This window comes from Lactuca saligna, chromosome 4, assembly GCF_052625555.1.
Source record: "Lactuca saligna cultivar CGN05327 chromosome 4, ASM5262555v1, whole genome shotgun sequence".
In the NCBI taxonomy this organism is placed as follows: domain Eukaryota; kingdom Viridiplantae; phylum Streptophyta; class Magnoliopsida; order Asterales; family Asteraceae; genus Lactuca; species Lactuca saligna.
In genome coordinates, this window is record NC_136420.1 from 135,407,892 (window position 1) to 135,479,980 (window position 72,089).

The 72,089-nt window shown below is 38.0% G+C and overlaps 1 long non-coding RNA gene across 19 annotated transcripts; it reads right to left on the reverse strand.

Moving 5' to 3' along the window:
- Nucleotides 1-34,032: 34,032 nt before the first annotated feature.
- Nucleotides 34,033-40,539, reverse strand: LOC145042857 (uncharacterized). 19 transcript variants are annotated; one of them, XR_013680789.1, is made up of 7 exons: nucleotides 39,658-40,539; nucleotides 39,337-39,468; nucleotides 38,099-38,161; nucleotides 37,092-37,219; nucleotides 35,380-36,977; nucleotides 34,618-34,689; nucleotides 34,033-34,387 (listed from the first exon to the last, which is right to left on the reverse strand). It is a non-coding gene; the product is annotated as an uncharacterized LOC145042857 (long non-coding RNA). The 19 variants fall into 19 exon arrangements; XR_013680784.1 differs by having other exon boundaries at nucleotides 34,033-34,310; nucleotides 34,618-36,977; XR_013680781.1 differs by having other exon boundaries at nucleotides 34,618-36,977.
- Between the last annotated feature and the right edge of the window lie 31,550 nt (nucleotides 40,540-72,089).

Here is a 72,089-nt window from a genome sequence, read left to right on the forward strand (position 1 = left end):
GACTACTTATTGCCATATCTAGTCTATCGTATGGTTATGGAACTCGCAATTTGGATAACAGAGATTTACTTGTTAGTAATAATGGATTCAGTAACTAGTTTACTTTGTACTTATTAATTTTATATATGTGTTAAAACTAATACATTTCATAAGAATAATCAAGTCCTTTTTCCATACAGGTCCGATCTGAGCCATGCAGCTGTTACAAATCGTGGATCTAAACTTCTAGGGCATGTTTTTCACGTAAAGTTGCTAACTTTACGTGCATGCATGGCTTTAAAGGCTTCATATGACCAAAATAAGCTCTTAATGAGGTTCTAGGCTCAATAGGGACTTTAATCACAACCACAACCAAAACTTTATACTTCTAGCATGCCATGAGTGTCCAGATCTGAGGTATAACCCGGCCACAAGGCCTAATCATAAGGGATTTGGGGTTTTTGGGCTTAGAAACCACAAATTAATACCAGAAAGGTATAGAATTTAATACCAGAAAATATGACCAATAGAGTGTGTATTCTGGATCTACTTCCTCTTCCTTGAACTCTCCAACTTTCTCCTTCTCCTTCTTACTCCAAAGATGTGTTCACAAGCAATAAACACACACACACTCACTAAGAAAACGGGTAGGGTTTGTTAGTTGATGCTCTGGAGGTGAAAGAGACGAGTTTAGCCGCATAAGAGGGTTTAAATAGGTGCAAAACCCTAAAATTAGGGTTTCCTCCAAACAAGCAAACTCGTCGAGTCCAGCGTGTGGACTCACCGAGTAACTGGCTAAATACGGGTGCTCATCTTGTCTCTACTCGATGAGTCGGGCAACGGACTAGTCGAGATCCTCACAAAGGAATAAACTTATTTAAATACATACCGGGAATGGGGCGCTATAATCGTTCTATGATAGTCTTCATCGATGATATCTTGGTCTATTCCAAGACTCAGGAGCAGCATGAGGAGCACCTAAGGGGTGTTGGAGACACTGAGGAGGGAGAAACTTTTCGCAAAGTTCTCCAAGTGTGAGTTCTTGTTTCGGGAGGTGCAGTTTCTGGGGCGCCTTGTCAACCAGAAGGGTATTCTGGTCGATCCGGCCAAGATAGAGGTCGTGATGTAGTGGGAGGTTCCAAGTTCTCCAACTGAGATTTGGAGTTTCCTTGGTCTAGTGGGTTATTACCAGAGATTCATCCAGGATTTATCCAAGATCGTTGTTCCTTTAACCCGACTGAACAAGAAGTCAATGTTGGGTGTATAAGCAGCAGGTAGCCTTCGAGACTCTCAGACAACGGTTATGCGAGGCACCAATTCTAAACTTGCTAGAGAGAGTCGACGACTTCGTGGTTTACTGTGACGCTTCGATCACAGGAATGGGTGTGGTACTGATGTAGCGGGGTCATGTGATAGCATATGCTTTGAGGCAGTTGAAGCCTCATGAGGCAAACTATCCAATGCATGATTTAGAGCCGGGGGCTGTGGTTTTTTCCCTCAAGATTTGGAGACATTACCTCTATGGGGTCCGTTGTACCATTTACACAGACCACAAGAGTTTGAGTTACCTCATGGATCAGCCGAATCTGAACATTAGACAGTGTCGGTGGTTAGATGTGGTAAAGGATTATGACTATAAGATCCTTTACCACCCAGTCAAGGCCAATGTGGTGGCCAATGCCTGAGCTTCAAGGAACTAGTGGCCCCGATTCGAGACATATATATGGGAATGACATTGATTACCCCATTGCTAGAGCAGATACGGGAGGCGCAGGTTGAGGGCCTGAAGGAGTAGCACCAGAAGTGTGAACGGATCATAGGCTAGGTGGCCTCCTTTGATTATGACAGTCGTGGGTTGTGGACCCTGCATGGGAGGTTCTGGATTCCATACTAGGGAAGAGTACGACATATTCTGATGGATGAGACCCATAATTCGAGGTTCTCCATCCATCCCGGGGTGACGAACATGTGTCGGGATCTTCGCCCTGATTACTGGTGGTCGTGCATGAAGCAGGACGTAGCATGGTACGTAGAGAGGTGCTTGACTTGCAGGAAAGTCAAGGACAAATATCAGCACCCACATGGTAAGATGCAGTTGTTAGACATTCCCTTGTGGAATGGGAAGATATCATTATGGACTTCATCACAAAGCTTCCCAGGACCGCACGTAGAGTAGATTCAATATGGGTTATCTTGGGTCGGTTGACCAAGAGTGCTCACTTCATCCTGATCCAGGAGAGTATATCGGCCGATAAGTTGGTTGAGATCTATGCACGTGAGGTAGTGCCACGTCCAGAAGTGCCTGTTTCGGTTGTGTCAGACCGTGATGTTCGTTTCACTTCCAGATATTGGAAGCGGTTCCATAACGAGATGGGTACTCATCTCCACTTCAGCATTGCTTTCCACCCTCGGACAGAAGGATAGAGCGAGAGGATGATTCAGACTCTCAAGGATATGTTGCGTATGTGTTTTGGATTTTAGTGACAGTTAGGATATGTATCTTTCGTTAGCAGAATTTTCGTATAACAACAGTTACCACACCATCATAGACTCACCTCCGTTTGAGATGCTCTATGGGAGGAAATGTAGGACCCCAATCTGTTGGGGTGAGGTCGGTCAGAGAGTCATGGGGAGTAATGAGGTAGTACTCAAGACCACTGAGAGGATCCAGCGGGTCCAGAGCAGGCTTCAAACTGCTTAGAGTCAGCTGGAAAAGTTATGCCGACAAGCACCATTTAGACTGGGAGTTTCAGGTAGACGATATGGTTCTCCTAAAGGTGTCACCTTGGAAAGGTGTCATTTGGTTTAGGAAGTGTGGCAAGCTGGGGCCCAGGTACATTGGTCCTTTTAGGATTATAGCCCAAGTGGGCAAGGTTGCATACCGTTTGGATCTTCCAGCAGAGCTTAGCCAGATTTATAGCACTTTCCACGTTTCTTAGTTGCGGAAGTGCTTAGTGGATAACTCATCAGTTGTGCCTTTAGATAACATTCAGGTTGATGACAGACTGAATTACGTCGATAGACCAATAGCTATTCTCGAAAGGAAGACAAAGGTGTTGAGGAACAATAGGGTTGAGTTGGTGAAGGTACATTGGCAGCACCGCAAGGGCTCCGAGTGCACCTAGGAGCCCAATGAGGAGATGAATGAGCACTACTTGGAGTTGTTTCTAGATGCAGAGGACTTCGAGGACGAAGTCTGATTCAAGTGGGAAAGAATTGTAATGACCGTCACTTGAGGTAATAATTATTTAATTAATTATTGGGCTAAGTACTAAAGAGATGGAATATTTTGAATGGATCATTAATGAGTGGACCGAATAATTGGGCTGCCCAAAAGACGTATGTTGGGCGTAGCCTTGGCGTACGTGGGGCATAGAGGAGCATTGGATGCAGGGGACGCATGCACGTACGCGCAACGTACGTGAGCAGATTCCAAACCCTAATCTTTAGGGTTTAAGCCATATAAATACTACTTTATGACTCAAACCCTATGTAACGTCCCAAAAATTACAATAAATTTAAACTTTTGAAAACATTTATATTTATAATAAAAACCATTAAATCCATTAATTAACCAAAATTCTTAAGTTTAAAGTATTCAAATAACATTTCAAAATCAAAACATACTTCCAACAACATTAATCCTTTTATACTTCAAAACAACAACGGAAAACTAATATTCTTTAAATCCCATATCAAGAGTCTATGACAAAGACCCAATCTTCAATCGTGCCAGTGTACAGTCAAGCTAAAGCCACATTCATAGCATATGTACCTGTAATAATCATTTTATAAAGGAAAGGGTAAGCACGAAGCTTAGTGAATCCCAACACAACATAATAATAAAAGTATTACACCCTACTCCTACATTTCATGCCATCACCAAATATGCAAACATCCATATAATATTTACACATCAAAATCATACATCTCATGTCTATCTAGGAACACATCCCAAACAACACCCAAATAAAGACTCTGTATTCAGCCGTCGAGTTCATGGACTTGGCGTTTCTGCCTTCGGTCCCCATGACTTGGCACAATGGCCTTCAATTAGTCGGCTCGGTATTCAGTCGTCGAGCCTAAACATATTGACTCGGTATTCAGCCATCGAGCTCAAACATATCGTGCATATACATTCAACATAACAAATAAGTACATCAAATATAACTAACACAACAAGTATTACTTTAATTATCAACCATATGATTCCTAGTCTCACCCGACCTAATAGGAGGCATATAATACCCTAAGGTTATGAAGTGAGGAACTCACCTCCCATAGAAAAACACTCTCCAAAGTAGCCCAAAACACCCTTTACACCAGGTCAACCTTCAAGATTCATAATAATTGCAAATAGAGTTAAGGTATGGTCCTTTGATATCTCAAAAGTATAATGACTCATTGGTTATTTTTTTTCCAGATTTAAACATAAAAGTTATGGTTTGTTCAGGACCTGTTTTACTCCCCCTTAAACACCTTATTTTTCAAAAATGTTTTACATGCATGAGGTGAGGTCATTATCTTTAAATGTAGTATTTGCACACCTCCATACGATTTTTCTACAATTTTTGATGATTTTTACAAAACTAAATCACAAAACATTATGGACCATTTTGGGTAAATGGTCGATTTCACCCTAGTTAGAGGCATTTCTAGACTTTGGTCAAAACTGATAAATTGTACAGGATTCGAAAAAGAAACTCTGGGATTTGGTTTCGATCGAAAAGGGTATTTCGTGACTGAGATATGACCTCTCAAAGATCGGGACAGATTAGGGCATTTCAAGAAATTCACAGCTTGGATTTTTAGGGTTAATTAACTTCTTAACCCATTAAGACTTATCCAATGAGGATTATAATTTGCCAAATGAGTCTTTAATAGTAGGGAACTTCATTAATACAAAAATCAATGAAAATCTCAACTCTTACACTTGAAGTTTCTTGCTTTAAAAGCCAATACAAACTACAATGTCTTAAATGATATAATCACCAACTACGGTTTAATGTTTGAACCCAAAATAACCCTTAATGCAACCCAAACTCTCAATGGGGCTGGAAACCACTACCCACTGCCACCATGGCAGTGGTGGTCGAGGTGGCAGCAACCACCTTGGCGGCGGTGCTGGTGGTAATGTTAATGGGGTGGAGATTGACTAAAACAAGAAAAAAGAAAGAACTTACTTGCACCAATGTTACACAAACAACCAGCCTTCCTTTCTAAGCTAGACCATTCTATCCTCCATGTATTCCCCATTTCAATCTCGACCTCTCCCGCTCAAAGCAAACACGCACACACTTGCAACACGTCTCCAATGTGAACTAGGGATCAGACCTCCAACATGCATAAAAGGTTTGGGCTAGGGCTGAGGAAAAATTAATGCAAGAATCAAGATTGGGCTATAAGCTGGAAACCCCATGATCACGTCAAAAATATGGCAAAAACCATATATTTCATTTTTTGGCCCCTCAAGTTTCCCACATTGGCATAAATCGTCCCTAGTTCTCAAAATAATTACGATGAAAGTTTCCAAACTTTACTGTTTCAACCCCCAAACATAAGTAATTTTCTATTGGGTTAATTATTACCTTACATATTTATTTAATATTATTAACTATTATTTGTTTATTTATTTATTATTTAAAACAAAAACGAATACCAAAAAACGGGATGTTACAACTCCACCCCACTTAAATTAGACTTCGTCCTCGAAGGCACTACTAGCAACTCAATTTGAGTGGGTTGCACCTGATCCCACATCGACTTTGAAGGAGAACTAAACACTCCTTATAAGGGTTGTGGATACCTTCCTTGTCACAACGTGTTTTAAAGTCGTGAGGGCAGCATATCCCTTAAGAACTCTGCAGTTAAGCGTGCTCGTGCGAGAGCGATTTAGGGATGGATGACCCCCTAGGAAGTTTTCGCGCTAGGAGCCCAAAATGGACAATATTGTGATATGTTTTGTATGGGGATGTTACAAATGTTGGGGTACGGGTCGATGTGTTCGATAGGGACGTCGAACCCTATAATGGGGGGGGGGGTGTGTGTGTGTGAAGGTGGGTTGCACCTGATCCCACATCGACTTGGAAGGAGAACTAAACACTCCTTATAAGGGATGTAGATACCTTCATTGTCACAACGCATTTTAAAGCCGTGGGGGCAGTATATCCCATAAGAACTCTACAGTTAAGCGTTCCGGAGCGAGAGCGATTTAGGGATGTGTGACCCCTGGTGGGGGATGTTACACCCTAGCCTCCTTACCAACCTCTCAACCTCAAAAAATCCTAGAAATCCTCTCATACTTTATCCTTGTGTGTTTGAGCCGTGTGAAGCTTACCTCGGTGATTTGGAGCTTAGAAGAAGAAAAAAGAAGTTGGAGAAGAAGAACTTGAGTATCTTGAGCTCAAGGATCTGAGATTATCTCACCATTTGGAACTCATTGGAGGTATAAGGCTTTTAACTTTCTTTATGAATGCTTGGATATAGTGTAGTGATGTTTTGGGATCTTTTAGTCCCAAGAATGGATCTTTATGACTCAAGTTCGTTTCTATACTAAGGGGTGCCATCCTTAGTGATATAAAAGTCCCATAAGCAGTAAAGTTTCTATCTTTATGACCTATTTGTGACCATGCATGAGATCTAGCCAATACTATGGAAGTTTGTTGTTATATTCCAATTTTGAGTTTATTTGGTGGGTTGAAAGCCACCAAGTAGTCAACCTTTTAAGTTAAGACATGCTAAGAGACTCAGATCTGTAATATAGGCTTAAGTTCTTAATAGAATAAGCATTTTTGAAGTTGATGGCTTAACAAAGTAGTACGTTGGGCGTACACGCCAGTACCCGCAGCGTACAAGCCATGCAAGTCGTACGCGTAGTGTACAGAGGAGTACGCTCAGCGTACTCTCATGATTTGGGATTCACGACTTTAGACCTCGGTTTGGGCCAAATCTTTGGGGTTAGTAGTTCATGGGTCAAAATGGGCCATCAGAAGTCAGATAATGGACCAAGGACATTTTTGGGCTTAAAGGAAGTTCCATTTGAGGAGTTGGGTGCCATTAGTGGGAGAATCTTTCTTATATATCTTCAAGCTCCGTTGAATTTCATATATTCTTCCCTGCAATAAATTGAAAAGAAAATAATGTCTGAGTTTGTGATTTTCAAACCAGAATAAAAGAAACGGGTAATAAGGGGTGGGGCGATATATTATTTTATTTTATTTTTGTGAGATTTAAATGTCATTAATAAATTTCCTAATTTTAAAAGTTAATTTATTTTTGGTGAGATTTAATTGTCATTTATAGATTTTATAAAATTGGTGGACCAAAAAAAGGGGATGTCCAATGATGATGTCAGCGTAACAATCTAATGGTGGAAAAGATAAGAATGAAACACAATCAATGACCCTTATTATTGAAGGTGACGTCACAAGGTGTCTCTTTTAACAATCTTTATAGATTCATACCATACAAATTTATTAAAAATGAAAAAGGTATATTAAGTTTGATTATCATATTATTTTGAAAAATCAAATAATAAAAACCCAAATCGAAGTTTTTTTAAAACCACCCACTTTATTTAAAATATTATGGTAATTTCATCGTATTTATGCCACTTGATCTAAATGAAATCAAAACAAAAAGTTTAGTGGTGCTTTTTTATGTTCATATAATTGTTTGGTGTTAGCATTATATATTTGGCCAAGTTTTTCTATTTATGAAAAAAACATGTTTGGAGGTTTTATCCGAAAGCAATCTCCTACCATATGGTTGGGGCTGCCGACCATCTTACCTCCTATTTACCATATTTTTATGGGATTAGAGTAATGTTGTTATATTAGAGATCTATTGGATCCATGCTTCTTGATTTATTGATTATGGAGGACGATGAAGCATGCAACATTTTCGTCATTTTTCATCGTTACTTCAATTCTAGTTGGTTTTGTTGTTGCTATTTGTTCTTTTTTATATTGATATTAGAGTTATGTGATGAAGAATTTCATGTTTGGTAAACATTTGTAAGGATATGTTACTCACATAGTAGGTAAAACTAATGACGAGAAGGCATCCAATTATGCAATTTTAGTTGATACATGGGAGACCGATGATTCAAAAATTATCACTTGGATCAATAATTTTGTGATCCAATCCATTGCCACCTCCTTGGGGAAATATGATAAAATTAAAAAAGTTTGGGATCACTTAGACACACTCAGATTGGTTTTGCTAAGTATTACCAGTTGGAGGCAAATATCCAAGAACTCCAATAGAATATTATGAGTGTTTAGGATTCTTATGTTGTGATGTCTGATTTGTGGAATTAGTTGGCCCTTATAAAATATGTTGAGTTGAAGGCATTCATGTCCTACATTGCTAGGGGAATGTTTGGTTTAGTTTTTTTTATGGAATAACGACCTAACTTTGAAGGATTACGCTATACAATCCTTCATTGTACTTTATTTCTCACAATTGACTCAGTTATGTGTGTATTGATTGCTGAGGAGACTCATCGCAAGTTTCAAGTTGATAAACGGTTTACAACATCTCCTACTCGTGATGTTTTTGTTGTTCTACCATGTCCTCAGGTTACAAAGAAGTCTAGACCAACTCCTAAAGTTGCTTTTGATGAATGCATTTTTTTAGAACAAAAGAATCATTAGAACGTTTAGTTCCCATTGTTGCTTAACAAGAAAAAACATCAACAATGTCCCCCACAACAAAACAAGTAATTTGGACCCTTTCAGCCACATTCTTCTGGTCCTAGCCCATGGGCATCATGTCCATCATAATTTATTGTTTATGTTTCTCCTTCTGTAGAAATTGATCCACATGTTATCCTTTTTTTACCATCTACTTCAAATCGTTAGGTTTTTTAGAACTTCATATATTTGCTAGCTTCCAATCGTGATGTCATGTTAACATCTACGTCTCATTCAGGTCTATCTTCGTCCAATACTTTAAATATTCCTTCATTCAAATTGATGAGAACAATATCAATGATGTTATGAAATATGGAATTAAAAGTATCAACAATCAAAAAAATACAAGTTAGGCCCTTTGAATATTGATTGAGAGTGGAGAATACAAGGATCAAGCATTAAATAACACAAACTCTAATAAAACCGTAATCTCTAACGCTATCTACACCACTATATATAATATACATAAAATAAGACACTAAAAGTACAAACTTACTGCTCAAACTAACATATACACATCATTAGGAGTATTATATGTCAGGGTGTGAACTCTTGATCAAAGGTTCTCTTGGAGAGAAAATGTGCTCTTGGTAAGTAAATGCTCTATTGGTGAGAAAAGGTGCTCTTGGTGACAAAAAGTTACTACCCTAGTGAGAGAATGCCTCTTGATGAAAATAGGTTAAGTCCCCAAAGTTGTTGGGCATTTGGAGAATGAAATCTTATAATTGATTGAAATTTAGGGAATCCCCTTCATTGGCTAATTATGGATGGGCCATACATATCAAAATTAAGTTAACCCATGTTTGCATATAAATAACCACACATCTTCATTAACATTCTTTTGCATAAAACTTCAAGATAGTAATCATTGTGAGGTTGTTAGCATATTCTTTTAGAGAAGTTTGTTTACAATATAGATTATTTTGTTTCAGGTCAAATGAGGTGCAACCTTTTTTGAATGATTATAATTGTTCTTATAAGTTAATAAATTTCTCTCTTTTTTTCTCTCTCGTTATTCTATTAATATATGTCACTTTAACCGAACCACGTTAAATATTATGTTTAGTTATATGCTTATAGATTTCTCAGTTTTATTTTCGCATGTTTTACCGAAATCATTTATCATTTATCTGAAGTTTCTTAACCTTTTTTGTTGAATCCCTAACAAACTTATATCAGAGCTATGGTTGAAGGTGGGAAAGTTAATATCGAAAAATTAAAAGCTCTCAATTTCTGATTCTATAGAATGTAAATCGAAGACTATCTCTACCAAAAGAAATTACATGAACCATTGTCCGAAAAAAAAAACTATAGTGATGAAGAAAGACGATTAGGAGTTATTAGATCGGCAGACACTTGGTATGATGAGATTATCATTGGAAAAGAATATAGCTTACACCGTTGTTAATATGAAGACATCTCATGGGTTCATCAATGTGTTGTCTAATATGTATGAAAAACCTTCAGCAATGAATAAGGTTGTCTTGATGCAAATGGTTATGTATCTTTCAGCGACGATATTGGTCTAAGTGGTCTCATTTCTCCTCCGCCAGACGCTGTAGGTTCCTTTCCCGGCATCGACAACATCTAGGGTCGTATCAAGGTTATGTAACTCTAAGTACACACCCAGATGACGCCAAATGTTGTGATATGTGCTTCGAGCATAACGCCTTTTGGGGATATCTTCATCATGGTTAAGCCTAAGAATCACAACAAAGAAAGAATCGATGTAAGTCATCGTCCAGGAGGGGGTCCTGAAACAAAGCTCTGATGGTCTAGTTAGTAATTGGATAAGAGAATTATGGTTTATTTTAAGGTGGAGAATAGGATGATCCCTTCTTCTCCAGTACCTATCATCATGGGAGCATGTCCTTGACTTTACTTTTTGTCTTATCTGGGCTGACATGACATGGAGGCGTCCAATTGGCGGATCGTGCATGTTGTGACAAGTATCCGGCTTAGTTCCGTCTCTTTGATAGAAGGGATGAAGTTCCTGAGAATCACAGCAAAAGAAACAAGCCCGTCAGTCCTCGTCTAGGAGGGAGTCCCAGAACGAGGCTCCGACGACCAAGTCAGATGATTTCATAGAGAGAAGAAGATGATGAAGATTTTTTGAAAGAGCTAGAAGAGTTTTTTTTATTGGTCCTTTCTCTTGGAGGATAAGGGACCTTTTTATACGTGCGATCAGGGGAACAAATCCCTGACATAATCTTTTTCCTTTTCAGAATTGGTAGGGGAAGACGGTCCTTGATTGGTAGATCGTGCTCCACGCGTAGTGGCCTACTGTTGAGGCAGGGCTGCCAGGAGTGCATTCTGAGTGGTACACCTATCACTTAGGGGGGTGACTAGTACTATTTTGTCTCGACACCAGCTTGGATGCCTGGGTACCAAGGAATGGATCGCAAGGACGAGGGTGAGAGCAGGGGCCCGACGTCTGACGGCTCCATTATTTTTGACGTATTCTTGGTGGGATACGTCAACAAGTCCCCTAGGATATTAGACGACAACGTTTTCTTAGGGTAGCTGAGTAGTTCTAGCTTAGATTTGGGCATGCATTTGGTGGGAATGATCCCTGACGTGTAATAGAGTCGTTCTAGCGAGGCAGCATCGCTTCATTCCATTTTTACTTTTTTCTCGTTCTTCCGTTTTCTTTTTATTTAAGGGTTCTCTACCTTTAGAAGCGGTTATACACTTCCTCTTCCCATAATCCACCATCCCATCCTATATTGTTATTTCTTTTTTCACCTATATTTTTTCTCTCTGATTCTTGATGGTCTCTACTAGATCTGGAGTTGTTCCAACGCCCAAGGAGTTTGACTCCCTTCAATTCCGATTTGGGTTCATGCTTGAGCATGGAGTTCAGTTCCCGTCAAAAGGGTCTACCATATATCAACCTGGTCAGGAAAGTAGGTATTCTGGTGGTGATCTTTAAGGCCGAGTTTCGGCTTCCCGTTTCTGGTTTCTTTGATGAGGTTATGCAAGAATATGGTTTCTCGGTCCATGACTTGACCCCGAACACTGTGAACAAGATAGTTGGGTTTGAATTAGGGTGTCGAGCGTTGGGAGTGCTTCCCCATCTTCAAACATTCCATCCTTTCTTCAATTCGTCTACTCATTCGAGTGTTCACAGTTTCTCTCAGCGTCGTAATACATATTCCTTTATAGTTAACCAGACAGCACCTTAGAAGAACTAGCAGGATCGATGGTTGTGGGTTAATAGTGATTTGGTTGTGGTCGGCTATCCTCGATTGCTTATGGCTTTGGATCGGGTACGCTAACTTTCGGGGGTAAGTCTGTCAGTGGCTCGCATGTTAAGAGGAATTTGTTTCAACGACGAAGACTGATCAGACTGTGTATTGGCAGCAGCCGGAATGAGTGCTGCTTGGAGGTCACGTTGAAAGATGCCGCACTTTTTATGGACAATGACGCTAAGTGTTACCTTCCCCCTCTCCCTTTTTGCTTTCCTTTGCTTTGCATCTTGCATCTGTTGCTGAGAAAAAAAGGGGGTTTTGTGTTGTTTTTTGTGGCAGGTAGCGAGAGGTTTCTGTCTCCTAAGCGAGTGCAACGGGGGGATTTTACAGGGGACCTACAATATCATAAATTCCCCCAAGTGGAGACGCTACCGAATCCAGCCAGAGTTAGCCCTTTTTTGAGGGCGATGTCCCTCCTATTAAAGTGGGGGTCTGAGGATCAAGTGTGGCTAGTGGTAAAGCGCCTTTTGACTTCGGTCTACTACTGTGATTTCCGCCATTGAGGAAGATGTCGGTGGCAGTTCTATCAGCTGACGGTTGTGTCGGAAACACAACATTGATCCCCCATTTTCTAAGTCCTCTGTTGTTATTGAGATTTCTGATACCGATGACCCGCAAGCGGTGGAGGTGGTGGATTTGCATCGGTCGGGGGAGCTAGGCGTTGTGGGCACTTACTTCGTACCTCCCTCTGTTCCTGGTGATGCCCCATCGGTGACGAATCCTTCGTTTTTGGGTGCGACTGGTGTATATCTCCCTGGGTGGAGTCTCCTGCATGGTTCCCTTTTGTCAGAACAGGGACCTGCCTGTGAATGGTGCCGATATGTGTTTCCCCCGGCTACCCTGGAGACTCTCGATGTTCTTTCTTATTCTCACATGGCAAATGATATTCAATATGTCGTTGCTCAAGTTGCTCCCTACTTGGTGGCGGCTACTGGTCGTCTTCGTTACATAGGGTCTGATTTGGCGGAGCTGGATGTTGTTAAATCTGAGTGTGATGAGCTTGCAGAGAAGGTTTGGCTTCTCGAAAAGGATCGAAACAAGTTTGATGAGCGCTACCTCGTGTTGTCCGGGGAAAAGACTGTTGTGGAAGCTCAGGTGGCAACCCTGGATGGGGAGGTGGATCTCTTATCCCAGCAGGTCTAAAATTTGGTATAGAAGAAAGAAGCATTGGCGGAGCATTTGGCACTATGAGATGATCATTTCGCCTCTGAGGTATTGAGGAGGAAAAGATTGGAGGCTGACTTAGCGTGGGTTCTCCAGAAGGGAGTGGTTCAGGTGGTGGACCGTGTTGTTGAGAGTAGTGAGTCCGTGCTTGGGATTTATCTCATGAAGGCTGTGTGTGTGCCTACTGGTGTAGAGAAAGGAAAGTAAGTGGAACGTGCATGGTCAGCTGGTAATATCCTTGGCTCGTCTGATCCGAACGTTGTGGCACAATCTATTGATGCAATGCATGTTACCATTAGGGATTTTGTCGAGATGGACTTCGTGTCCTACCTTCGTTTGGGTGGGCTCGGCCTTGCTGATCTTCGCCAATTGTGCTCTGAGGAGGAGGAACACGTGCCAAACGGTGGCGTTGGGGGGACTGCTTCGACTCAACCTCGCTGGGATTAATTCTTATTTTAGTTTTCTATGTTTGCTGTTTTAGTTTTCATTTTTTGTATTATGTGAAATGTTGTTGTATTCGCTCTCGCTGGTTCTTCATCACTAACGTTTTCTTGTTCTTATGAGCTTCTTCCTTTTTCTATATGTGTGTTTAGGGCGGGGGGGGGGGGGGGGGGGGGGGGTCTCCCCGAAGTGTATTTTTTAGGCCTTGCTTTTGGATTTTAATTGAGCGGCCAATTGCCTCTCTTTTGTGGTTGCTTAAGGTGAGATAAGGTCGTCACCTCGAGGCTTCCTGGACTCGTATGTGCTAAATGTTGGATTAGGTGTCTAAGCCCATAACTATAATTGGTATGTACTTGACCCGATAGAATTATGGTCTATTTCGGGTTTCCTTCACCAGAACAATTTGATAGATGGATATTTGAGTAAGAGGTTATTTATGATTTATTAATACATTATAAGTATAATATATTAATTAAGGAATCATATTATTTAATTAGTATTGATCAAGAATTAATTAAGAATTAATTTAGTGATCAAAAGAGACTAATTAAATTGATACATATAAGTTGTGCTAATGATCCATGGTTTGATTTGTGATGGGCTTTTGGGTTAATCCATAAAGTATTTATCCAAATCAAATGGATGGATCATGGGCTAAGTTGTATGGATTAGGGTTACACATGACCCTTGATATTCTACACATACACACACAGACACACACACACACACACACACATATATATATATATATATATAGTGTTAAGCCCTAAAATCGACAACTACTTGCATTCCAAGAAGAGAAATTGGTTTTTAGTCTCCTTAGCCTCTCTCATATCCATCTAGTTGTTTATTTGGTATTTGTGACTTGTTTGAGGCACAACACTTGGGGTGCTAAGTTCTCTCAAGGCCAAAGTCTTACTAGCTACATCAAGAGGTAACTTTCTAACTTATTTTATGATTCATATGTTAAATTTTGTATGCTAGTTTAGGCTTCATGCTTTGGAAACCAATATTGCATGTATAATTAGAGAAAACTTAGATCCAAAGCACTAGGGTTGTATGTGCACCATAGGAATGTTAGAATACATAAAACCCAACACTAAATTGTCTTGGGAAGGTTATGATCCTTCGGACCCTTTGGGCATGTTTGGTTTAAAAACTTGGAGGCTTTATTGCTTGTTTAAACCGATGTATATGTAGGGGGGTCATCTCTTTTTGAGATTTGTGGTTGCATGTTGGTGGGTAATTTTGCTCAAACAATGTGGGTGATCAGCCCATGTTGTCATTTGGCAAGTCCGTGCACCCCTTCCCTTTTTGTTCTCTTCCTTTGTATTTATGCCTTACATACGCATGTGTGTATATTGACTGGTAAGGTTAGTCTACTATCTCATGAAACTTCATTAATCAGAAAGTTCTAAGGAAAACTTAAACATCTTCATGTAATTTGTTTGAACAAAGTGTGGCTTTTAGGCCGGAGGTCCGAGAGTCATTACCCCTATCCTTTGGTTATGTCCTTTTATCGGTTGTTTTTATGAGTAAAAGTGGTGCAGGTTGCGTGTGTTCCATGTTTGGGGTATCAGTCTCCCATCTTATGCTTCCAACGTGTATGCTCTGTCTTGATGCGCCCTCGATATTTTGTAGGGTCCTTCCCAGGTTACGCTTAGCATCCCCAGTGGCTCCGAGTGGCTAGCCTCGTTCTTCCCCGTCATCTATTCTCCTACTGTGAAGTTCTTTACGCGTACCCGTTTGTTGTAAAAAAAAATTTGTACGGGCTTTGTAGGCTGGTTGTCGTAGTCAAGCAGCTTGGCGTTTCTCTTCTAACATGTCTAGGTCTTGTCTTTGCTCATCCTTGTCCAGGCTTTATTGAAGCTAGTTACCCACAACAATTCACTCAGAATCTCGAGTGGGAGCATCGCTTCCGTTCCGTATGTTCGGAAGAATGGCATCTCTTATGTCCCTGACCTTGCGGTGGTGAGGTATGACCACTATATTGTTGGTAACTCTTTTAACCAGACCCCTTTTGTTTTCATCAGGCATTTCTTGAGTCTATTCATGATGGTAATGTTTGATACTCCAGTCTGGTCATTTTCCTGGGGGTGTGCGACCAAGGTAAAGCGATGATGGATCTACTTTTTCCTCGCACCATTCTTTGAAGGGGCTTCCATCGAACTGTGTGTTATTGCCACTTATTAGTACCTTGGGGTGCTGAACCAGAGTAGGATGTTTTTCCACATGAATCAGATCATTTGCCTGCCTGTAAACGTGGCTAGGGGTTTCGCTTCGATCCACTTTGTGAAGTAGTCAACCGCGACCAGCAGGAACTTCAATCCCCCTGGAGCCATCGGGAATGGTCCTACAATGTCGATGCTCCATTGGTGGAAAGGCCATGGGCTGCTGATGTTGGTCATGGTTGCTACAGGATGGTTCTGGAACGGGGAGAACGCCTGGCATTCCGGGAATTTCCTTGTGACCCTCTCCGTGTCTTTGTACACATTGGGCCAATATACCCCTAGACTTAGTATCTTTCTCGTGAGTGCCCATGCTCCCTCATGTGCTCTAACTTTCCCCGAATGCCTCTCCTCTAGGAGGACTTGGCCTTCCTCGTGCGAGATGCATCTGAGCCAAGGCTCTAGGTAGCCTCTATTGTACAGTTGCATGCATTTTACGGTGAATTGGGGGCCTTGATTTTTATTTGCTTGGCCTCTTCCGTATAATCCGGAAGGACCCCGTGATTCAGATAGTCTAGGTATGGCTTGGTCCAATCAGACGATTTTGCGATGGCATTGACTCGTTTGTTGTCGATGCTCCTTTCTCCCAAGACCTTTACTAGTACCTTCTTGGTTAGGTGGTCAAAGGGCGTCGAGGCCAGCTTGCTAAGAGCTTCATCCCTTATGTTGTCCCCCATGCGTATTTGTTTGATTTTGAAGCTATTGAACAAATGTGCCAACTGTCATGTCTTTTCCTGGTATTTTTGCCTGCTTCGATCTTTGGCTTCGTAAGTTTTGTTAACTTGGTTGGTTATCAATAGCGAATCAATGAAAACCCTGAGATGTTTTGTGTCAACTTCTTGTGCCAATCGGAGGTCTGAAAGAAGTGTTGTGTACTCTATCTCGTTGTTCGAAACTTAAAAGTTGAATCTTAAGGTGTATGCTATTTCGTTTCCCTTGGGGTTTTTTAGGATAAGGTCTGCACCTGAACCCTCCTTACTTGCTACCGCATCAGTGTGTAGTTACCATATTTCTTTGCTTGCGTCGGGATCTAGCGGATCTGCTGGTAAGGCCTTTGGTATTCCTCTAAGCGCGTCTGATATTTCAACCAAAAAGTCTACTAGTGCTTGCGCCTTGATACTATTTTGGGGGTGGTAACCTATGTCGTGCTCGTCCAGCTCTATCGCCCATTTTACTAGTCGTCCAGACTTTTTGGGCCTTAGCAGGACCTGTTTTATTGGGAAGTTGGTCAACACTTCGACTTTATGTGCTTTAAAATAGCACCGCAGGTGTCTGGCCGTGTAGATTAGGGTCAACACTAGCTTTTCCAGGAACGGGTAGTTGATTTTAGGGCCTTGTAATGCCCTACTTACGAAATGTATTGGTAACCGCTTCTTGTTTCTTTCTACCATTAATACCAATGAAATGGCTTCATCGGCCGTTGCAAGGTATATTTGTAAGGTTTCTCCCAGGAAGGGGCTCGTCATTGTTCGTAGCTAGAGAAGGGCTTCCTTTAGGCATTGGAACGTTTCATCTTCTTCTTTCGTCCATTTGAAGTGACTCTTGTCAACACACCCTTTCAGGGTGTGGAAGAGTGGTAGACTTTCTCTGCCGATTCGGCGATGAACCTGCCTAGCGCGTTGACCTCCCATTGATATCCTGGACCCCTTTTATGCTGTGTTTTGGAATTGGGAAATTCCTGAATCTTGACTTGGTTTGGTTTGATCCCTTCTTTAGTTATACAATATCACATGAATTGGCCTTCTGCTACTCTGAAAGTGCATGTTCCCGGGTTGAGTTTCATCTATGCCTGCGCCAGGGTCTAGAGGGTTTCTTCGATGTCATGGAGAAACGTTGTTTCACTGCAACTTTTAATGACCATGTCGTTGACATATACTTCCATATTCTTTCCGATCTTCTATGCCAAGACTTTATCCATCAGGCGTTGGTATGTCGCACCAACATTTTTAAGGCCAAATGGCATTTTTGGTAGCAAACCATGCCCCGATCGGTGTGGAAGGCCGTCTTTTCCTCGTCTTCCCGATGCATCTGGACTTGGTGCTAGCCTCTGTAGGAGTCAAGAAAAAACTTGAGTTGGAAGCCCACCATAGATTCGACCTTCTGGTTTATTTTCAGGAGGGGATAATGGTCTTTTGGGCATGCATTGTTCATGTCGGAATAATTGATGCACATTCGCCATGAGCCATTGTGTTGCTTTACCATTATTGGATTTGTGATCCACGTAAGGAACATTGCTTCTTGAAGGATGCCTACGTTTACGAGCTTCACGACCTTGTCATTGATTGTCTTGTTTGTATCACTTGCCTGCCCCTCCTTTTTTGCTTTGTCGGAGAACTTCCCGGGATGATGTTTAGGCTATGTTCGATGATTGTTCAGTCTACTCCATTCATGTCTGAAGGTTTTCATATGAATACCCCAGCGAAGTGTATTAGCAGCACGATCAGTTGAACTTTGGTTTTCACCAGTAAGTCAGCTCCGATGTTTATTGCCTGTTCTGGGTGTTCGTCGTGTATTACGTGCTTTTCTAGTGTGCGGTCTTCTTTAAATTTCTTAGGGGCGCTGATCAGGTCGGATGCCACCACTATTTGGTGACACATCCGCCTATGCGGGGTGTCAACGACAATGGTAGCTGAGCCGAACCTTGTGCCAAATTTTAGTGTGCCGTGAATTATAGACATCACGACTTGCAGCTCGAAGAGTGTCGGGCGCCCTAATAGTATATTTTATTCTGATGGGTGGCGTATTACCGAGAATTCATTTTTTCACGTCCTGCTCTTTCTTCCGTCATAGCTGACGAAAGTTAATGAGAGATGTATTGTTCCAAGGGGCCATAGGCTGTGTCCCATGAAGCCGACTAGAGGTCCTCTTGTCGGGGGCTTCAATTCCGCTTTCTAGGACACTGGAAAAAATGTTCGTACAAGATGTTCATGCTACTATCGTTATCTATGTAGACTCGATGTATTTGTTTGTGGCGTATGTATGCGGTTATGAGGAGCGGGTCCCTGGGGTTCCAACCTTGCGGTTTCGGGCCCTCGGTGGAGAACTTGATGTTGTTGACCTGTTGTGTTAGTGCTAGGACGCTATTGTCTACCTCATGTCGCTTACGTTTCTTGTATGGTTTGTTGATCACAAACACTCTGTGTCGATGGTATTGTTTTCTGATGTCAACTTTTTGTTGACTATAAAGGTGGTTAGTGGGTACCCTATACTCGCCGCAAATTCTATGACGACGCTGGTCGGCCGAATGCTTAGCGCTAGACAGCCAAGTTTGCTAGCTGGCGATGTTTTCCTGGTGGAACCGGTGCTATCGTTTTGTGGTGCTGTGAGCTTTGTGTTTTGCGTCATAGACACGTAGTGTTGTTTATCGTGTTGTGCCATACTGGGTGAACATCTGAATGACGCCAACTATTGCGAAAAGTCTATGGATTAGTTCTATCTCTTTGATGGAAGGGATGGAGTGCCTTGAGGGATACATTAACACCTCATTAAATCTAGTTTAAATACCTCACTAAATCCAACCTAGACATCATCATTGTAGGTAGATCAATCAATATAATGACTTAGAATTACTAATAAATACTATTTATAGGTTCATAATAATGAGTATGAACATAAATATAAGTTAAACTTGAATTAAAATATGTGTAACCTAACTTACAAAAATATTTTAGCGGGAACTGGTAATTGCACGGACAGAACTTTGACCTAGGAACTTCTTTTTCCCTGGATCTCTGATGCTGCAGGGCCTCATTAAAGTGGTCGGGAATTAGGGAACAAAGGGTTAGAGGTTTGAGAGGTTCCATAGAGATTTTGGAGGAAATGTGTGAAGAAATTAGGTTGCAAACGCTTATATTTATTGGTTGGAGAAAAAGGCGTGATGCACACTTGGTCGGGGACAGGTGACGTGGCTTCATACGGACGCTGACACATGGCGGCATCTGAATGGTGTGTCAGACGCTCGCCACACATCTTGTCAACGCATGCCCATGTGTGCAAAATATCATATTTTCAAAAATTCATATCTTTTTCATACGTACTCTGCTTTCGACATTCCTTATCCACACATAGCTATCGACAAATATTATAACTATCGTTTAGACTCTGCTGGCTAAGTATCACTTTATTTTTAAAGCTATAGTTTTAACAGGCTTAGATTGTTAAAGTCTGAATAAAAATCAAAACTCTCTTATATGATATCTGTAACGACCCAATTTTCAAGACCAAAAATTTCGTTTTTGATTAAGTGATTTGCACAACATTTGTATCAAAATATCAACCGATCATATCATTTAATAAAAGCATATCTCGTATCTGAAAACCGAATCGTAAAAACGTAATAATGTCAGAGTACAAATCCCAGAATAACTCATAATGCGGAAAACAAAGAGTGTGTGTATGATGTGCCGCTACCGTGCCAGCTCCTTCCCCTTCGCTGAAGAGGTACCTGAAACCAAAACTGTAAACTGTAAGCACGAAGCTTAGTGAGTTCCCCCATCGTACCACATTCCATACAATCACATAGCATACATACTGCCGGGCAATTTTGGGGTGCCCGACCTACCCGGTACGGCCATTCTAGGGTGCCGTCCTACCCATGACGACACCCATGTCAAGCCATTATGGGGTGTTGACCTACCCGTCGATCCTAACAACCGACCCTCGGGGACTATTCCACCCCTTACTGCTACTATCACATATATCATAACATAAACATACTATCAGACATATATGGGGTGTCCGAACTACTCTTCGGTCCTAACAACCAAACTTGGGGACTATTCCCCTCCTACTACCGCTATCACATATAACATATCATGCCAACATATAAACATATCAACACATATTATCAGACATATCTGAGGTGTCTGACCTATCCTTCGGTCCTAACAACCGAACTCTACTATTATTACATATAACATATCATGCCAGCATATAACATATCAGGTAGTAGCAAACCTAGATGATATCACAAAGATAATCATCTAATCATACAACTCCTACTGGTGGGCCGACATTGTGGTCGTAGACCCACCGCTACTGGAAGGTAACTCACCTTGTAGTAGCTACTGATCTGTGCGGGAATCCTCTGAGTGCTGCTGCTAATGCTCCGGAAATCCTCCGACTATAATTCCCACAAAACACTTAGTTATACACTGCTAACTGCTCTTAGGGTAAAATGACCATTTTACCCCTGACCAAATCAAAGTCAAAGTCAACTTCTAGTTGACCTGACTCGCCGAGTTGGCTCGCCAACTCGCCGAGTCCTTATCCTTCCATTTGTCCTTATACCTGTCTCTACTTGTCGAGTTAGGTGATGAATTGACGAGTTTTCCTTCTAAATGAACATCGACTAAATCCTCATCCGACTCGCCGAGTTGTATGAACAACTCGTCGAGTTCATTTTCAACTGATACACAGGTCCTATCCTTGACTCGCCGAGTTGTATGTACAACTCGTCGAGTTCATCTTCATCCTTAAGAAGTTTGCCTTGGACTCGCCGAGTCTGCTCATGCATTCGCCGAGTCCCATGAACTTCTAGAACAATGGCTTAGTCCAGAACGTTGGGTCACTCCCCGGGACCCTCCTAAAACCTTTCCACACTCAACTGGGCCCTTATGACCCTCAACTGATATGGGACAGAAACCTTGGACTCGCCGAGTCCAAGAATGGACTCGTCGAGTTAGTCACATCCTCTCACTAAATCTTCGATTTCTGATGTACAACCCTTGATCAAAAGATAGATCTATGCTTCTACAATCGATCTAGCACGTAAAGTTACAACCTTTACGTGCTTGCATGGGACTTTGAGCTCAAAAGGTCCTAAAACAATCTCTTACAATGCATGGGCCTTCTTTGAGTGCAAGATCCACTCCATTCTACCTTGTAACCCCTCTAAGGGACTAGATCTGAAACATCAACCCCTAACCACACTTGCAATCATGGTTGGTGACCAAAATGGCTTAGAAAAGCCCTAAAACTCCACAAAATGGGATCTATCAAAAGAACAAACAAGGTATAGACTTTATACCTTTTGTAGACTGTAAATGATGCTCAAAATCGGATCCTTCTAGCCTCCTCTTGATCCTTCAAGCTTTTCCTTCCTTCCTTGGGTCACAAACGCACCAAAATCACTCCAAATGCCTTAGATTGCTTCAATAACAGCTAGGGTTTGCTATGGGGGTCTTCTGGGAGCAAATGGGACGAAGGAGGCCGAGTTAAGGTGTTTAAATAGGGTGCAAACCCTCGGGTTAGGGTTTTTGTCCAGACAGGGCCTACTCGGCGAGTCCGGGACCCGACTCGTCGTGTCCACAACTTAAACCCCACGCCTCATCCCGCTTCTACTCAGCGATTTGGTCCTTCAACTCGCCAAGTCCAAGGCCAAAATGCAAAAATATTAATAAAAGAATACATACCAAGAACCAGGTGCTATAATATCCGTTCTCTATAGTCTTTATATCAACAGATAGGTATTGACAAGATCCTTAAGTCTTGTTTAGATTGTTTTTCCTAACAATCAACCGATTTGAATTTTAGTTTTTGTACTAATACAATTGCGTTGAATCCTTCGAAAAATTATAACTTCCGTTTATGAAGTCAGGTTTGGATGTTCCCTATATGCATGAGTTTACTTTAACGACTACTATGACTTTCATTTAGATTATTTTCTATAAATAGCCTTCTGTTGAAAACATCTATTTATCGTCGTGACAAATAATTATATTATTATTCTTTAATCTTTTAGTCATATCTTACTGGCGTTACAATTGTTCATCAGTATCACAATCATTTAATTAATCATCAACCACAAATGCATTATACATTTTCTGAGCCACTCAATGTTCCTGACTCCCTCTAAAAAGGGTTCTAAATAACACGTCATGGCGGCGCCAAGGCATGCCATGACGTCGATGCGTGGTAGAGTCGTTACGAATACAACCAAGGCGTCTGGGTAAAGCTTAGCGGTAAAAAAGCTTGGTGAGGCACACCATTTCGATATTTTTGGTATAACACGTTATGAGCCAGATAATTTGGGTTAAGTGTGGCGCCCAAATAACGTGTAACGACACGCCTTATCACATTATAGTGCAAGTTTTTTTTCAAGGTGCATAATTTTTTGTTTTGTTTTGTTTTGTTTTTTACTAATTAAGCCTAAAATAATTGAATTTTTGTTAAAATTTTATTTTAAATATTAATACAACACTTTTAAAAACTTGATATATTTGATAAAATTCAATAATTATATGATTTATATTTTTACTGATTGAGCCTAAAATAATTGAGTTTTTGTTAACTTTTTACATTAAATATTAATACAACACTTTTAAAAATTTGATATATTTGATAAAATTCAATACTTATATGATAAAATTCAACACTTTTAAAATACTTACGCATTGAAAACGTCATGGTTCACCAATACTTAACTTTGACATTAGCATCAAGTCAATACATCACATTATTTAGAACATTGCCTCTAACTTTCTTCATAATCTCAATCATAATACTTACCCCGCCACTATAAATGAAAAATAACCAAAGTATGTCATTGCAATATAGACATTGAGTACCTGTTATTCATGTGTATATCATCAAAGGATGTTGGTTCTTCCATGTGATGATTCTAAGATTCTTGCTTTGTGTGTTTGCCTATAGAAACTTGGTAGATTTTTACATTGGTGTTGACGTTAGTTAAGAGAGAGAGAGAGAGAGAGAGAGAGAGAGAGAGAGAGAGAGAGAGAGAGAGAGAGAGAGAGAGAGAGAGAGAGAGAGAGAGAGAGAGAGATGTTTGTATGTGTTAAGGTTAAATGAGGGTGATGATATGCCAATAGGTTAAATGTGGACGAAATCGCCTAAATGATTTACCGGAAGTTTATCGGTTAAATGATCTTTATTATGACAACATTGAAAATATAGTGTCCAAATTAAGTTAAAAAATGGCAACATCAAAATCGAATATTTGGAAAAACTTAGTGACTTTTATAAATAAATAAATAAATAAAAAATAATTAATTAATAGTAACATAAAAGTATAAAAAATGATTAATATTTAAAAAAACCATCGCTATTAAAATTAAAATAATAAGTTAATTTCAAATAAATTAGCTATAACAATAGTTATAAGTAACATAAATTATATATAATTTGTATCATACGCAAACTGTTAGTAGAAGTCATTGAGTTTAAAATAGTTATATTTTATATATTAATTTAGTGTAAGAAATATTATTTAATTATTAACACACATGATGTAATCATTTTAATATTTGTTATAAGTTTAATCATATAGTTTTAACATGTAATAGTCTATTTACAACTAGAGATGTCAACGGGGGTAAACGGGGCGGGGATTGCATCCCCCGCCCCCACCTCTGAAATTTTCTTGTTCCCCCACCCCCGCCCCCGCCCCCGAAATCTCTAGCCTCTCCATCCCCACCCCCGCCCCCGAATCCCAGGATTACCCCCGCCCCTGCCTCCGTTTCCCCGCCCCCGTTTGGGTTTACTTTTTTTTAGGCAAACAAATGTGATGTTTAGGCTAAAAGAAGTTATTTTTTGAATTAAAAGAAACCATTTTGGATAAAAATAGTATTTATAACATAAGTTTATATATTTAAAATAAAAATATTATAACATCTTAAAAACGTTATACTATAAACTTAAAAACATGATATTTAATTGAATTTTGGAAGTTCAAAATCATTGTTATTATATATTATATTTTTATAATTAATATATATTAATATAAATAATATATTAACGGGGTCCCCATTAGGAGTTCGGGACGGGACTACCAACCCCCGTCCCCGAAACTAAAACGGGGGTTAACATTGTCTCCGCCCACGTTCCCGTCCCCGATTTTTTTTAAAAATATTTCTCATTCGGAATCGGGGCCACACGGGTTCGGGGTCCCACAGGACTTTTTGACATCCCTATTTACAACGTAAATGATTGCACATAAGTAATTTGGAATTGGTTGGTTTTGTTGCCGTCTATCTTTCGTCATAGTTCTTCTTTTAATGTAAGTGATTTTCTCTTCCTGTTCAATTATCCTCTTCGTAACAAAAGGTATTTTCTCCTTAGGTTTTTGTTGGTCTACACGGATTTGTGGCTTATATAAAATGCTAAAAACTAACTCATTTTCAAAATTCAAAGCTTTATTTTGAATTGAATTGAGAATGAATCTAATTTTTAGAACTTAGATACGGCAGCAATGGTGTTGTTCTCTTTTGCTAGTGTTTCTTGTAATTCATTGTTTTAGCGTCTCACTAGTTTTGTTTTATTTTTAATATATCGCCAACGTTTAAAAAAAAAAAAAAAAAAACAACTTATGTATGGACTAGCTGGTAGAAATAGCAATGTTTTAAAACTCGGGTTTTTAGTTGATCCGGTGTGGTGACCGGTTCATGGGTCAACCGGTTCAACCGCCGGGTCAACCCGGTTTATGATCTTTTTTTATTTCTATATATTTTTACTTTCATGCATAATGCATAAACATATAAAATCAATAATTTGATGTCCACAAAGTTTAAACATTGAAAAACATTGAAGAAACCGCAAACGGCTTGTTGTTTTGACGCTTACTACTTGTATCCAACTATCCAAACTCTATTAAAACGAGTCAAGCCGGTTTAATCGGTTCAACATAAGCGGTCGAACCACGGTTTGGGGGAAACTCAGCCGGTTCGATCTAGTTCGTATTTTTACAAAAAATCGGCCTCAATTGACCCGTCTTTTACTCCGGGTCACGGTCCAACCGGTTGACCCGGCCGGATCGACCCGGGTTTTAAAACATTGAGAAATAGTGTATGAGCTAAGTCAATTTTGTACACGTCTTAAAGTGACACTTCATCCTCTTTGCGGGTTGGACCCACATATTTTGTCCTTTTTAATTTTGGTATCGAACTTTTGTGTTTGTTTGAAACTGGTTATGCCAATGATTTTATTGGACCACAAAACTTAAATTTTTTTCAAAACTCTCCTTTTGGAAATTCAAGTTTACAATGCTTTTTCCCTGTTTTTGAAGTTTTAGCAAGTTTATTTATTGGATAATTTATTAAAATTCAATCTTAGTTTGATTTCAATAAAACCATACCAACGTTCGTTGTTGTCGATGGACAAAATTTTATTGACACTACAATATTTTCTTCAACTGTTTGTAAGAGTAAACTACATTTTCGACTTTGTTGGATGGTATTTAATATTTATTTAGGATTTAATGGAAAAAAGAAATTTTATTGTTTATTATCCATATGGTACCATTTTGTTTTGGAGTATTGATGCATAACCTTTAGCCTTCTTCTATTTTCAACCATCAAACCATGTAAAATAATGAAAGTGTACAAGACGGGTTTTAGGGATGAGTGTAAAGTCCACTTAAAATCTTTTATATTGAGATACCTAATTCTCATTTAATGTAATATTAAATGTTGAATTAAACACGGAAAGTTTGATATTTGAAGATTGGAACATATTATTATCATCATCCCAAGGTATGTGCTCAACACTACAAGATAAAGTGGTTGAAATTTTATTTCTTAATAGTTTTTTGAAAAATTGAATTTGCAGATGCAAAAACAAAAAAACTACCTATATAAGCATGAAGTTTAACTGCTTCAAAAAGTTGAGACTTGGCTTTGATATGCTTATTGAAGGTTGGGACACAAACTAGTAAAATATAATGTCAAGTTAGAACTTATGATAATGTAAATTGTTATGTGTATTATCTTCATGTATTAACTTTGAATAGAAATGGTTCAATCCTTAGTGACATCCTGATATTCGAATATTTTGAATGAATAATATACTAATGTGAAATTCAGTCGTCACGACATTTCATTTATGTGCCATTTTGTTGTTGTTATGTTTTCTTTTTTAGTTAATCAAGTTACACTTAAATTGGGGGGGGGGGGGGGGGGGGTTGGTGAAATATTTCACTAATTGTATTTAAGTGTAATGGATTGACTTGTTGACCAAAACCAGTATTGATGAATTTTAAACAAGTAAGGAAAGTGTGTACTACACACTTGTTTAAGTTTATTCAATATTCAAAGTGGATTCTCATTTAGGGGTGAAACCCCTGAACGAACGGGGGTCTGAGGGCAGCTCCCTTAGGAGCAGGGTCCAAGGGACGGCAACCCCTAGCGGGGTCAAAGGGGTAGAGCCCCTGACTGGGGTAGAATTTGTGATAGTTTTTTACTGTTACAAACTGTCTTTTGAAAGTTTAGAAAGTTTTAAGACATAAAATTGTTGGTGACAATTTTCAAACATATAAGAGATAATTTGTTTTTGGTCATATATAGTTGGTACACGAATATCACACTAAACGTTTTCTGTTCTTGTTCTCTGAATTTTCCAAGTCTTATCCAATTAGTATATAATACGATTCTCAGAGTGTCATTCTTACCCTAAATTTCTAATAGTTAATGTTTACGACCAAATGTTTATCCATCTTTTCATCAGTAGGAGAAATCAAAGACACAAACATTTACATATCGTATTTTGAAGTCACCCAATGAAGATATGATAAAACATAAATTTGTGATTTTTTGTGGTGAATATGAAGCACGCGACTTGGAATAAAGATTTTTTTTTTTTCATCCTGTTTTCCTGTTTTTTGTTTATAGGTAATTAGTATTTTCCTATCCATGTCGACGTTGCTTCATGTAAGCGGATTTGATTGAGATCTTTATGAAAGGGGAAAGGAAAAACATTTATATCTCACAAACATATACTTGATTTGAGAATAGTATATTAGTATTATATTTTATGGAAAGATTAAGTGTAAGTAATACAATATAAGTTCTCACAAAAACATCCTATTTAAGAAAGTGTGATAGGATGTAACATAAGTAATCATACACAACTAAATCAAAGGCAAAATATCATTACTAGATTAAGAAAATGTGACTCCAACTCTCCAAGATTCTCAACATATAGAGTGTTTCTAATTGTAGTATCATTAAGATTTTTTATCCGGATCACACATTAAAATAGCATGTTAGGCCGAAAAATCTAGTTTTACATACATGGTTAGACTTCATAAATATCATATCCTGCTTAGTAATTCAAAATATTTTTTTCACTTGTCATCCTCTTATGTATTATGTCACATATCATTTTATGGTAAATTTAAATTAAATTATATCCATGTATCATTTTGTGTTTTTTTTTTTCATTTTATTAAATTTCATAAAATACCTAAATATAATAAATGTATATCCTATTCATTAATACAACTTTCCTTATAATTTCTAAAATTTTAAATTGAATCTAATTACTTTAGTTGTTTATTTATTTAAATTATTAGTTTAAAAGATAAATAAACACTTCAATTTTAATAATTAATATTTTACTTTTTTTTTATAAATTTAATTTTACTTAAATTATTAGATCTTTATGTTTGCTTATTTTCTTGAATAACCCATATAATATATATTTCTCTATAAAAATATCTAAAGAGCATGTTTAGGAAAACATAACTTGTTTAATCCAAAACAGGTTGATATTAATACTCGTTTAAAGTTCCGTTTGTAAGTTATTATACTAATAAATCAAGATGCAGTTTTCAATTTTATTGGGTATTTAATATTAAAAAAAAAAACTAGGACTGGACTAACTAGGGATGAAAGTGGGTCCAAACCCGGATCGCATGGATCCGGACCTGGAAAACCTGGAACCGGTTAACGAGATTTGTAGAACCGGAAACCGGACCGGTATATAGGAACCGGTTGCAGTTCGGTTCCGGGTACGGTACCGAGTAAAATGGGTCTAGAACCGGAAAACTCGGAAACATCAAAGTGGGTAGGTTGGAACGGGATAAAGTGAGTTTAGAACTGGAAAACCGGAATTTTTTGGTAAAAACTTACTACTTAGTGGTTTGAACTTTGAAATTTTTCATATTGATATCCCGACTTTGGGTTGTAACTCATTGAATATGAAACCAAAATTGACAAAATTATAGTCTAAAATCATGTACAAACTCTAAACTACACTCTGGAAAAAACCGCATGTCAATCCGATTTTAAACGAATGAGATATGCATGTGTTAACATTTTCACAGAATACAAAGTACAAAAACAAATAACTAAAAAGTTGAAAATGTTTAGTTTTGATATCCCGACTTAGGGGGACCGTAAATCATTAAATATTAAACAAAAAATGACAAAGTTATAATCTAAATTCATGTAAAAACTCTAAACAAGTTGGAAAAAATCACATGTCAATCCGGATTCAAACGAATTAGATATTATAACATACACGTTTTAAAATCGTGTTTCGTAATGAATAAAATTGTGAAATATTATGTAAAATTGAGTCTTGAGTTCTAACAGATGGTTTTTACTAGAAATGAAGTAAAACTATGTTTAGAATCACTCAGAAAATATTGGAAGTCTTATGAGATTCCAATTAAAAGCCAAATAGTGAAATTTAGCAAAAATATGAAATTTTAAATAAGTAAAATTTTATTATTTGATGTTGTAGAGAATCTCATTAGAAATTTGTAGGCGAAAACCTCGTCAAAATCCGAGTTATAACTAACAAGTTATGACCAACCGAAGATCCGCGACAAAACCGGCACGGCGCCGAATGAAGTAAAAAGTGAGTTTTTGATAAACTACTTTTTAGCCTTAGTAATCTAAATGAAAGTCGTAGTATTCGTTAAACTGAGAAATTCGATAAAAAGAACGCCAAAATTTGACTTCGTATGAGGAAGTTATGATTTTTCGAAGTTTCAACTTAGCAGTAGACAGCTAAAAACTCGAATTTTAGACCGAGCGATATTTTACCGATACATCCTAAACGAGAATCGAAGGTCTCGTCATATGTAGTACAACGGTAAAAAGTCTGACGAAAACGGATGTCGGATAAAAAAGTTATGAATTTTTAACGGATTTTCCTGTCCCGGTTTGTTAAAAATAATAATATTAAAATTAAAGTCAAAATTAGCCGATGAAGTCTAAACAAAAGTTGTAGAGCGTAATTTTAGCTACGCGTGCATATAAAGAACGTAAAAAACGGAGCTCGTATGTGAAAGTTATGGCTTTTAGAAGTTCGGGGCTCAATTTCCGAGATTTTCGCATGAACAGTACCAGCCACCGGAGTCCTCGTCGCTGCCACGTCACTTCGCACAAAGTGCTGCGTCACCGAGGTCGTGGCCCAATTAGAGAAGCGACGCGTGCCACTCAGCGATTCGACCGAAGTGCGAGCCAATTGGCTTCCGACGCGCCTCGCCCTCGTGTCCGAATCTCGCACCTCCACGTCGCGCCTACCAGCTTCGCAGCCGAGCCTCGCATCCAAGCCTCCTTCTCGCGTCACCTGCTTCGCCCTGCTGCTACCACCGAGCTTCGCTTCTTAAGCCGACATCCGAACCTCGGCCCTATATAAAGGGGCCTGCGAACCCTCCCACCTAAAATGAGAAAATTTCCATTTTCACCCCTAAATCCATATATTCACTATTTTGACTTTTCCCGAAGCCCCGGTATCATTTTTAAAGCCCGAAACACATCCCGAGACCCCCGAGAAGCCCGGAAAATTTTATCTTTTCAGTTTTGAAGCCCTACCTTCGCAGAGCCCGGTTTTCAAACAAACTCCCGGTTTTCAACATAGAAAAGCATATTTAAAGCCGAAGTGCTGTCCAAATTACTATTTTAACCCCCGGTTAACTTAAGGTGAGTTCAATATATATGAACAATTGCATATTATGTGTTATATGTGCTATGTGCTTTTCAGTATTATCATTCTGAGTTATTTTCTCGTGTTATTCGCTATGTTTATAGCAATTGTAATACCTTTGACCATGTGATCAGTGAAAGGACTTATATTCACATTGGTACTGGTACCTAGCCTCTGGCCATGTAGAGCATGTCTCCGTAAGAGAATGACTTCTATTCTATAGCATTGGCAAATGGTTAGACAGGACTATAAGCCTGAAATCTAACAAGATGTTAATCAGAAATTGCATGTCTTCTATGCCAATTAGGCCAAAGCTTTATTGATGTATATAAGAATTGAAAAGAATATCTTTGAATAATGTCTTTGATTGATATGAACGTTTGTTACATGATCTCACATACATCTTGTTGTTCCTCTTTGCCTTGCCACATTGAAGTGTATATATATATATATATATATATATATATATATATATATATATATATGACATAACATTATATTGTATCTATTTTTGAACTCACTAAGCGTCACCGCTTACCCTATCAATGTTTAACAATTGCAGGTGATAAATAAATAGTATGTTTACATACTATTGAAAGATGTAGAATAGTTTGTAATAGTACTTTTGTACTACTTTTTATGTTTGTATAAATTAAAATATCTTGGGTAGTTATGTAATATATATAACACTTTGTAATAAAAGGTTTGTATCTAATAGTTTGTAAATCTTTTATATCAATGTAAAATATTGCTTTTATAAATATGCAAATAGCATGTTTTGGAGTAATGATAATGTGAAATATGAAAGTTTGGGTCTTTCAAAAATACGAAAGTTTGGGTATTTCAGATATGCATATTTTAAAAGTTTCACAGAATACAAAAAAACTGAAAAATTTAAAAATGAAAAACTTTCAGCTCTGATATCTCGACTTTCGGAGACTATAAGTCAATGAATATAAAACTAAAAATGAAAAACTTATAGTCTAAAATCATATACAAACTCTAAATTACACGTTGGAAAAACCGCATGTCAATCGGAATTGAAACGAATAAATATTCATCTTTTAAATGTTTCACAAAAACCGGTTCCAGTCCTAAAAGTGTTTCCGATTCCTAATACTGGTTCTGGTTTTTAGACACGGTTTACTCGGATCCGATGGACCCAAACCCGGATTACCCGAAACCCAGATAATGCAAAATTTTAAACCCGGAACCGGAACCGGTTCTATATATATTTCAGTTCTAACCGGTACAGTTTTTCGGTTCTAAATCTCATTCCTAGGGCTAACCATGGTCTTTTTGGTCGAGACTTTCACCCCTAGAACCGGGCCGAACTTTGTGTAGATCTAGTCTTTGTTTTGTGGGCTGTGGAAATGCCACCTTTTTTAAGATCATTTTAATGCTTAAAAAGTACAAGGTTAGCCCAATACCACTCAAAGGACACGTGGAATTGTGGAAACAGTTTTAGGACTAAATTTGTGAAAATTGGTTTGCTGGATCCCTTCAGATTTGGACTACACAACTGAGTTTGTGCGGAATTTCTAATTTTTTTTTAAATAATAAATCTAATTTACTTTTAATTTCTAATTTAATGCATGTACTTAAACCATCGCCTTTAAAAAGAAAAGAAAACACCTAATAATATTGTTAGGCTAGAAATTTTTTGATAAATTTCATGATAGAATTCATGAAAGTAATGGATTTCACTGAAATCCTAATAACCTTATTTATAAAAGAGAAATTTACAAAAATAGTCATTTACATTAATAACATTACAAAAATAGTCAAAAAAAATCGAAATTACAAAAATGGTCACCCATTTCGCAGATGAGAAGGTCCCATCTGCGAAATGGGCTTCTCATCTGCGAAAGTACAAGTACCTAAAGCACAGTTGTGCTTTAAGTACTTGTACTTTCGCAGGTGGTTTTAATATTTTTTTTTTTAAATTTTTTGCTGTATATATAGGGGTAATTTCGCAGATGGAATAGGTCCATCTGCGAAATCCTCTGACTCTATCTGCGAAATCGTTGTTATTTTTGTATTTTTTTTTTTAGGTTGACTATGAAATGGTTTGTTTTGACTACGAAATCAGGTTGCTATATAAATAGTGTTTTACGTTAAAAACATCGATATAATACGAACAAAGCATGAAAAACATCACAACAATTACATGAAAAACAACGACATAATACGAACAAAACATTAACGTAAAACACAAGTCACAACAATTACATGAAAAACAACAACATAAGTCACAACAATTACATTAAAAACATCACAACAATTACATGAAAAACAACGACATAATACGAACAAAGCATTAACGTAAAACACAAGTCAAAACAAACCATTTCATAATCAACCTAAAAAATACAAACCATTTCATAGTCAACCTAAAAAAAAAAAAAAAAACAACGATTTCGCAGATAGAGTCAGAGGATTTCGCAGATGGACCTATTCCATCTGCGAAATTACCCCTATATATACAGCAAAAAAAAAAATTTTAAAAAATATTAAAACTACCTGCGAAAGTACAAGTACCTAAAGCACAACTGTGCTTTAGGTACTTGTACTTTCGCAGATGGGACCTTCTCATCTGCGAAATGGGTGGCCATTTTTGTAATTTTGATTTTTTTTTTTGGCTATTTTTGTAATATCATTAGTGTAAATGACTATTTTTGTAAATTTCTCTTTATAAAATACTTAAGGTACAACAATAATACTTAAGGTACAACAATCGGCCTAAATACCTCTTCATCCTCACAACTCACAAGGTGTGTGAGCAAGTGATTCACAGAAACGTAACTGGTTTCAAGGTTTTAATTGATTTAAATAGCGTTTGGCAACTAAAAGTTTCAAAAGCTATATGAGAGGGTTATTCATTTTTCAAATACGGAACATGAAACTTTTCATATTTATTTAACTTGGATTTAAATGTAAAATTCACATCATTCCATGATATTTGTTATGAGTATGGTTTCCTTAAGCAGTTGCATATCATATTCGACCATGAATAATAATTTGATCATATATTGATTTGCATAGCCTTTTACATTGAATTCAAATTTTGATTCAAAACTCAAGTAACATAAATGTGCATATACAATAAGAGAACAAGTTGTGATGTGATTCATTGTAAGTATTATCATTATATTACAAAGTAAAATATATCATAACTAACATGAAAAACATGTGTGCAAAAAATAAAAATAAAACAGACATCCACAAAATAGATATTCATAATGCATAGAATTTTATAGCATTTTATGAATTGTCATATAATATTATCATATTTTTTATTTCCCAAGTTTACAAAGCTCAATTTAAAATACTTAAATTAGTTATTACAAAGCCTAATCAATGACATGTATATAAGTATAAAAAATTTATTTTTTCTTGATGGATAGTTCAATAACAATTAAACTCCATATCGATCAAAATTTTAAAATAGCAACATTTTGTCTCATATTTATGATGGATGCTCTTATAATCATTATTGTTATATTACATGAAAAAGGAAACATGAGTTATATGGAAAACATGTGTTTGAGAAAAAGAAAAATGATTTTAAGTGAGAAAGCAATTAAATTTGGAAAAATTATAGGAAATAATAATAATAATAATAATAACTAGATGTGTTTCACCCGCGTTGCGGGGGTTGGAAGGTGTTGCTTTTGTGTGCAACTATAGTACATCGCCTTAATTGGTAGTCACAATAAAATATGTTGCTATTCTCTTCAATTCGTGCATTTGAAAACACGGTAAAAAAACAAATGTACATTGGTATTTTATATTTTGATGATCCAAATTACATAAAACTGAACATTAAAATGAAAGTACATTGCCCTATTTTGGTTGTGATATATGCCAAATTCCACGACCTAATAAAATTGTTGAAACAGTTGTGGTGTAAGTTCCACTTCTTCTTTCACATTAGTTCTTCCAAACCACAAAACATCTGAAACTTACCATGGCAGATTATGGCGTGATAACATGATGAAATTGGACCATGTTTGTTTAAATTATAAATTACTTAAAACAGCATAGTTCTGATTTATAATATGATCTAAAAACGATATAAGGGAGGAAAATTGACATAATGAACTTAAGACTATGAAGAGTGCTTTCTAATTTATAGAAATTGACTACAATAAATTTGTATTCAAAATGACATTAAAAGGCACTCACAACATATTTAGTTCTTTAAGCTTTCGAAGATCCTTGGGTATGGGACCAGAGAATTGATTGTGGGCAAGTGATCTGTTTAGGAAAAAAAAAAAAAAAAAAAAGTTGTCAATATGAAAGTATTAAGCGGAAAAAACGACAATTTTAAGATATATATATTGGAATACTATATTTGATGGGATAAATTTGAACAGGGATGCCACATGCAACAAAAAAATGTTCTAGGAGCATAACATTTCAGATTAAGATTACTTTATCGAAATAAACAAAATAAAAATTATATACGGGTTAAATAGTCATTTTAATTTATATGAAAATAAATCTTCTTATAAGAAGCATTAACTAAAAAATATGATAAAATCAAAATATTGGTCTTTAGTTTATTGTTAAAATGGTTTGTTATTTTTCCAAGGGTAAAATGGTCATGTGCTTACTGTGGCTGAGAAAATTGGATAAGAAAAATACTACATCAAATAATTCACATGTTGACAAAATCTTCCAGCTCAATTCCATCAAAATTCGTGATTCCTATAAACATTTATGATTAAAAGAAAAAGATTGTAATAGAAAACTTATCCAAAACCTTCATGTTCCCCTTCAACCCTAAGAGATGCAAAAATTTGTTTTTCCAATTGTATAAAACATGATATTATTTTTATCAATAAGTTTCTGAATTCAAAAAAAATGGAAAAAGAAGTGGGCACATTTTCCCTCACTTAACCCCTTCCATTCCATTTCTATTTCCAACATCATTTTTACAGTTACCCTTCCTTATACCACTAAAACTCTAAAGTCCCATAGCAGGTCAAACCCTAAAGTCAACCCCAGCCCCATAAAAAACTATTTCATCCGAAATCAAGAATCTGCAACAAAAAAAACAACATATTATGTTAAGTCTTTGGATACCCTTTTAAAACTGTTAAAGGAAAATTTCAATGGCGAAAAAAATACAATGGATTAGTGAAAAAACATACCATTCTAAATCTATTATGCATCAAATTAAATCAACTCATTCCCTCTCAAACATTTAGCCAAATAACAGACAAATAAAAAAAATAAGAAAAAGAATGACTGTTCTTTAAAATGTTCACATGGCTTAATAAAAAAAGTTTCAATACTTTAATCTAAAGAAGTGAAAAGCGGAACAAATATTTGAGTGCCTTAGAACATCCTAATTCCAGCAAAATTGTATATATTTCCATATTTTCCATCTACAACTAAAGAAGGTGTTGTTGTTCTATCCATACCATAAACAACAAATCAAAGAACTGGGATCAATACTCCAAGCTAGATATCCAAAAAAAGTATAAAAAAATAAAAAAATGTGTTCGTAACATTCATTTTGAAAATAAGTTACGAACTTCAACAAATATCATTTAAAACCCAGATACTTTCTATAAAGAACAACATTATAAAAAAATCTGCATAAAATTATTACTCCAGTCGGTGAATGATTTGAAATGAATAAGAAAAACAAATCATGGGTATGATGATCTTTATTGGAGAAACCTAAACATTTTTTTTTACCAACTGTTGATTCACTCACCAACCATTTTCGTAGTGCATAATTACCTCCCACGTGTGAAAATGCATCCAATGTATTGATCCCTATCTTGAAGAATGTGACCTACAAAAGTCATGATTAATTGCAAAAAGATTAAGTAAGGAATAGAAGTATCAGTTAAGAATCTTAGGGCATGTTTCAAAGTGGAAATCCGGAATTCCATATTTCATTCCACCGTGTGGTCAGACATTACATTCGCTTCTAGCGTCAAAACCCCTGAAAACATAGTTAGCAGAAAGATTAATTAGATAAAATAAAGCCCTTAAGTCCTAACTCCTTACAGAAAAGCGACAAAACAAAAATGTCAACAAAATTTTTAGCTTAAACTATTTATCAGGTTCTTAGTTTCTTACCAACAGCTTATTTGATGACATCCACGTCTAATTAAAAGCCATATCCTACCATCTTAAGTAGAAATATGTGGATATCCCCTCTAAAATTCAATAATCAATCATATATAACATACCTGTTACCATGTATACCTCGTGACAAACCAATTGAAACCAAAGATTTAGTATCCGTTTGTAAAGTATAGAATGCTTATGCAATTTTGGCACCAATCACTTGATGCTTCACATTAATGTCGAACAAAAATAAAGTTAAAGTTCTAGTGAGTAAAAAGATTCGAACATCATTTATTCTAATTTTATTAAAATTCATATGATTACCTTGTTGGATCCTATGTTTGCATCATTAAAAAAAAATTTGTTGCTGCTTCTAACCTAACTTTCTTGCAGATTACACAACAAAGAACATGGATTCATGTTGTGTACTTTTTTGGCCTTTTATGCACTTCCCTCTGATAATATCGAAAAAGAAGCTTCAATGAAATGATAAACAAACAAACAAAAAAATTTCTATCCTTCATCAATGGTTTGTCCACTGATAACTTCATTAATGATTTATGCCCTACCTTCTTTGGGTCAGCCAACATTCGTAATATAGAATCTATTGCATATTACATCTTGATTTTCAACTGCAGATGCTCTTGCAGCTATGAACACCACCATATCAGCCAACATCCGCTCCTTTAGCATTTATCTACAAAAAGAAAATTTGATTAATTAATTTTTTTTAACTAAATATACTTTAAAACTAATTGAATGTTCAGAAAAATAATAAAAACCCCTATTAAATATTGGTCAACGGTTTATTCAGTGTCAAAGTTGTTGTTTTATCACTGCAAAGAACACCCATGCCTACCATTTCCTCTATTATCGCCCTCTGTAGTTTCACATGTTTACATATTAAGACCTTCTGATAACAAACAATCATTCATTAAATGGAAAATTACAAAGAAAAAACATGAGACTACCCTATTGGAACGTTTTGCAACAGATTGCTCATTAAAAAATAATAAAGCTACCATTAAAATAATAATACAAAGTATACATAACAACCCATTAGATGTTAGTATCATTAATCAAGAATCTTTTTATTCCAAGATTTGATCGAAACTATGTCTTACTGAGATGATGGAATACTTGTGTTTACGTATAATGTTGATGTCCCATTTCCATTTGTTTTCATGAATCATGATTCTTTTTATTCCAAGCTTTGATCGAGAGGAATATATGTTTTTATGAAGCAAGAGAGGACAGAAGAGAAAGATCCACAAAAACACCGATTAACTTTTGGCAAAAATTGAAATGGCTCCCCTCTAATGTCACCAATATTGATAAAAAAAAATCCAATAAAAGCCAGAGCAAATATATACTAAAAATATGTATATATTAATCGAGCCCTTATTATTTGCAAATGAATAAAAAAAAGATCCAAAAATGAATTTATAAAAAAGTTACATGATTGATTATGAAGCGCAGATGAAGCTCCACTCACTGTAACCAATTTATTCAAGTATAAGTACCTATACAAAAATCTATACTTCTAAAAAAGAACCAAATGCACATCTACATATACCTTGAAAACAGAATTTATTATGCATATGCTTGCCCCATCATATTCCACTTTTGTATGGCAAGCCTGATCCAAACGTAAATAAAAATCATAAAAACATAGTAGGACTAATAAAAATATGAAAAATGAATACTAAATTAGCGTTTCAATTTCCGATTAAAATAATAATAATAATAAAAGTACGAAAAAAAATTCCTTTATTGATGTAACTACCGAGCCTCCAAACTATACTGTTTGTTTCCGGATAGGATGGCTCGCTACATTCACTTTAACCGGTTGTTGCTGGAACCAAAATTAATATAACTTTTTTTTGTCAAAAAAAATGAAATAACATATATAGTTTATAGAAAATTATCGGTTAAATTGATCACACTTACTTTCACTTTATTACTAAATTTTGCTTCTGATGCATGAACACATGCACCTACAATATTCTGAAGTAAATGAAACTTTATCCAATAAGCATCGTTTACCAAAATTGACATGGGTCACAAGAATTTTTACGGGTTTGTCCTTTTACAATTATAAAATGGTAAGTTGTACCTTATAGATGTAACAATGATTACTGCGGTAAGTTTTACCATTTTCCCTTAATTTCATCTCAATTATCATGTTTCTTTCTACATTTTCAACTCACACTTACTAAAGAAATAGATTTTGGGGTTGTTTATGGAATAGAGAGAAAAGTTTAGGGACTAAAACTGTAATATTACATTCCAATCAACTATTATGCTTATGTAAGTCTTAAGCATTTCCTCCTTGTTAAGAATACGCAAATACTTTTCAAGTTAAATGCAAAACATAATGTTTTAGGGGATTGTCATGATTCGTATGGAGTGAAAGATAATTGTGTTATTGGAACAATTTATAATTAGACAGAGCAACTTGTTACAGGCTATAATGCCTCAAACTCAGTTCTTAACCGTAAGCACCAATTTTTGATTTTTGATTTTTTTTTTTTTTTTTTTACAATTTTTGAAAAATGGAGAACTCATCAAAGAATCTTTGATTACAGATAATTTGACTAAAGCACTTATGTTTCTTTCACATTATATTGGGGACGTGCATCAGGTTAGTTAGAAAGTCTTGAGAAAATGACCATAATACCCCTCAATAGGTCTTGGAGTTTACTAGTGATGATGCTTCTCAACTGCTTCATTTCTTGCCTGGTGAAATGAAGTTCTTTGTACACAGTTAAGCATATGTTTTGGTTGGGACATATAATGAAAATAATAACTAACCTGGGCATTTTAACAAAGACCTGGCGTGCAATTACAATGGATGTTGGTTTTGTAGATGTTGAAAGTTGCTAATCTTTAACCCTCTGCATCACTCTCTAACAATCCCGTCTCCATGCGTATGGTTGTTATCATCTGATAAAAAAATTGAAAAACCTGGTTCAAGCATTTTATCGAGCAGTTGGTGTGCATCCTAAGAGCTACAATCAAATTTCATATACCGGATTATGTATCATTCAAAAAACTAATCAATCAAAATATAGAAAAAGAGAATGAAAAGAAGAAGTCGAGAAGGATGGTGAAAATTGAAAATTAAAACCTTACCAGATGATCAACTGCATTCTATCAACGGTTCAGATGTAAAAATTCATCAGAAAGCTACCAGATGGTGTGGTTGAACATATATTCTTTGAAAATTCATATCCAAGCTACTGACACTAAATCACAATCGTTAAGTGAAAATAATTTGTCTATCAATAAATATAATGATCAAATAGAATCCCATATACAAGGAAACATTTGAGATGTGTTGATATGAAAATGGACAATTAGAATGTGCTTTTGTGAGGGTAAAAATGACCCATATCCACCAAATTTTAGCCCTGTGAAAGTTGTACATAAAACATTATACAACAACAAAATTATACATCAAATTCAAGAATTCTATGCAATAAACGCATCAAAACCCTAATTACAATGGAGTTTACTGGTATCGTACAACAATAGCTTATTCAAATGGGTTTTTTGGTTAATCAAATGAATATTAAGGAAAGAAACATACTGAGTGGCGCGTGATGTGCAAAAGCAGTTGGAAGAGGCGCCACCAGCTGCAGCAATGGAGACAACATCGGCCGGGGGCTACAGATGGAGATCGAGGTACTACCAGCAACGGGTGACGATAGACGATGTGATTGTTAACTGTGTTGAGGTGAGCGGTGGGAAGTTGGAGCAACAGAGTAGAAGGATTCGGAAGTAACCCGTGTAGTAATCCGATGAACAGGTACTGTTCGGCTGGAAGAAGCGGGATGAGAGGGAAGCGGGGAATATCAGACGATGGACGGAAGAGCAGAAGAAGTGGGGAATGTCACCGGCTCAGATAGTTTTCATGAGGATTCGAAGCGAAAATGTGGAGAAGAATCGAGAAACACCAACTAAACATCACAGAGAAGAAGTGTCGATTGCTGTGAAGGGATCTAGAACAAAAAAGAAGCGGTGGAATTATAACATGGTAAGTGTTGTTTGTTTTTTTTTTTTTTTTTTTTTTTTTTACAAAATGTTTGCAGTCTGCGGATCAACCTCTGCAGAGTAGAAGAGGTGGACCAAATGTCTGCAGTCTGAAAAAAGAAGATTGTTTGTTTTTTTAACATCTGCGGGCTATTAAAATAAACTGAAATCTAAATAAACTGATTTTTTAAAACTTCAAAGCGATTTTTTTATATATTTTTACGACTTTATTATAAATATATAACGAATATAGATCAACTTTTATGTATTAAATGGTATTAATTCACATACATATTTGATTAAAACGAACAACTTTGATTGTAAAATTATAACTAAACATTATAATTAATGATCAAAGAATTTGATACATAAATAGATGGAAATAAACTTCGATTTTTTCAATTAAAATCTGTTAAAAACGTACGATAAATATTTTCTCGAGAAACTGATGATACTCTATTAAATAAAGTTTTACAAAATTTTGGCAAAAAAATATAAGAATATATTATGATTTTTTGTTCATATTTATATAAACAACTTCAACGACTATTATTATAATAAATTTTTATTTATAAATTTGTTAAAAATATCATGTTTGTATCGTCAAATGTTTTTTTTAAGTTTTGTAATTTTTTTTTTCAAATTGTTTATCATTAATAAAGTTGGAAAAAATATAAATTGAAAAAAAACTTAAAAAAATAAAGATATATATGTTTTTTAGGCTAGAAGATGTCTGAAGATGTTAGAAGACTCTGGTCCACATCTGCGCCAAGAAGAGGGCGCGCAGACATTTTTACGTCTGCAGTCTTCAAAAAAACAAACAGTCTGCGAAGAGTAATGTCTGCGCGTGGTCTGCACGGCGCAGACAGAAGAGGTCTCGCAGATCTGCAGATTTAATATATATATATATATATATATATATATATATATATATATATATATATATATATATATATATATATATATATAGAGAGAGAGAGAGAGAGAGAATCAAGATCAAATAAGAAGGAAATTTTTGGTAGGAAGGTAAGAAGTTTTTTTTCTACATATTTTTTTCGCGAACAAACAAAATGAATCATTAGATGATTCATTTCTAAGATGATTCACAAGAAAAAATTCTCAAAAAAACATCTCGATGATTCATTTATACAATGATTTTGTTGTTATTCACTAAAATTATCATAAAAATGAATTTTTTTCTTCATTTACTTAAAAATGAATCATAAAGATGTTTTTTTGGGAATTTTTCTTGTGAATCATCTTACAAATGAATCATCTAGTGATTCATTTATTTTGTTCGTCAAAAAAATATGTAGAAAAAAAAAACTTCTTACCTTCCTACCAAAAAAAATTTCTTACCGGATCTATATCCGATATATATATATATATATATATATATATATATATATATATATATATATATATATATATATATATAATAAATTTTGTTTCTTTTTCCTACCAAATAGTATGTATTTGAAACTGTCCTTAAGCTAAGCGGTGTGAAAGGCATTTTTGTTGGCGGCATCCGACGTGGTGGGGTTTTGATGGTGGCAAAACCCCCCTCGTTGGCGAAAAAGTTGGACGGCGATGTTGGGCAACATATTTTTCGATGGAATATGGTGCGTTTACCTCTCAATTAGCCGCTAAGGGTTGAAGAGGATTGGTCTAATAAACAAATAGTTGTTTATCCATGTCAAACGATGGGTGGCGAATAATTTTTTTTATAAATTAGTTTTTAGAGGCAATTAGTTTTTTTGCGCAAATAATTTATTATATCTAAACAATTATCAATAAGATTCACAATGTATGCTCGTATGTTAGAATCGACGACCAAAGAGGCGACATTCTTATGCTATGATCCACAGTTTGTGCTTGTGTTGATGTGTTCCATGTTTCACGGCCGACAACACTTGTCTGAAATCATTTCCCAAAACCATTATTTTTCCATTACTTTCCTTTCAACGGTTAGTTTCCATTCACATAAAATATGAATTCAAACTCAAAGAGATAATAAAAACAATAAGGGAGATGGAAGTGGAGGTGGAACCGGTCTAAGAGACGGTAGATGGAAAAACAATATGTCTATGTTATTCCTTTTTATCAGAGATATGACTTGTATTTTTATGATGTGCCCTAGCAAGCACAGAAGAGTCGCACCCGACCACGGTAGAAAATGATGACGTGCCTTAGCGAGCTCGGAAGAGTCGCGCCTGGCCACGGTAGAAAACGCCCCAAGGCATATCATGCCCGGCCGGCTAAACCCAGCGGAATCCAACGCCCACCAGCGCCCCTAAAGCAGGGCGCTCTTGAAGAAAGGCTCGGCCTCGTCCTGGTTGCATTTCGCTCTGGGATAAACACAACGGTCAGGCGACAAGGCAGGTTCTCTAATCACTACCGTCACAACAAATCGTTGGCCCTGACAGATTCAGGAGCATGATCCACCAATCAGCATCCCCGATCCTGTCGGGTCTGGCATCATTTTCCCATACGAACTAGCAGGGGAGTTCAGTATAAAAGGCTACCCTCGATACCTAGAGAAGTAAGTGATTCTCTTTCAGTTTACTCTCCACTCCACCCTAAAGAATACCCCTGACTTGACCATCGGAGCGTTTTCCCGGGAGCTCCTCCCGAAAAACGATTGACGACCCTTTTCTTACTGTGACCTCGCAGATTCACCGAAGTCACTTGGCCTGGAGGACGTAGATTGAAGACCAGGTCACATCATATTTCTTATTGTATTTTATTTTCATTTTGTACTCTTAATAACTAATCGAGGTTTATTTTATATTTTTTTACCATTTATATTTTCAATGAAATTTACGTAAGCAAGCCGAGTTCAGTCATGCTCATAAGTTTAATTAAATATATAATTTCAAATTAATGTAATTTTAATAACTATTCCAGCCCGGTCAAGCCCAAGCTTAAAACTAAGGCCTAAGTGGCGGGTGGTGAATACTTTGTTTTGGTAATTTGTTTCTTTTCAGGACGAAAACCTTTTGCACCATATATGTAAGGAAATAAAGTTTGGAACAAAAACCAAAGAATCGGGAAAACCACATGGACCATTTATGTAATTTTGTCTAAAACTCAATAAAAATTTCAATAACAACTTTGTTGACTTTTAGTCATCTTATTATAATAACTTAAAAAAGTCAAACTTAAATGAACATAGATGTAATTACTTATGGCTGACTGTAGAATATTAATCACATAATATTTCTTTATACACCATATTTAATTTATAGACTTCATTATTGTTGAACCTTTTTCCACAATTCACTAATAAATTTTTATTGACACATGATTTCCCTCTAGACAATGCAACGTAAAGTTATTCATGCGAGAATATCGATTCTTGTAGATAACACATTCATTCAAAATTGTCTGTCCCTGATCTTTATTGATCGTCATCGCAAAACATAGTCAAATAGTAAATGTTTTTCTCTTCAGCCTGAATGAGAACATGTCTTCATAAAACGAACATAGTTGAATTATTGGAAAAAATACACTCTTGTCAGCATGTTAACCAAAATCTATTTATACATTAATAACATTGTGTTGAAAACGTTTGCATATCAATCTAGTGCCACTACACAATCCATTTGATAGATCAATATTTCGTAATAGTATTATTGGGCATCTAACTTTTAACTGAAGGTATTGAGGAGGTAAATTGTAACACTGGATTCAAAGTATTTTTCAGTTTGGACCCTTGGTGTGTTAATGTTTTTGCAGAACTGGTTCCTAGGGGGCAGAATTGCCAACTTCATAAAATTTAGAGTACGATGGTCATATTGACTCTCTTTGTGATCGTGGATCTTGACCTCATACATGGGACGTACATGGAGTACGCATGACGTACGAGAGCTTGAGTGAAACCTAAATTTTTAGGGTTTACATGCTATTTAAACCTTATGACAGCCTCATTTGGTCATGTTTATCCAACCTCCACCTTCCTTTGTTTAGAAATCAAAACCCTAGTGTGTGTTTGTGAGTTTTGAGCCTTAAAGAGTGTTTGTTGGTAATTTTTGAAGGAGAAGCAAAAGACCATTTGGAGAAGTGTATTGAGCTTGAAGTTTTGGGGTTAGCTTATCATTTGCAAGCTTTTAAGGTAAAATCTCACATCTTGATGATCCATGATCCATGATGCTAAATCCAGTTATGTTGATATTATATGCAATTTGAGTTCTTAGATTGATTCATGAGCTTCTTGTCTCACTCCATAAGTATTGGTGTTAGATATAGACTTCTTTTGGTGCCCTTGTTCACAAAAATGCAAGATTTATGATGTATCTTGGACCATGCATGTTTTAAGACCTTTATTAAGCTCTTTTTTGAGCTCTTGAGCCCCATTAAGGCATGTATGTGTGTAAAGTTGCCAACTTTACGTGATTAGTTGTCTTATAGAATCAGATTTGAGAGTTTGGCTTCCAGTCTCAATGGATTAAGTGCTTAATGAAGTGGGGTGGTCAACTGGGGAGTACATTGGTCGTACCAAGATGGTACGTTATGCTTACTAGCCCCAGAGGGTATACGCTAAGCGTATGAGCAGAGTACACCTTGCTTACTCTGCAGGTGGGCTTCGAATTTTGGGCTCTTGAATTTTGGGCCCATGTTTGGACCTTTGGAGATTAGGGTCTTGTTGGGACATCAAATTTCTATTTTTGGGCTAATGTTATTATGTTGGGTTCTTTTGGTTGAAGGCCCAAAAAGGGATATGCGCCCAATTTGGATGATCGGGCCTTAATTGGGCTTTGGCTGACCATTTTGGAATTGGGCCTTCTATGTAGTTAGTTTGGGCCTTTCCCTTTGGCCAAGTTAGGTAAAGAGTAAAATGGTATTTTTCCCTATTTTAGACTATTAGTTATGAGTCGGGATCCAATTACCAATTAGATGTTATTTTATGATGATAGCGCGGGGTTTTCGGACCAGCAGCCAACGATTTATCTATGAGAATCAACAGCTTGAGGTGGCTTTCCTCACTATGTTTAGTGGGTTGAAGGCACCAATACCGACCTATGGTTTATTATGTTAGGATGTTAGATATATGCGTGACTCTTGCATGTCTTATGTGATGGAATGCTTACCGGGCAAGGCCCGATGTCGGGCAGGGCCCGATGACTGTATTGTATGCTATTGTCTTTGTGATTACTGCATGTGTTTGTATGATTATATGTTTATATGTTATATGTTTACCGAGCAGGGCGTGATGACTAACAGATCTGTATACCGAGCGGGACTCGATGTCGGGTGGGGCCCGTTGACAAGCGGGACCTATTATGTGTTTATTATGTATGGTATGTGGTATTTTAGGGAACTCGCTAAGCTTTGTTCTTACGATTTTTTGTTTATGTTTCATATACTTCTGATTCAAAAGGGAGAGCCCGAGATGATTGCACAACATACACCACCTCATTTCGCATTTATGATTTACTCTGATATTTTATGATGTAGTGATACACTTTGATCCATCTTGGTTGTATGAAATGTTTTGGATTACCTTTTTGTTAATTTTAAAAATGAAAATTTTGGGTCTTATTTTTGGGATTTCACAAGTTGGTATCAGAGCCTTAGTTTGAGGGATTTAGACATACTCTCGGGTGTATCTAAACTCAAACTGAGTATTTGGTAAAAAAAAATTCAAAAATAATTTTTTTTTCAAGAAAAGGGTTTTCTAATACAAGAAGGGTGTGGTTCATGCAATCGACCAATCTCAAGTAAGTTTCCCCTAAATACTCATACATGTTATCTGATATGATCTGATTCATGAATTTGTGAATTGCATGCTAGTTAGGGCTAAGGATTTGCTAAGTGTTTGCATGATAGAATGCTAGGAGAGATGCCTTTGTATGCCTATTATATGATCTTGTAGACTTGCATGCTAGTACTGATCAGTTAGTGATAGATTGGCCGTATATGTGATGCCTTGTAGCCTGGGAAGCATTGGATGCTATGTTGGATTAGGAATATCTTTTAGAATCAATAACTGCTAAGTGTATGCTTTAAAAGTTGTATACAATTAGGATCATATAGCCCTAGAATGATTGATTTGGCCCTATTTCCTATTCCTCATTTGATTGTGGTCCTAGAGCAGAGTCCTTTATCTAACTATCGATTTGATCCTGTATTGTCTATAATTTACATGCATAAGGCAACTGACAGTGAGAGTGGAAGTTCATAGCATGAGTTGTGGTATATGAGTTTGAATGTTCTTTGGTTATTCAATAGATTGGACTGTTACTGCACGAATGTTGCTTGCTTTGTGCTTTGTTGAACTCTTAAGTGGTGTAAGCTAGCTATTAAGTGAATATATTAAGTCACATGTGACGAAGGTTGAATAATCTCAGAGTGATGGATTTGACCCTATGGTGCAGCTCTCATTTGAGTCTAACCGTTGTAGGGATGAGTCTTTTACTCGAAGGATTATCCCAGCTTTGTTGCATGTGGTTATATTTATGAGGTTGTTAACTGACATTATGGGAGTTCTTCAACAACTGATGGCAGGGTGAGGTCAGAAACCGAGGAAAGCCTAAGAAGTGCTTTAATGGGTTTAGTTGTAGCGAGCATTTGGAGTATCAGTTGTGAAGGTGACTTAGAGGATTCGGGATGATTCTTAAGGAAAGTATGGATAGGTGTGGAAGGTAGTATTAGGCTCGTACTACTGAAAGCACATGATTCGTACTCGAATTGGGGAAAGTCTTGGAGAATCTAGGAAGTATGTGGGATGAGGATTCTTGGATATGTTCTGATCATTTTCATGGTTGTTTTTTAGAATGGTGATGAGCACTCAGAAAGGAGGTTTGGGTTTGGGTTCAGGCTCAGGTGAAGGTACAGAGCCAATCAATGAGCGGATGTGGGAGTTCATCTTGTCGAAGACTACCCACAATAATTTGGAATGGAATCCTGTGATCTTTGGTTCGGTCAAGGAGGGGATTTCGGAACTCTTGGATGGTCATCTCATGGATTTTTCAGATTGAGATTGTAGCAGGACAGTTGGGGACCATTTGGAGCTCAAAGCTTGTGGAGCTCTAGAATCCTTCTAGAAGGAGGATCTTACTGCTAGCTCTTGTCGTAAGGGATCGAAGTTGGGTTATGCATCATGTTTTGTGGGAGATCGATCCCATGATTGGATTGCCATAGAGGTTTTGTGATATTTACTTGAGGAGTTACCTAACACTGTTGGTCGTGTCATTGATAGATTGCTCGCTAGGTTCGAGGGTTGGATCTTGGCTGTTCAGGCAGTTGATGAGGCGGTCGAGGTGACTCAGGGGTAGGAGATTGGTTTGGAGAGGCGACAGGGAAAAAGGAAACGGACTCATGGTCTGACTTGGCTAATAACATATGAACAGTTAGATGTTTCCATGTTTAGCGTTAGAGGCCCGAGGGGCCACGATGTTTTCACGAAGGATGAAAGAGCACCTAAACGGGTGTGCAGAAAGTCTAAATGTGGCAGGTGCGGATGGAAGGGCCATTTCTGACAAGATTGCACCTTGGAGGTAGAATTGTCTCATCATTGTCATCAGTCTAGCCATATCAGGGCGAATTTCCCACATTTAGTGGTTGGGGCAGCTCAGGTTCCATCGCAGGTGCTTCGGTAGGAAGGGGAGGTCATGATTTCATCAGATGCTATTACAGGATATTATCTTTTGCTTTCCTCTTGATTATTATTAGTATTTATATTGCTTTGGAATCTTGTTTGGGTATGGGTAAGCATTATCTCTGGTTTAGTTTGCTGTTATTGCCTGGTTTAAATCATCAAAAATTGTTATATGCCATTTTGCATGCCAAGAGTCATTAGTGGGTTGTATCTTGCTGAGCGGGATTTAGTTGTTCGCTTGTAACACCCTAAGTCTCAGGTATTAACTTTTCAGTCTTATATTTCCATTTTTATAGGTTGACTCGACGAGTTGGATGCCCTGACTCATCGAGTAGGAATGGATTTGGCCGCGTGTTTTAAGTGACCACCTCGATGAGTTGGAGGACACGACTCAATGAATTGGAGCTGGAGGATGAAACCCTGATTTTTGGGGTTTTGCACCCTATTTAAAGGGTCATTAGCCTCCCTTACATCCCCCTTTTTTCTCAGAAATCCTAAATCGTGTTTTCTCTCCATATTTGCGTGTTATTTAGCTTGGAAGGTGAGTCTTGATGAGAAGAACTTGAAGACCAAGGAACTTGGAGCAATGAAAAGTTGTGGATTTGAACTCTACTCTATTTTAGCATCACTTGAAGGTAACAAGTTGTTACCTTGAACTTCCTTCTGTCTAGATATCTTCATGCTTGAGATTGGGGCCATTTTAGCTTGATTGTTGTTTCATTTCGGGTATTGAGCATGATCTGAAGTTGCAACTTCAGAAATTGGTTCATCTTGGTTCTTTTAGTCATAAAGCTTCAACCTTTAGCAAGATAATGCATTTTCATCACTTAGAACCTCTTCTATAGCTTGATTTTGGCCATTAGCACCTTGCATGTACGTAAAGTGTGCAACTTTATGTAGGAAGTATGCTCTAGGAACTCAGATCTGCAATATGGAGCTTTGGGGTGGCTTATAAGCATCTAATGGAGAAAGGACTGAATGGACTCGACGAGTTGCATGGCCAACTCGGCGAGTCCGATGAAGATTATCCTTGAGGGTTTCTGCATGAACTCGGCGAGTCAACAAGACGACTCGATGAGTCAGTTAGGGTTTTCTCGACTTTTGGACACGCATGGAATCAACGAGTTATCTGGAAACTCGATGAGGCAACTGGGGGTTTTCATTACCTCTCGAGTTCTGGAAGGACTCGACGAGTCAGTAAGCTGCACTCGACCAGTTGGGTCAACATGAACTGTTGACCTTGACCGTTGTCCTTGACTTTGACTAAGGGTTGACTAGTTGACTTCTGGGAGTATTTTGGTAAATTGGAAATTTACGGAAATGGTCTTATGGTAAATATAGGTGGTGGATTTTGTGGCTGTGGTTAGAGAGTTTGAGCTTATCACTTCAATTCGACAGTTGTGAGGTGATTTATCCTCACTATACTAAGGGGTCGAAGGAACCAATGCCGACCCATTGGATCTGATATCCTAGCAGTTTGTGATATGTTAGTGTGAGTTAGTTATGGATACTAGTTGCTATGCCAGTTTGGTAGATCTGTAGGACTACCTGTGTTACTATCTGATTATTGTATGTGCATTAGTTATGTTATATGTCGACATGTTATGTGGGATGGGTTGAGGTTGTACTCCTCCGTGCGGTAGCCAACAATCCCTAGAGTATTCCATATGTGAGTTGAGGGCCGGGCGGGGAATGCCAGACTCATACTAAGGACCCAGGAGCATTCCAGATACGAGCTGAGGCCCGGGAAGGGCATGCCAGACTCGTACTGTGGGCTCAAGAGCATTCTAGATACGAGCTGAGGGCTGGAAAGGGCATACCAGACTCATACTATGGGCTCAATGGCAAGCCAGATGTGAGTTGTGGGCCCGGAAGGTAAGCTAGACTCACACTTTGGGCCGAGGGGTAATCCAGTTTTGAAAGATGTGGACCCATTACATGATGTTATTTGTGTATGTGTTATTTGTTGTGTATTCGTATTTTTTGGAAACTCACTAAGCTTTGGGCTTACAGTTTTAGTTGTGGTTTCAGGTACCTCAGATGATCGCAGGAAGGCAAAGGCATGATCGTACAGCTCCTCACATTTTATGACTATGTTTCTGGGATACTCTGATATATAACTGTTTTGAAAACAAATTTGTAATAACTATTGGTTTCTAAATGTTTTAAAAGTTTAAATTTGGCATGATTTTTATGGATGTTACATCGGTTGATTGTTCCAGTTCTTTGATTGGATCAGTTCAGGGGTATTGATTGGAAGATATATGGTCGAATCAACAAGAATAGTTCATCAGTAAATTTAGAGTTCGTACGTGATACTATTTTTTTCAGGAAGGATCGGCAATCGTCTATGGTAGGACCTTTGAATCCAATCACTACCGTTGCTAGGGAAGGACCGGTAACAAGAAGATGTGGATGGCATCAACATGAGTTTGCTTGGTCATTGGAAGTACTAGGGGAATTTTATAATCATAAGAGTTGAAGATGGTTAGAATTTAGATATCCTTCTGAGGATAGGAAGTTAGAGCGAAGATTCGCCAGTTTAGGGCAAAGGTTATGGTGTTTGTCACCAACATAAAGGACTTAAGGATTTGGTGATGTATCATGTGAAGCGATTAGGGTTGTTATACTTGCTAAGATTTCGGGGAGTATTCATCTGGATTTCAAGAGTGGTGTGATCATTAACTTTGGCTAGTAAGGGAACGCTAGTATTGGTAAGCGCATGTCATTGGTGGTTCTAGCTATAAGAAGCTAAGATGAGTTGAGAATCCATCAAATTTTGTAGGTTGTGAGAGTTTCATCGAATCCAAGTGGGGTAGAATTGTTTAGAATTCTAGGAGCTGAATCAGGTGTGAAACTAGGTTGAGTTTCACATCCCAATCGGGAGTTAAGACAACTCAAGTGGTCGTCGAGATTGAAGTTGTGTAAGTTGGGAGGTCAGGAAACTTCCAACAATTGGTAGGCATTTTCTTTGTGGTATAGTAGGCATGTGGATGGATCCAGGTGAGGGTTGTGTTAGAGACTAACTACATATTCTTGTTTGATGAAGGCTTTGGGGTTCGAAGCATGACCAATACACCTGATTGGGATTCAGTTGGATGCGGGTTCGACTCAGGATGACTGGGGTTGATGTGGTATAGGTGTAGTAAGACCATGGGCAGTAATCGTGGCGGGATAGATGTGTCTTAAGACTGTGGGTGGATGTAACATTCATTGGATTAGCAGATCGTATGGAAGTGTTGTAAGTCTGAGATAGGATCATAGTATTCGCAAGATTGACATAGACCATCGCTTGGGGGTCATTGGTATAAGGAAGGATCATTTCGTGCCTTGGGAAAGGTGAGAAGGATTGTCGGAGAACATTTTTCTATTATAAAAGGATGACCATTAGGATCTGAGGCGGGGTTGGGACATGTAGCTCTCGATGGGATGAGACCGGTAGGAGACGCTCGTTCATTGATATAGACTGGGTGAGACCCATGGGTGAGGCACATATGATTATGGCAATGCAAGTGGGACATGTTAAAGACTAGTTGGGTCAAGGTGTTGGATCATGGTTTTAGTAGGGATGATTATGTGGTTAGTGAGTGGAAAAAGGTGAATGGGTGATGCATAGGCTATGGTAGCCTTATCAGTTGGACTCTTAGGAACCTGGTGGTTGGACCAGGTGTGAGACTGGCAGTCTCAACGGTGGTTTGGGAATCTTTATGTCCCAGTTTAGTGAATGGTTGCCGTGAATCAGAAGATTTCAGGTGAAATGCAAGTGTAAATCCTTGGTTCTCACGTTATGAGCTATATACCGAGTTGGCTTTTGGTTGAGACTCGCATTGGGAACCATGAGTGTATATGCACAAGATCTTTATTTCAGCAAGATATGAATTAAGGAATTTGTATGCTAAGGGCATCAGCTGAAGGGTTCATGGTCGAAAAGGGATGTTTTTAGTTCTGATGGTAGAAAAAGGACCTTGTGATTGTGCTTTGGAATGGTTCCAACTATGTGTAGGTCTAGAAAGTTATGGGACTTCAGAAATTATAGCAGTAACATATCAGTTCGGCAGTTAAGGAATCAGTGACTTTCAGCACTATAAGGTTTATGTAACGCCCAGGTTTTCAGGGCTAAGCATTTTTGTCAATGTAATAGTCTAGGTCAACTATTGTAACTCTTTTTGAAGTAATAAATATGAAATATTTGAGTATTATGTGAATTATGTGTGTTTATGTGTTTAGTATTTAATTATAAATGTATAATTAATAAAGAATAAAAATGAGCGTCAAAATTAAAGTGTAAGATAATCCCGATATCTCTACATAAAGTTGTAGAATATGTCTCAAGGTTTCCGTACATATAAAGAATGCCGAAATCCGAGCTATAACGAAGAAGTTATGGCCCGCCGAAGTTTTACGGCAAAACCGGCACGACACCGGGAGACGTAAATAGTGAATTTATGATAGAAGACTTTTTAGCCTTAGCAATCTAAACAAAAGTCGTACAATATGTTAAACTAAGAACATCGATAAAAAGAACGCCCAAATCTGACTTCGTATGAAGAAGTTATGATTTTTCTAAGATTCGGCTTAGCAGTGCACGGCCTGAAACTCGAATTTTAGTTCGAGCGGTTTTTGGCTTATGCAACGTAAATGAGAGTTGAAGATCTCATTAATAGGAAATCAACGGTAAAAAGACAGACAAAAACAGAGTCTGTATGTAGAAGTTATTAATTTTACGCAGACGTTTAACAATATAATCTCCTTGTACTGTTAAATTTAAGATCGGTCGAGAATTAGCTGACGGTGTCAAAATGAAAGTTGTAGATCTTATTATTACCTACGTGTGGATATAAAGAACGTCAAAAACGGAGGTCGTATGTGAAAGTTACGGATTTTAGAATTCGGAAGTGTGCTGTGCGAAAATGGGTGATGTGGCACAATCTTGGCCATTGCTTTCTCCCCAAGGCTTGCCACCAGATGGTGACATGTGACACCAAGTTCAGCCACATTTCACCCTATAAATACCACCTCTCCCACCCTCATTTTCTTCACACCTTTCCCATTCTTTCTTCTCTTTACTCTCTCTCTCTAGAACCTCTCTCTAGCCCCGAAATCCCCCGAAAAGCCTAGGGAACCTCCCTAGCACGAGGCGGAAGCCCCGGAGTGCTCGAAGGCTCTGAGAAGAAGAGCTTTTCGGCTCGGGAACGCTGCTCCAAGCAAAGCCCGGTTTTCTATAAAACCCGCTGTAAGTGAGCTACGCCTACGCTATTTTTAATATAACTTTTATTTAATTATAGTAACGTTATTAGGAACTTATAATAAATACTTGGGCTATTATTATGGGTTATATAAGTATTTTTTTGACGCTTATATAATAATAATAATAATAGCTAGACTATTAATTAGTCTCGACGAATAATAAACTAAACTCTAGTGGTAATAATACTAGGTTTCGTCGAAGAAAAAAATTCTTTTTAAGAAGCGAAGCGCTGTCTGAGTTCGGAATCACCACCTTTTCCGGTGAGTGCATAGTTACTTTCAGCTTACACATAGATATGAAGTATTTTATATAAATTACGTGCTATGTATGCATATTATCTGAATACTTGCTATCTACGTTAGATGAACGTTGTTATACATGTTTTCAATGATTTAAACTGTATATGTATTTTATATCTACGAAAATGTTGGGGTAAAACATGGGTAGATGTAATAGGTGATGTGTGATAAAATGATGAGAGGCCTCGATGTTGTTGTTGTTGATCCAGTCATCTAGCGGAGTATAGATGACGACCACGGACTCTTCTAGATAGTCCAGTGGAACACTAGCAGGCTCGCAACCTGTAGGTGTTGTGAACGATGTGTTCACCGGTGTACTCCATCCCCCACATGGTTGCCTATTAGGACATTTATTGCTGAGGAATCCCCTTAGCAGTAGTGTTCGTCCCGATGATGATCCTTAGGCTAGGTCCCTTATGATAGGTGTTTAGGGACGTAAAGTGAGGATAACAGGAACGGGTAATCGGGTTATTGTTGATTGATGAAATTAATAAACTTATTTATTGTGGGTTGAAAACCCTATGTGCTCACCAGGCTCCCAAGCCTGACCCACTCAGTTTTATGCATTACAGGTAGTGACGCATGAGCATAGGTGTGATGTTTTGGACGAGGGATTACGGATATAGGCCTGTAGATATGAAATAATGTAGTAAGGCTTATATTGTACTGTTTATACTTTTGATCTGTACGAACATGACATCCCGAGTCTTTTAATGAAATACATTTCTATGGAAATGCTTTTGATAAATCTTTATCATATTATTGTTTTGGGACAAATTCCGCAACCCTTTTATTAAAAGATAACTCTGATTTTGAAATAAAGTATAAACAAAACCGGTCTTTTCTGGCCGTGATTTTGGGGATGTCACGGTTTAACTCCCAGATTGTCCCTTGTTGTGTATTATGTTCATGGATTCGTTAACTTCAGGATAAGTCTTTTACTTGAAGGATTATCTAATCCCTTTTTGTTAAGTGAAAAGTTTCTGGCAGTAGCGAATGGTTGGTGATTCTATTTTCCAGTGGAAACAACAAGTAATCAAATTTTAGATAATCAATTTTGAATACAAAGTGGAGTTAAATTAGCAGTGATTTAGTATGGGCTATTTGTTGGGGAGTCATAGAATTTTAAGATTTCAGATTTCGGGTAGAGTAGAAATGGTTATTCTTCAGGGATTAATTTAATTTGGGTAAAGGATTCGTTCATTATCAAGATTTGAGCCCTGCTAAGGCTGGCTTCGGTTGCATTTTTGGAAGGCTATTGTATGTCGGTGTTGCTTACTCGGTCCACATTGGGGTTATGGTTGAATTGCTTCGGCTTTCTGGCATGCCTGGGATGGGTAAGAATGATTTCGAGGACGAAATCTAATTTAAGTGTGGGAGGGTTGTAACACCCGATTTAAAGTATTTTTCACTTTGTACCATTTATGTGTTAATGTTTTGCAGAATTGGTTCCTAAGGGCCAAAATTGCCAACTTCAAAAAAGTTATAGGATGTTCGGGGTACTCCTTGTACAATGGTCATATTGACTCTCTTTGTGATAACGAATCTTGACCACGCACGCGAGGCGTATGTGGAGTACGCATGGTGTAAGAGAGCTTGAGTGAAACCCTAATTTTTAGGGTTTGCACCCTATTTAAACCTTATGATAGCCTTATTTGGTCATATTTAGCCAGACTTCACATTCGTTTGTTCAAAAATCGAAACCCTAATGTGTGTTTGTGAGTTTGAGCCTCAAAGAGTGTTTGTAAGTTATTTGTGAAGGAGATGAAGAAGAAGACCATCTGGAGAAGTGTCTTGAGCTTGAAGATCCGGGGTTAGGTCATCATTTGCAAGCTTTTGAGGTAAAAAATCTCACATCTTGATGATCCATGATGCTAGATCTAGTTATGTTGATATTCTATGCATTTTGAGTCCTTGGAATGATTGATGAGCTTCTTGGCTCACTCCAGAAGTATTGGTGTTAGATCTAGACTTCTTTTGGTCTCCTTGTTCATAAAAATGCAAGATTTATGGTGTAACTTGGACCATGCATGTGTTAAGACCTTTTTCAAATTATTTTTTGAGCTCTTGAGCCCCATTAAGCCATGCATGTGTGTAAAGTTGCCAACTTTACGTGATTAGTGGTCTTATAGAATTAGATATGAGAGTTTGGCTTGAAGTCTCAATGGATTAAGTGCTTAATGAAGTAGGGTGGTCAATTGGGGAGTATGTTGGGTGTACCAAGCTGGTACCCTACGCGTACTAACCCCAAAGGGTGTACGCTAATGGTAGGAGCTGAGTACGTCTCGCGTACTCAACAGGTGGGCTTTAGATTTTGGGCCCATGTTTGGACCTTAGGAGATTAGGGACTTGTTGAGTCATCAATTTTTTTTTGGGTTGTTGTCATTATGTTGGGTTCTTTTGGTTGAAGGCCTACAAAGGGATTTGGGCCCGATTTATAAGATTGGGCCTTAGTTGGGCTTTGGGTGACCATTTTGGATTTAAGCCTTCTGTGTAGTTGGTTTGGGCCTTTGCCTTGGGCCAAGTTAGGTAAAGGGTAAAATGGTCTTTTCCCCTAGTTTAGACTCTTAGTTATGAGTTGGGATAGAATTATTAATTGGATGTTATTTTATGATGCTAGCGCGGAGATATTCGGACCAGCAGCCAGAGATTTATCTTTGAGACTGAGCAACTTGAGGCGAGTTTCCTCACTGTTTTTAGCAGGTCTAAGGCATGAATGCTAGCCCATTGTTTATTATGTTAGGATGCTAGATGTCTGTCTGACTCTTGCATGTAATATGTGATGGAATGCTTACCGGGCAAGACCCGATGTCAAGTGATACCGGATGACTATATTGTATGCTATTGTCTTTGTGATTATCACATGTGTTTGTATGATTATATGTTTATATGCTATATGTTTACCGAGCGGGGCCCGATGCCAGTCGGGGACTGATGACTAACAAATCTGAATACCGAACGGGGCCCATTATGTGTGGTATGTGGTATGTGGTATTTTGGGGAACTCGCTAAGATGTTTGCTTACAGTTTTCAGTATTAGGTACTTCTTGTTCAAAAGGGGAGAGCCTGGAATTATTGCAGAGCACGCACCACCTCATTCTGCGTTTTGTGATTTACTATGATATTTTATGATGCGGTGATATAGTTTGATCCATCTTGGTTGTATGAAATGTTTTGGATTACCGTTTTATTAATTTGAAAAATGAAATTTTTGGGTCGTATTTTTGGGACATTACATAAACCACTAACACTTAGCGAATTTAAGAATTCCATATGATAGATGTTATTTGTATCATCTTCTAATTCATCAAAATTGTAGTAAATTCTCTCTTCTCTACCAAATCGGTTCATCAAATAATCATTTTAATCTCGTCGATACTATCATTTTTGATGGATAATACTCCCACAAAATGATATAATCTAAATTATATCTTTTGGTTTGAAAAGACAAAAATATCACACCAATCAAAGTAATACTTTTTTCATTTGAACCATGACATAACATGTTAAAAAACATTTTTATCATTTTGGTCATTCAAACAATTGAAGTCAATTTTTGTCATTTTGATCACTTTCCTCATTTCAAGTAAATGGATTAGAATTAATATTTTGGTAATTTGAATCATGGCATAACACGTAAAAAAGTAGGTATTTTGACCATCTTGGTACTTCTAACCATTCAAGTCAAATTTTACATTTTGGTCATTTTATTCAAAAGGAATTGTAACACTCGTTTTCCAAATCGGACCAGTTAAGGACTGAAAGAAGTCAAAGATGTGGTTTTGGGAAAAATCACATGCCATGACGTGGTGGGATAGTGATCACGACGTGGCATGAAGTCTAAGTGATTGCACATTCATATGAACGTCACAATGTGGCAAGTAGGATGCCACAGCGTGACAAGTGGTTCAACCCAAGACCATAATTTTTATGGATTCCTTCGTATTTCAGGGATTTAACTCTAGGGTTAGCTCATTTTCCTTAGCCTACATCCTCCCTAAATGAAAGTCTAGCCCCTCCTCTTGCCTTTTTTCTCTTTGATGGTGTTTTGGTCACTTGAAGGTTGAAGGATGACTTTGTTGAGCAAAGGATCAGCTAGCAAGGTTGTCTACATCTTTTGGTGCATCTTCTAGACCCTTCTAAGCCTCCAAGTTCTTATCTTTTTGGATCATCCTTTGTAGATCTAGATTTTAATCCCTTTTCTTTATGGCATGCTGTTATGAATGGTTGGTTTTTGATAAAGTTGGCGACTTTATCACTTATGGTGGTCCTTTGGTCACCATATGTTCCAGATCTATACACACTTGTTGTTTGTAATGCATGAAGTTTCTACTTAATTTAATACCCCTTTTGATCTAGTTTTGGTAAAGAGATGCATTGGACATGTATGTCCATAAAGTAAGGATTTTTATGGTTCTTTAGAAGGATATAAAGCCTTCTGGCAAAGGACTTAACAAATTAAGTCCTTAATGTAAAAATATGGCTTTTGGATGTCACGGTGTGGCTAAGGAAGGTCACGACATGGCAAAGCCCAATATCGCGACTAGTTTGCCTTTGCATTCCCACGATGTGGCCAAGGAGGGCCCATGAATTTTTTGAGCTTTGACCATTGACTTTTGACCCGTTCGACTTTGGTTCAAACTTTGAGGATTTTGGTTGTTGATTGAGGATTTATCTGTCTTTGTGTTAGTCGGTTCTAGGGATTGATCAGTGCAAGGATTTAGAGTGCTATTGTGCTAATTCGGTTCTACAATGAAAGTGAGTTTCTCACTATTCCACGTATCCTATTATAAATCCTTTGCATGGTAGGATAGAGCTACTGTTAGAGTACAAGTGTGCTAGTTGTATAGGATAAGCTGTTAGAGTACAAGTATGCTAGTTGTATAGGATAAGTTCTTGTTATGCCTTGCAGTTTAGGACACTTGGTGCTTTGGTATGCTAGAATGGTAGAGTCATGTCTTTCGATTGTATGATATTGTTAGGGGTTATATTGGTAGGGTAACTGGGGAAGGTCTATGTACAAATGACCAACGAAGGACTTAATTTAAAAGTGGTCAGCGACAGGGTATGTAAGGAAGGCTAGTTGTCAAGGGTACGTAATATGCTAGTATATTTTATGTGTTTATGTTACATGCTTATGTAGTAGTGATAATTTGGGTTCTACGTAGTCTAAGATGGATAGCCTGAGAAATCTTGGTCTAATGCCACACTGCGATCTAATTGTTCGCTCCCTAGTAGATCATTTGTTCGACTGTCTGTCTGAACCCTAATTACATATAACTTTATGGATTATATGGAAGACCTAGATCAGGCCTTGACATTGTATGGAAGACCATGATGTGGCTTCTAGTAGTGGAGTCTGGGTTGGGCCCGTTTACTCCTTAGGTGAGGCCCGTTATGTATTGTTGGGTGGGCCCTGTTATGTGAGTTGGGTGGGGTCGTGAACTCTTTGGTTGGGCCCATTTCGTGTGATACATGTATGTGGATAGTAGTTTTGTTTGCTTGACGCTAGAGTTGAGAATTGTATGTGGATGCATCGTATGTATAGTGGAATATGTGGTATATTTGGGAACTCACTAAGATTTATGCTTACAGTTGTAGATTAAACATTTTGCATGTCGTTCTTGAGAGGAGCTAGGTGGGACTGTACACACGCATCAAATTTATTTATTTCAGTGATTTTATAAACTCAACTCTAATAACGTATAGTTTTCAAAAAATCAAATGTTATTTAATGGTTTTCAAGAAAAGGGTTTAGTTTGTTAATCTGTTTTATGAATAAAAATCTATTTGTAAATTTTGGGACGTGACAAGTTGGCATCAGAGCCTCGATTTGAGGGATTCGGGCGCGCCTTATGGTGTGTTTGAACTCAAACCAAGGACTAAATGATTTTCTAAATGAGTTTTTGAAAATAAAATGCTTTTATGCAAGAAAATGATTTTCTAAAAAGATTTTTATATTAATCGGAGGATACGAAGTGTATAGTCAGCCGAAGCTTAGGAAGTAAGTGATTCCCATTATTCTCATGTGATTATGTGTTTGTGCTATAAATTGCTATGCATTCTAGATTGTAGAATTAGAGTTTGTCTAGGGATTGCATGCTAGATTTACTTGATTTGAATGGATGCCTCGTATTCTCTATTTATGTATTGCAATATGTGTTGTGAGACCTTGTCGATATTAGGTAACTATTAAGCGAAAATGTTAACTTACACTCCATGGAGATTAAGTAAATGTTTGGTTTGACCCTATTGTGCAGCTATTGTCTGAGTCTAACCGTGTTAGTGCATGATCTTTCAGTCGAAGGACTATTTAGTCTTTGTTTCATGTAATTGTATTCGTAAGATAGTTAAGTGACATTGGCAAAATTCCACAGATGATACAATGATCTAAGAAACACGTTAGAATATGCTAGTTTGGACCCATGCCTGAGTGGAATCCTAGAGAGAGTCTAGGAGGTGTAGTATTATGCATATGATTAGTCATATGCATGTGTGTAAGGAGTATAGTGGAGCTGTGTGAAGTGATTTGGAAGTCTTGGAACAGTCCTTGAGATGAGTATGGATAGGTGTGGAAGGCAGTATTGGACCTGTACTATTAGAAGCACATGATCCATACTTGATTCAAGGAGTGTTATAGGAATACCAGGAAGTTGTAGGTAGGTATGCATAGTATGGGTTCACACTGTGCATTGATCAGTATTATTAGGGAATAGTTGATCACATTATTGTTAGGGAAGAGTTGATCACAGTGGTGGACGAGCGCCTTAGGATTCTATGGGCTGACTTAGAGGATGGTTAGCCATGGGGTCGTGGAGTCACCTTCAAGGAGTTTGATGATTATGGAGCTCCTTTTTCTTTGTGAGTATAGAGCCGATCATCAGTATGTGTTGGATTGTGGAGAATGCCTTTTGTGTCAGCTTCTGTCTGGTAGAGGCCAAGTTCATATTTGTGATATGTATTCTACATAGAAGAGATAAGGATTGGTGGTGTGAGGTTGTCCAGGCCTTGAACCAGATGCAGTCGAATCCATTTCATGGATGGATTTTCTCACCAGATTCAAGAGAGACTTTACATTGACAATTAAGGTTCAACAGTTAGCATGAGAGTTTTTGGCACCAAATCATATTGTAAAATTGGTGGTTGAAATCATCATCATGCTCTAGTAGAGATTATTTTTTACCCTCATTATGCAGTGATAGAGGAGATGTGGATCGCTTGCTACCATGCCATGTTGAGGAAAAAGATCCGGGAGCACGTGAGCATCTCGAGTTATAAGACTCTTTCCAGTTTGGTGGAGGCAACCATGGAAAGAGAGCTAGAGTTGGAGACCCAACAACCTAAAATGTAATTGGAGGATGTTAACGCATCCGAAACATCAATTACAAAATCCGAGGTGACTAACCTTTAGTCGGGGGATTGAGAGACTCACGAATCTTGCAGTAGGTGTGGTTAGATTCATCGAGGTACTTGTCAGGCACTAGTATCGAGATGTTTCAGATGCAGTAAGGAAGGTCAATACAGCTAGGAGTATAGTAAGAGGGAATCGATAGTATGCTTCTTCTGTAGTCATCCATGCCATGTTAAGGCTGACAGTCCTCTGAGAGCAGATGAGGTAGTTTTAGATCCAGCCCCTTTACCTTGGCAGCTACGGGATAGGAAACATGGGACAATTGGAGTCCCATGGGCAAGGATTTGAGTTGTCAGCTCTCATCAATGCGGTCAGATGCAACATCGGTTGTTTTCATCGGTATCTTGTTTTTTATGCATTATTTGTTTTAGTTGTAATTCTAGGATAATCTTTAGAATGATATTGTCGTGATCAACTTTGGTTTCCGTCTTGATTGGTTATTAGGTTTGGATTATTTTTCTGATTGTAGGGTTGTAAATATGTAGGGGAACCCTTTGGATTTTTGTCATTATGGGTTGTACTCATATGTTGGAACTCTTGAGTTTTGTTTGAAGAGTTTAGATTCCTCAGTTCTCGGTGATGTCAGGCATTGTTGTTAGGAACCGTGATCTAAGGGTGTTGGGCTAGCCTGGAGTTTCAAATGGTTATGTAGTCGTCGACATCTATCCAATTCCAAGTGGGGGAGAATCGCCTTGTCAGATGGAAATATTTCAGAGTGCAAGTCACTCCGGAGTTTCATATTCAGTAATAAAAGGATAGTAAATTTTGGGTGTTGTTCGAGTTAAAACTTATGTATGGAATGATGTTTAGCGGTCAGTTTTGATTAGGAAAGTAGATTTTGAGGATTCAAGGTTACCTCGTGTGAAGACTTGAAGCATTGATAGCAGCACGAGATTAGGTTAGAGATTAGGCTCAGGTTGAGGGTTGTGTGAGGGCATTTATGCCTGTTCTTTTCTGATTTAGACTTTAGGGTTCAAAGCACAACCTGAACACCTGATGGGGTCTAGTAAACCAGGGGTATGTCTCGTTTCAGTTATGCTTGTTATCTTTGAGGTTGTATGAAAGACCATGTGGGTAGCCTATGGAAATTGTATGAAATACCATGGGGTAGCCCATGGCAGTTGTATGAAAGACCATAGGGGTAGTTAATGGCAGTTGTTTGAAAGACAATGGGGGTAACCCATGGCAGTTGTATGAAAGACCATGGGGGTAGCCTATGGCAGAAAGTGATGTAAGACTACGATTTGGCCCATAGCATTTACATGGCTAAAATTGGTTGGAAGTGATTGTAAGATTGTGGGAGGACCATAGCATTCACATGGTTTGAGGTGGACCTATCTTTGTTTGTTTGTCATCCCTCTGTTAGGGTAAGGGATTTTAGATCCATGCTGTTGTATAGGCTAGTTTAGATGTCGTCTGTTGGGTTTAGTTTGAGGTCTCACTTTTGGCGTTTGAGTGTGAAGTTGTTGGCTATGGTAGTAGATCGTGGATTCCATCCTTCAGTTTATCAATAAGTTGGTGTAAGGTCAGAGTAGTCATGGACGTATCGGAATCATGAAGTTTTAGTCATCATGGTTGAGGTTTGAGTGGTCAGGTCTGACTGGATGTCATACAAGGTGTAGAGTCTTCAAATTATAACAATGGGAGTTAGTCCTCTTTGTTGTTGGTTAGCCGAGATGTGTTGGTGTTTGCTTCATCGTCAACACCCATGTTGCTCGTTGAGGATTGGGTCGGTAACAATATCGAAAGGTGGTCGTCTGTTTAAGGTAATATTTCTAGGTTACATTTGTTAATGTTCGAATTATGGAATTTTCTGTCTGGTTTGGCTTATATGCTTGGGTTTGGGGACTCTCTGTATTGGTTGCTACAACTTATGGCATTCAGAGTGGCATCAAATTGTGTTGAATGGATTGGGATTGGAAAACCCACAAGGGGTTTGGAGGGTGTTTAAGGATTATTGGTAAGGATAATTTTCGAGGATGAAATCCAATTTAAGTGGGGGGGGGGGGGTTCTGACACCCATTTTCCATATTAGGTCTGTTAAAGACTGAAAGAAGTCAAAGATATGGTTTTAAGGGAAATCACATGCCACGACGTGGTGGGATGGTGATCACGACGTGGCATGAAGTCTAAGTGATCGTGCATTCGGATTAATGTCATGACATGGCAAGGAGGATGCCATGATGTGACAAGTGGGTCATCCCAAGCCCATAATTTTTAGGGTTCCCTTCGTATTTAAGTGCTTTAATTCTAGGGTAGCTCATTTCTCTCAGCCTCCATCCTCCCTAAATGAAACCCTAGCCCCTCATCTTGCCTTTTTTTTTTCTCTTTGATGGTGTTTTGGTCACTTGAAGGTTGAAGGAAAATTTTGTTGAGAAAAGGATCAATTAGAAAGTTTGTCTACATCTTTTAGTTCTTCTTCTCAACCCTTGTAAACCTCCAAGTTCTCATCTTTTTTGGCTCATCGTTTGTAGATTTAGATTTTAAGCTTTTTTCTTTATGACATGTTATTATGAGTGGTCGGTTTTGATAAAGTTGACAACTTTATCACTCATGGAGGTCCCTTGGTCACCATATGTTCTAGATCTAGACTCTCTTGTTGTTTGGTGCAATGCATGAAGTTCTAACTCTATTTCTTACCCCTTTTTGACCTAGTTGTGGGAGAGACATGAATTGGACATGTATGTCCACAAAGTAAGGATTTTTAAGGTTCTTTAGAAGGCAAGGAAGCCTTCTGGAAAGCTAGAGCAAAGGACTTAGCATATTAAGTCCTTAATTTTAAAATATGGCTTATGGAGGTCATCATTACGTGGCCAAGGAAGAGTCACGATGTGGAAAAGCACAACATCACAACTATATTGTCTTTGCATTCCCACGATATGGCCAAGGATGGCCCACAACGTGGCGTTGAGTTTGACTAGCTTGACCGTTGACTTTGTAGAGATTTGACCATTGACTTTTGACCCGTTTAACTTAGGGTAAAACTTGGATGATTTTGGTACTTGATTGAGGATTTATCAGTCTTGGTGTTAGTCGGTTCAAGGGATTGATCAGTGTAAGGAATAACAGTGTTGTTGTGCTTCTCCAGTTCTGTGATTCAGGTGAGTTTCTCACTATGCCACGTATCCCGTTGTATATCCTTTACATGATAGATTAGAGGTATTGTTACAATACAAGTATGCTAGTTTTATAGGACAAGTTCTTGTTACGCCTTGTAGTTTAGGACACTTGGTGTTTTGGTATGCTAGACTGGTAGAGTCTTATCTGTTAAGGGTTATGTTGGTAGGGTAACTGGGGAAGGTCAGTTGCCAGGATTATGTATGAATGACCAGAAAATGACTTAATTTAGAAGTTGTCAATGACAGGGTAACTAGGGAAGGCTAGTTGTCAAGGGTACATAATATGCGAGTATATGTTATGTGTTTATGTTACATGATTATATAGTAATGATAGCTTTGGTTCTACATAGTCTAAGTTGTATATCTTGAGAACTCTTGATCTAATGCCTTATTTCGATGTTCTTGTCTAATTCTTCACTCTCGACCGAATCATTTGTTCGACTATCTATCTGGCCCCTAATTACATATGACTTTATGGATTGTATGGAAGACCAGGATTTGTCCCTTGGTATTCATCAGGCACTGCCCGACATTGGGTCCCACCTGATATCATCAAGTCCCACCCGAAAATACATACAGACACATGCAAGAGTCACATAGACAACTAGAATCCTATAACATAACAATAGGTCGGCATTGGTGCCTTCGACCCCCAAATACTGTGAGGAGACTCACCTGAACTACTCAACCAAATCCCAACAACTACCTCAACAATAGAACATCCAACCTAAGCTTCCTAAAGCCAAACTGAAACAATTCCTTAGCCAAATACTCAATTCTACCCAAGTTTGACCATAAGTAAAACTGTTAAGAAAAGTCAACGTTCAGCTTCGTCAAAGTCAGCGTTACGTCGTAACCACTCCTTGGTCACGTCATGAGAATGAAACGACAAAACAACTACAATTATGGACACCGTCACGTCATGACACATCTTATGTCACGTCGTGATTTCTGGTCAAATGGCCAAAATCTTCATTAAGTGCTTAATCTCTTCAGACTAAGGCCCATAACCTCAGATCTAATTCCTAAATAGCTTCATAATGGATAAAGTTTCCAACTTTATCCATTAGGATGGTCCAAAAAACCAAGATCTAGTCTTTAAGTCTCAAAGGGACCAAAAATTCATCTTTCTCAGCTAAATCCATTAAGTCCAAGTCTCCAACCTTCAGATCCGAATCAATATGATGTTTAGCTGGATAAAGTATCAAACTTTATCCATAATGTCTCAAGCTTTCAAGATCTAAACTTTAATACACCAAAATGGCCTAAATGATCAAATATCTTGCATGGATGAAAGGGAAGGTAAAATATTAAAAGTTTCCTAGTCCCTGAGGTCCAAGAAAACATTCTAAACTGATCAAAAAGGTGTTGGAGTCCATATCTGAAACATACAATGTTCCTAGGACCTTGGAGAGTAATAAATTTGAGAAATTTATTCCTAACACTCACTCAAAACTCATTAAAATGGACTAAAACACCAAATACACTTAGATCCAAAGATGAAATGCAATAAAGCTTGGAACTTTATAAGTTACAAATTCTAGAAGGTAGATGAAAGTTGAGATCTTCAATTTCCAAGCTTCAAGGATGAATCATGCATGAAAAAATTGCTCTAAAACCACCAAAACTCCAAAAAATTGGATGAGATGTGAGGGGAGGCTTAAATATTTGAAATGGAGGCTAGGATTTCTCCCAAGAGGTTCTAGATATGATGGAGGCTAAGAAAATACTCTGAATCATGTATCCTTACCTTTAAATACCTTGAAATCCCTAAAAAATTCATGGGCTTTTGTGTTGCACTGTTCTCATGTTATGAGAAGACATTATCACCTCGTGAGCACTTCTCACATCAAGAGAATTACTTCTCACCTTGTAAGAACGGGGTTTCACTCAATTTCACTCCAACTTCAAACAGTTATAATTTTTTCGTTTCAACTCCGTTTTTAGTGATCTTAATATCCACAAAAAGATATTGACGGTCCCTATACTTTTGTCTAGTTAATTTTGGCTTAACGTGTCACAACTAGAAATTTTGTGTCTTGTAATCACTATATTCAAGTAAATGTTGAATCAAAAACTTAAGAGCATGTGTGATACCTATTATTATGACATCAAAAACTTCAATCAAATACATCATAAAAGTACTACAAATAGTCATCAAGCAATTGGAAACCCTAGAAGTTCTTGTTTAGGTCCATATGGGACTAGGACTTCCTTATTGGACTCAATGGACCAATAACCTTCCAATTTGACTATCATGGGCTTAGAACCCTTAATTGGGCTCTAATTGGACCCACATTTATTTATTTCAACATTTTGGGCCATATTGGGCCTAGAATGAAATAAATTAAGAGTTTTGAACCATGAATAACCTAAACTAGTCCAACAAAGTGTAAAAATCATATTATGTTCCTTTTAGGTTAAAACTCCTCCAACCTAGCTTATACATGGGCTTAGGGCATTAAAGCCCAAATTTTTCCTTTTCCTTCAAAATTCTTGGCCCAAGGCCCAAACCCAAGAAGAGATGAAGAGAGTTGACTTGCAATTGACACCTCATTATTGTCTTTTGGATCTCCATGCAACCTATTCCATGTTTCCATGCATATCACCTCAAGGGTCTATTTCTCCCTCTCTCTCTCTTGCTCTCGGCCATTTCAAACATACACACACACCTCACAAATTCTCTCTAGAATACTCAAGAACTCATCCTTCCTCACCACTCAAAAATCTCGAAAATTAAGAGGCTTTCAAGAGGATATTTCTACAATCTCTTCATCTAAGGTAAGGTTATACTTGGATCTATGAATTAGATTCTTTGTTTTATCAAAAATCTCTTCCTAATACATGCAAACATCATGATCTTGCATCCTAGAACCACCTCAAACTCGAGATCTTCAAGAAAAGGGTGCTAAGGCCAAAAAAATCACCAAGCTTTCTTCCATCTTTTCTTCAAAAACCGAAACCACACCCTAAGGTGAGCTTCATACTCCCTATCTTTCGGTTTTATAAGTTTTGTGGGGGGGGGGGGGGGGATACAAGTGAAAGTGTAGATCTATATGTGTTTTGTATGCCTTGTATGATTTCTATGCTTATATGTGTGTTTTTGTGTGTTTATGATGTTGGATCTAACTATAAGCCCCTAAAAATCAAGATATACTTAATGTTAAACAATACTAGCATCAAATATATTTCTACATACAAATTATTCCAAGAAAGATAGCTAAATGGCTTAATAACATCTTCTTTGGGCTAAAAACTCAATTTTTGGACATAAAATGTTAAAAATATAAAGTCAAAGGGCCCAAAATGACATATTACAAATTCTGATGGATGAGAAGAGTCAAAACAGTTTCAATAAAGTATTTTCTGGAAATGTACTTTTTTGGAGGGTTGAAAATATAAATTCCAAGCTTAATGGGCTCAAAATGACATTTTCGGCCCAGTAGGGCCCAATATGCGAAATTTTCTGTTTTGAAGGGCCAAAACTGTATTTTTTTGTAAAACAGTGGACTATTAGTGTTCTAAGTCCTTTCCAAGGGTTAAAAATGCTTTTCATAATTAAAGAGGACCAAAGTTGTAAAATTTTTCCAATTTGGGCCAGAAATGTAAAAATTGCGAAAAAGAGGGGCTACAACCGAGAAAACTGCATTTTCAGGGACTAAAGCTGTTTTCAATTAAGAATATGCTGAAAAATGTGAATTGCAATAAGTTTTGGTGTTAAAATGACAAGAAAAATGGTTTAAGGACTAAACCGGAAATTTATTTATTCCAAGGGTTGAAAAAGTAAATTTACCAAACAAAGAGGAGTTGTAAACAGAAAATTTTCAATGTTAATTCAATACATCCGTTGTGATCAAATAATGGCACTACGACTATCGATGAATTTCAATACACAACAACACCAAAAATCGTTATCAAACGAATTAATTCGGTCTCGAATCAATAACAAACCCGAAACTACTAACACGACGATCACTCAATTCATACAAGTAATATTCGGGAATTCAATACACACGTGAGAGTGCACAGACGTCGACGCACCATCTTTGGGCCCCAAAGTGTAAAATCTTGTTTGTTGGGCCTAGCTAGCCCAATGACCTGATCTTTAGGCCCGAATACTTCAACCTTACGAGTTGCTGGGTCTTACATGATCCAACACAGCGTAAAAGGACTTTTAATGGCTTTTATACTATTGGTCCCCAAGGGTCCTTTGGTACTGCTATTAAAGTCTAGAGTTCACCAAATGCGAGTCGGGCCAAGGGTTCTTCGCATTCACTATAGCCTCGACCGACTAATAGGATTATTGAGATCTTCGTGCCCTCTCTTCTACTCGGTCGTGGGGCTACACGAAGTCAGGGCGGTTGGGTTATGTGAATAGTACGAACGATGCCTACGGGATCGTTAGTATAATTGTAAACTGGTCGTTGTGTAACGCGTGTTTATAATAATTCTCCATGCGCAATAATCCGACGTCGCCGGGAATCAATGACTTCACATGCCGCGATGGTACAATAACTACATGGAATTCAAAGTGTTAGGAAAACATCGGGTTTTCCTAGGGTATTTTTTTTAATACATACAGTTTCGAAATGTAGACAAGTTTAATGAACACTTTTTACAACTATAGAAACAAACAAGCATACTTATGGATCTTCACAAACTTTTTCATAAACTCTTTTCAGAAAATATCGGATTTTCTGGTAGTTTTTCAAAACAATACAAAACATTGTTTTTTTTTAAAATCCCGCTTATGAACTCACCAACATTCCATATGATGACGTGTTTCAAAATACTTGTATTCGCAGGTAACAAGTAAACCGAAGGAAATGTATTCAGTGATGGCTTGCAGTTTGTTTATCTATGATCGAACAATTTATTTTTTTGGGAATGTAATATTAAAACAATGTACTCAGTGTAAACTCTACCAGTTGTACTATATTAATGCATGGTGATGAACGATGTTATGTTTCATATATATTCAATGTTATGGTATTCAATTAAGTCACGACAGCCCTCGGACATTTCCGCCGTCTGGTTCGGGGGTGTGACAGGTTGGTATCAGAGCTTTGTTTATAGTGAACTAGCATATCTAGCCACACATTGATATGTAACTATAAACCAAAAAGAGGGACTAACTTAACTCTGGACAAAACAAGTAAAAATACAACAATAAAACATCTTTGCTTGCGGTAGGAACAAGGAACATAACGTCGAACCAAACAAAAATAATACTAGTATCTCGGTTAAATTTAGGACTGTTCTTAGTGGTATCAAGGGGTGGATGTAGCCTAATCAACTACATTCCCTCCAAGGTATAACTAATACATGTCCCGATGAAATCATGATACCTAGGGAACCTAAAACTATACTCTCCTACCACCAAAAAGAGAACGCCTGTTTAGCTTCTGCAATAGTTGTAGCATCCTAGGAATAACGTTAGCATAATTACACACTCTCGCAGACAGCATGGCTGGTTTTCATCACCCCGAAGATCCCTACTTCCCTAACCAGGGAAACAACGGATGGCTAGAGGAGGAGGAGCCTGAGGAGGAACCTGAGGAAGACCCCGAAGAGGAATCTGACGGGGAACCGGAGGCAGAAGTCGAGGGCGAGCTTGCCAAATCGGAGGAAGATGAAGGAAACCTCGAGGAGGAATCCAATAACAGCGAAGGGGGTGATTCGGACGCGGAGTCCGAAGTCATCAACCCCCTTACCCGATCAGGGTGCCTGCTTACCGGGTGGGCCCCACTGGTCCTACACCTCCCTGGGGTATTGATCTTTGGAGATGGAGCAGACAGCAAGGATAGCGACCCTCGTACGACATGTCACGCGAGTTCTTTGACCTGAGAGACGGAGGACCGACTGATCGAGCCCTTCCAGTCATGGTGAAACGGTTACGGAACACGGGAGACCTTGCCCAAGACACTGCTGATCATGTGCGCCAGTTGAGGACGAGGGTCGAGCGTGCGGAGCAGGAGACGCGTGATGTCCTTTGAGAGTTTCACATGAGGTAGGTTCGGTGGGAGTCTCGACTTCGGGACGCAGAACGCTTGGTGGCTCGCCTTCAGGGAGCATCCACATCCTCGGCACCACCCCCGGATGCAGCTCATCGCGGTTAGGGATAGACTTATCTTAGTAGGTCGTTTGGAACTATGCTATGTATCCCGACTCTATGTTTAAGTGATTACACTACTCATAGAGCCGTTATGCTGTCGAACTAGTGTCACTCATGTATGCTCTTACGAGCAAAATTTTCATGTATCAAATGCGGATAATATTAATAAACTTTTATGTGTTCTGTTACGATATTACAAATTGCTATGTGTTGAGAAATTATGATTGAATGGTCAATGGTAGTAGTGTTTAAGTTCGTACCATGCACCTAGTCAGTAGGATCACAACCTCACGGAAACCACATACACTCAACATCTTTCCGTTTCGTGACAGAAAGATGCCTTTCCGACCTACTCGCGGAAACCCATGACCAACTCCACCCGAAGTTGACTCAGCCGCGTTCCAGGCAGCTGTATCTGCTGCGGTCATTGCAGTAATGGCGCAAATTCCTCAAGGGAACAACAGAGGAGTCAATGGACAAGGAGCCGGAAGTTCGAACAACGGAACGAATCAAGGACCCACCAAAACATGTACCTACAAGGACTTCACAAACGCCAAACCACGAACTTTTAACGGCATTGGAGGGGTGATCACTCTGAAGCGATGGATAGAAAAGGTGGAGTCGGTATTCGAGATATGCGATTGCCCTGAGCAGATGAAGGTGAAGTTCGCGGCCTGCACTTTTGTGGACCAAGCACTCACTTGGTGGAACGGACACGTGGAAGCCATGACGCCCCCTGTATCCAACTCTATGCCGTGGGAAGAGATGAAAGAAATGTTAATGGCTGAGTACTGCCCACGAGGCGAAATACAGAAGATGGAGCAAGAGCTGTGGAACCTCACTGTGCAGAAAGCGAATATTGATGCCTACATATCGAGATTTAGTGAACTATCTCTGTTGTGCCCGAGTATGATCACCTCGGAAGGGAAGAAGATTGAGCGATTCATCTGGGGACTAACAACACCAATTCAAGGGAATGTGATAGCTGCAAACCCCGAAACATTTGACAGTGCAAAAAGATTGGCAAAGAAGCTGTATGACCATGACAACAAGAAAGGCGAGAAGCCAGTGGAGACTGAGAAAAAGAAGGAAGGTGATGGCAAGAAGGGAAAGAACAATAAGAGGAAGGGGCGCCAGGGCCCCAAGACCTCTAAAAAGCAGCAGACAGTGGTAGTTAACGCTGTCACCACACCGGCTCCAACCGCACCACATGCTCCAGCCTCAGCGGCTACAAATGCTTCAAGACCTTATTCTGGTAATCTTCCCAAGTGCAATAAGTGCGGTTTCCATCACAATGGAGAATGCAAGGATTTTCAGTGCACCGGTTGCAACCGAAAGGGACACACTGCAAGGTACTGCAGGACTTACCCTCCCCAGAACCAAAATCAAGGAAACAACAACAACAACCATCGCAACAACAACAACATCATCACCGGCGGCAGCAATGCAGGACCTAGCCACACCTGCTATGGGTGCGGAAGGACTGGGCATTTCCGCCGAGACTGCCCTAACAACAACAATTCAGGAAACGGAGGAACAAGAAGGATGTTGACCATGGGTCGGGGGGAGGCGATTCAGGACCCCTCAGTTGTTACCGGTACGTTTCTCCTAAATCACACTTATGCATGCATCCTATTTGACACCGGAGCGGAGCGAAGTTTCGTAAGCAATAAGTTTAAACATTTACTAAAACAACAGCCCCAAAGGCTAAATGAAACCTATACGGTGGAAATGGCCAAT